At 39.1% G+C, this 69,455-nt stretch overlaps 7 protein-coding genes across 12 annotated transcripts; 5 read left to right on the forward strand and 2 right to left on the reverse strand.

The window, feature by feature from the left end:
• Positions 1 to 1,354: 1,354 nt before the first annotated feature.
• LOC104453754 (receptor protein kinase-like protein ZAR1) lies at positions 1,355 to 4,381 on the reverse strand. Its single transcript, XM_010068382.3, has 2 exons — positions 2,569 to 4,381; positions 1,355 to 2,433 (listed from the first exon to the last, which is right to left on the reverse strand). The coding sequence occupies exons 1-2, from the start codon at positions 4,040 to 4,042 to the stop codon at positions 1,763 to 1,765; spliced, it is 2,145 nt and encodes a 714-aa protein (XP_010066684.2). The 5' UTR covers positions 4,043 to 4,381; the 3' UTR covers positions 1,355 to 1,762.
• An 8,781-nt stretch (positions 4,382 to 13,162) lies between these two features.
• Positions 13,163 to 23,781, forward strand: LOC104453755. Of its 3 annotated transcripts, none has more exons than XM_018877663.2 (12): positions 13,163 to 13,310; positions 13,418 to 13,516; positions 13,691 to 13,775; positions 19,125 to 19,194; positions 19,789 to 19,849; positions 19,938 to 19,991; positions 20,250 to 20,406; positions 20,481 to 20,577; positions 21,864 to 21,973; positions 22,663 to 22,769; positions 23,052 to 23,162; positions 23,279 to 23,781. In XM_018877663.2, exons 1-12 carry the CDS (start codon positions 13,233 to 13,235, stop codon positions 23,396 to 23,398), a joined length of 1,149 nt encoding a protein of 382 aa, XP_018733208.2. In that variant the 5' UTR covers positions 13,163 to 13,232; the 3' UTR covers positions 23,399 to 23,781. The 3 variants fall into 3 exon arrangements, with proteins under 3 accessions (XP_018733208.2, XP_010066685.2, XP_039171754.1); XM_010068383.3 differs by lacking the exons at positions 13,163 to 13,310; positions 13,418 to 13,516; positions 13,691 to 13,775 and adding exons at positions 17,547 to 17,747; positions 17,855 to 17,953; positions 18,128 to 18,212 and having other exon boundaries at positions 23,279 to 23,632; XM_039315820.1 differs by lacking the exons at positions 13,163 to 13,310; positions 13,418 to 13,516; positions 13,691 to 13,775 and adding exons at positions 17,547 to 17,747; positions 17,855 to 17,953; positions 18,128 to 18,212 and having other exon boundaries at positions 21,867 to 21,973; positions 23,279 to 23,632.
• Positions 23,782 to 27,470: 3,689 nt separating this feature from the next.
• LOC104453756 (reticulon-like protein B14) lies at positions 27,471 to 28,671 on the reverse strand. Its single transcript, XM_010068385.3, has 5 exons — positions 28,540 to 28,671; positions 28,254 to 28,434; positions 28,037 to 28,166; positions 27,858 to 27,927; positions 27,471 to 27,719 (listed from the first exon to the last, which is right to left on the reverse strand). The coding sequence occupies exons 1-5, from the start codon at positions 28,637 to 28,639 to the stop codon at positions 27,562 to 27,564; spliced, it is 639 nt and encodes a 212-aa protein (XP_010066687.2). The 5' UTR covers positions 28,640 to 28,671; the 3' UTR covers positions 27,471 to 27,561.
• A 4,227-nt stretch (positions 28,672 to 32,898) lies between these two features.
• Positions 32,899 to 43,676, forward strand: LOC104455693 (LEAF RUST 10 DISEASE-RESISTANCE LOCUS RECEPTOR-LIKE PROTEIN KINASE-like 1.1). 4 transcript variants are annotated; one of them, XM_010070445.3, is made up of 4 exons: positions 32,899 to 33,737; positions 41,868 to 41,897; positions 42,088 to 42,341; positions 42,446 to 43,676. In XM_010070445.3, exons 3-4 carry the CDS (start codon positions 42,137 to 42,139, stop codon positions 43,420 to 43,422), a joined length of 1,182 nt encoding a protein of 393 aa, XP_010068747.2. In that variant the 5' UTR covers positions 32,899 to 33,737; positions 41,868 to 41,897; positions 42,088 to 42,136; the 3' UTR covers positions 43,423 to 43,676. The 4 variants fall into 4 exon arrangements, with proteins under 4 accessions (XP_010068747.2, XP_039171139.1, XP_018715327.2 ...); XM_039315205.1 differs by lacking the exon at positions 32,899 to 33,737 and adding an exon at positions 39,835 to 40,198; XM_018859782.2 differs by lacking the exon at positions 32,899 to 33,737 and adding an exon at positions 39,836 to 40,760.
• On the forward strand, positions 32,916 to 33,581 carry LOC120294506 (LEAF RUST 10 DISEASE-RESISTANCE LOCUS RECEPTOR-LIKE PROTEIN KINASE-like 1.2). The gene has a single exon (XM_039314625.1). The coding sequence runs from the start codon at positions 32,916 to 32,918 to the stop codon at positions 33,579 to 33,581; it is 666 nt and encodes a 221-aa protein (XP_039170559.1).
• A 4,847-nt stretch (positions 43,677 to 48,523) lies between the features above and the next one.
• On the forward strand, positions 48,524 to 52,120 carry LOC104455694 (LEAF RUST 10 DISEASE-RESISTANCE LOCUS RECEPTOR-LIKE PROTEIN KINASE-like 1.1). Its single transcript, XM_018859783.2, has 4 exons — positions 48,524 to 49,371; positions 50,275 to 50,304; positions 50,542 to 50,796; positions 50,902 to 52,120. The coding sequence occupies exons 1-4, from the start codon at positions 48,774 to 48,776 to the stop codon at positions 51,870 to 51,872; spliced, it is 1,854 nt and encodes a 617-aa protein (XP_018715328.2). The 5' UTR covers positions 48,524 to 48,773; the 3' UTR covers positions 51,873 to 52,120.
• Positions 52,121 to 58,178: 6,058 nt separating this feature from the next.
• On the forward strand, positions 58,179 to 61,690 carry LOC104455696 (LEAF RUST 10 DISEASE-RESISTANCE LOCUS RECEPTOR-LIKE PROTEIN KINASE-like 1.1). Its single transcript, XM_010070447.3, has 4 exons — positions 58,179 to 58,944; positions 60,023 to 60,055; positions 60,297 to 60,557; positions 60,635 to 61,690. Exons 1-4 carry the CDS (start codon positions 58,179 to 58,181, stop codon positions 61,603 to 61,605), a joined length of 2,031 nt encoding a protein of 676 aa, XP_010068749.2. The 3' UTR covers positions 61,606 to 61,690.
• The last annotated feature ends 7,765 nt before the right edge of the window (positions 61,691 to 69,455 follow it).

Here is a 69,455-nt window from a genome sequence, read left to right on the forward strand (position 1 = left end):
CCTTCTTTTTCTTTTATTTTCTTATTTTCCTTTTCTTCTTTTTCTTCCTCGATTAGTCATTGGCCTCAGCGATGGCCAACATTGGCTTCGCCCGAGGCTGGCAAGACTCCCTTGAGGCAAGCAAGGTGGCAAACCTTTGTCTGGGCGGTCATGACCAAGGTTGGCGACTGGCTAAATGAAGAAGAAAAAGAAGAAGAAAAGTGAAAAATTGTAATAAAATTAATAAAAAGTAAAAGAAATTCAAAGTCTCAAAAAAAAAAAAAATTGAAAGTTGTATCAAATGTATTTCTATTTCAGGAATAAAATTTTTATATAGTTACTAGACATCTTTGAATGTTCTAAGAAACATAATACAAAAAAAAATCACTTTTGAACATAAATTATTTTTTAAAATAGAATGATTACCAAATGTACCATAATTAGATGGTACACAACTATTTCATTTTCACACGTACAATTTCAAACCGATAGTTGATTCTTTTGATTGAATGTGCCATAAGTTAGTTAAATTTTTCTTGGATCACGACTGTTGGACTATGACATAGTGCAACACTGTTTGGAAATAGATCAAAGGATGACTCGCATTGCCAACCATGTGGAAAAAAAATTGGATGCAGCAATCCAAAGTGACCGATTGCTTTATGCAGTGTATGATCACAGGATCTTTAGATGCTTATCAGAATTCTTTTCCTTTATGTTCCTTTTCTTCTTGTGAAAAATTAATTTAAGACGTGACGAGGTCCTCTTTTAGATGTTATGACTTATGAGTATGTCTTCCTATTTATTTATTTATTGTGTGCGGAAAGGAGAAAGAAGGAAGAGGGAACACCCAATCACGCCTGTAATTGCTCGCCAAAGCTCCTTTCTTCCCAAAGAAAAGTGCACGAAAAGGACTCGAGAGAAAATAAGCTAAGAAATCTTGACCAGGAATAGCCACAAATCAGCTCTCGGGTCAAATGAGAATAATTCTGCCGACTTAGTCCAAAAGAGACAGCTAAGGAAGAAATCCTTCCCACAGAGCGACCGTGACCGACTTGGACTGTGGAATCCACATCCCTACATTCTCGGCCCATGATTGGTCAATCAGGATCCTCGTACAATTCAACCTAACTACCAAGTTGGGTTCAGCTCACACGATGATGTCTCAGTTCATGATCTGATATGCCACCAACTTGCGAAAGTCTTTGGAACAATCAGCACTTCACATGTGAATTGATCATCAAGATGCTATCATCCATGGAATCCAATATAAGCTTTCACCCCCTAGCATCTCTAGATGCCATAGGAGCTAATGTGAGTCCGAGGACCATGTTAGGAGGATACAGAAAAAAAAAATGACCAGCGACCAGACAGATACTGACTAATGGATGAACATAGAGATTCATGACAACAAGGAGAAACAAACAAGAGAAAACAAGGAGGCTCTCACAAATCACGTGTTGCAGAAACAACCAAGCCATACAGAAACAATTGCAATCTCTCGCAGCATGATGCCCTGACCTAGCTGAGCTACCCTACACTAGAACCCCCATTCCCTCATGCAAAGACAGTAAATAAAACGAATAATTTTACAGTGGTCCAGGTCTTGATTTGAAGCCCCCTCGCGTAGAACACCAGCTAAAATTTTTTTAAGCACACATTTCAAAGCAAGGGGTGTTCTCGGTTCTGTTGTCAATCAGGAGCTCGTCGTGACATCATCCGGTTGAGACAACAGGCTTCACTGATCATTCAGGTTTAAGGTTTTCATCCGGGCGAGACTATATCAATCGGTTGGTATGGCCAATCTTTCAAGAGCATCAGAGATGTGCCTCATTGCAGGTCTTCTTTCGGGGCTGCTATGGACACATGCCATCGCAATCTTCAAAACCGCTATTATCTCCTCCTCCTTATCGGCGTCTTCTGCTAAGTACGGGTCTAGGACATCCGAAAGTGGTTTCTTCTCTTCAATGCATAACTGGATCCAATGGACCACATTCATTTCTGCGTTTCCCACCTGAACGATAGGATACCTCCCTGTGATCATCTCCAGTAAGATGACCCCGAAAGAATAGACGTCCCACTTCTGTGACGGTTTTATGACTTTCAATGCTTCAGGAGCCTGGTAGTACGATCCCAAGTTTGTTGATGAGATAATGGTAGAAAACTCTGAGGACGTACTCTTTTGGATTCTTTCTTGTGGCTTCTCGCTTGCCATCCTGTTAGATTGTAGGGTAGGAGAGCCCCCTGCGATATTGGCAAGACGCCCAAGCCCAAAATCGGATATGTGGGGTTCCATAGTTTGGTCGAGAAGTATATTGTTTGGCTTCAAGTCTCCATGAACATACTTTTTGGGGCTAAATTCATGAAGATAGACCAAGCCTTTCGCTATTCCTTTCATGATTCTCAACCGCAGAGACCATGGCAGGGGCGTGAAAGACACCAATCCAGCTTTTCCTGATGATCATTACATCACGAAGAGAAAAAGCATTAAGGAAAAATAGGAAGGAGTCAGTATCAGGAAGTTTTCAAGAAATAAAAGGTCAACTTGATGGAATTTGCATCTTGATACAATAAAAGACAGAATTTTACCGTGAAGTGCATTGGCAAGACTTCCATTAGAAATGTAGTCATAAATAAGCAGCTTTTCATCCACAGACCAATAGTATGCCCTAAGAGTTACAATATTGGGATGTCTTAACTTCCCTATTGCTTCTACCTCCGTCTGAAATTCCTTGAACCTTTGAGACCCTCCCTCACCCAACCTTCTCACAGCAAGGGTCAGCCCTTCTTCGAGCACAACTTTGTATACAATCCCAATTCCACTCTTCCCCAAAACAAAAGCTGATGCTTTAAGCAGCTCATCCAGATCAAAAGCTACCTGAGAATCCAACGGCACAAGATCATATTGCTCAACATTTTCAGACAAAGTTTCGGATTCATCTTTCCTAAAGCACAAGCACTCTTTCCTTCGCTTCCGGCCCTTCTCAAAACCATGGACATTATCATCTTTGGTGCGACTGCGTACACACATCTTTGAATAACAATACGAAAATAGCAGCCCAAGAACACAAATTCCAACCACGTCACCAACTACTATTGCAATTATAGCGCTCTTGCTCAACCCTCGAGCTTTTCCACTGCCCCTTGCACTGTCATCTGACTGAGGTGGGTAATTACTCGGAAAATAGGGAAATGTAGGAGCAGTTGCACCTGTAGTATCCGGAGAACAGGGATTCTTCAATGGAGGGCCACAAAGCCCAGGATTTCCAATAAATGCAGTCGGTCCTCGATTCATAAGAGCGCCATTCTGGGGTATCGGACCACTTAAATTGTTGTAGGTCAGATCAATATAAACCTTCTCCGGAAGATTTCCGAGGCTAGCCGGGATAGGACCACCAAACAGATTGTGAGACAAATCAACAGTTCCTTGCAAGTTGGACAAATTTCCCATATCACTAGGAATTGATCCATTGAACTTATTGAACGAAAGATCAAGATTTTCAAGAGCAACTAAATTGACCCCAAACCCGTCCGGAAGTGAGCCGGTGAAATTGTTTTGACTGAGATGGAGGGTCTTGAGTCTCTTGCATTGAATAATGGAAGTGGGTATAGAGCCATTCAACATATTCTGAGACAAATCAAGAGTCTGTAGGTACCCGAGCTTGCCAATCTCATTCGGCAGAGACCCAGATAAGGAATTCCCATAAAGCACCAAACTTTGTAGGCCCCCAGCTCGAAAGAGCTCCAAGGGCAAGCTCCCAAAGAACTTATTGTTCCTCAAGTTAACGTGGCGGAGGTCAGGGAGCGACCCGAGCGCGGAAGGAAGGAGCCCGTAGAGCCTCTTCTTGGGAATGCTCACGGACACGACTTTCCCTTCTTTGCAAGTGACCCCATTCCAGGAACAAGGGCTCTCGTCGGAGGCGTTCCAGTTACCGAGAGACCCTTCCGGGTCCCGGTAAACGGACTGCTTGAACAAAAGCAGAGCAGAGCCCTCGGGGTTCAGAGAGCACACGACCACGCAGGAGCTACACACCAGGAGGACCAGCAAGACCAAAGAACCCATCTCGAACCAGAGATTGATACAATTCAAGGGAGAAAAAAAGCAGGGAGAAAGAAAAGGAGACTTGACCGTTGGAGCGAGCCAAGGGAAAATGCAAGAAACCTGAGGGGGGGGTTCTTCACAGAGCTTTACCACCACCTCCTTTTCTCTCCACACCAGAAAGTGGACAGCCCCAGCAGATGTTAATGTAAGAGAAAAGCAGAGGAAACGGAGGCAGGAGAGCGCGGAGGAGCGAGACAAGGGGGAGGAGCAGTGTGGAAGGGAAAGGCGAAAAAGGAGGGAGAGAGAGGTGTAGCTAAACGAGGTGTTGGAGAGTGAAGTGTGGTTTGATAACTGGACAAAATAGAAAAAGGAAAAGGAAGAGAGAGAGAGAGACAGGGAGGAGAGAGGAGAGAGAGAGTACATATGCATGTTTGGTAGGAGAAATGCCCCATTAGTTCCTAGCTAGCTAGCTAGCTAGGCAAATTTATCGCGAGATATTGAATGGACAAGTGACATCTCATGCCAAGGAGAAGACCATCATACATCTGGCTGCAGTCACTGGGACCGGGCAATGGGGCCGGTTTATTGAACCGAACCGAACCGAACCGAACCGAACCGGGGATGGGTAATCTCCAGAGAAGCGAAGCGAACCGAACCGAACCGGGGTTATTGAACCGGTTCCGAGCCGCTTCAACACTAGGACCAGCCTACCAGGTAAGTTCCAGAGTAAAAATCTCAGTTTTATGCTTTTCTAGATTGTTCTTCATCTTGTTTATAAAAATATAGATATAACTGAGATGGGTAATCTATGCTTGTTTTGACCGTAATATTAACCAATGCGTCACGAAATTAGTTACGTACTACATTTTTTGAAAATAATAATTGTATTATTTGAAGTTGAGCCTAGTTTCCGAGTTAACCTCATGATTTGGTGTTGGACCAATTTCTAAGGAAATTTGACTTTGAAATGGTAGGTTACGAGTTTTTGATTTAAAAGTTAGTTATGCACACTGAAATCAATCATCTTTTATAGTTGTGACCATTTCATATAAAATTAAGTAAAATATTTCTATTGTGGTGTCTCTTGTTTAAAAGAAACTTTCCCTAATCCAACCTTTTATTAGTGGATCACAAGTTACAAATATCACCCTCATGTAAACTTTAAAAATATAAATGCGGGTAACATTTGTGTTTATAGTTAACTGATAAAAAAATATAGCCAAATCAACGCTTTCTATTCAACATTCATGTCCAAGCTTGCATAAATTTTGTATTCTACAAAACCACATTATTCTCACCAACTTGATGAGAATTTCTTTCATTGTTGGGTCTATCGTCTTAGAGTTATATTGAAGCAATGAGCTAATCGGAGAGGGAATCTTAAAATTTGAAGGGAATATTTTAGGATCTTTATAACGTGAACACTGTAACTTGATTGATTATATCATATCACGATACAACAATGACATAAAACACTTTCACGTTGGATGCAAGAAAGTGTGCAATATTGTTGGTGACAATTTGAAGGCGACCTTACTATTGAGGGGCTTTGAACTTTAAATTTAACCAATAAAGGAACTTGATTTTATTTTACGATTGTGGTCCCCAAGTTAACAAAAATGGGTACAGAAAAACGAAAAAGAAGAAGAAGAAAAAGAAAAGAAGATGATCCACATAAGCAAAAGGGCCAATTGGGTCTAAAGAAGGAGATTTGTTGGAAGATGATTGAAGCAATTTTGAAGCATGAACATGTATAGCAATCATCATCAAATGCACATAGCAAATGAGAAACTAGCATCTTCTATAAATAATTTCGCTCGACATGTCTCGATAGCATGTTGTGGTCAATCGGCGTCCAGAGACGCTTGTTAAGTGATTGACTAGGAAGGCGTTAAAAAGTCTACTAGCAAATGAACTATTCTAGTGAAATGTGGTCATACGGGGAAGTCTCCTTTTGCCTTTAATGCAGCAAACAAAAGAGAGCCAGCCTTTGGTCCATGGCGAAGCCTTCCTTTATGATCACAGGGTGAGTTGTACAAGTCAATGGGGACTGGACAGTCATGATGAACCCCTCTTGGTCCTTGAACCGTTGGAGGAGACACCATCATTAGTCCGATCGCTTTCAGCGCAACCAATCATCACCACAAAAAATTGGTGTTCCTCGAAAAATAAAAAATAAAAAATCGCTAAAAACTTCCTAATAAAAATGCTGATACCACATTTACTCCATAATAATTTTCATGTTATAAAATATCTTGAATTAGTATACACATAATTACTGAAAATGGTTCAACCGTGTCACATTTAAATGAAAAAAAAATCTAAATCAGTACCCTTGTGCTATATTCATCCTCAAATTAATTTTTGTGTCACAAATCTTCCAAATAGATATGGGCCTGTCACATTTACTATAATGCATTAGGATAAATATGGCACTAATGTGGCACGAGCATATTTATTTGAGAATTTTTGTAATATAAAAATTAATTTATGGTAGATATGGCATTGGATAAATGTAGCATAGGTATATTAGTTTAGGACTTTTGTTGATGTTAAAAAAAAGAGGTTATTTCCAATAAAATAAAACAAAAATCAACACTAAAGTTTAATAACCCAAATTTTTTTTTTTTGGCTAAAATTTAATAACCCAATTGTACCCTATGATGGGGATAGAATCTATCAAGCTGTTAACAAAAGTTAAAAATACTTAATACTAGCTCCGGTGGTCCAAGGTGGGTCCCGCATTCGGGTACGTCCTCCTTTCATCAATGCTCACCACGTGGAACGACTAAAGGCCCCCTAACCGCTCGCCCCCGCCGCGACACCGACCGCGAGATATCGCGCCCCGAGATTTTGGCCCCTAAAACGACACGCGAAGCCCCACCTCGGAATTAGCCGTTTGTCGGGCGAGCGGGCCGGGGGCCGCGCCAAGTGCCGGATCGGTCGGTCCGCGTGTGGGGGGACAAATTAGAAATAAGATGGATCTTCGGGGGTGGGAAATCGCAATATCGGAGAAGTACGGGGGCGGCGTCGATCACAATGCTTGGAGCCTGGCCTGGGCGATGGTCTCGATGCTTGGAAAGCTCTCTCCCTGCTCCGTCTGACGACGGGGGCGACCGGATTTCTAGAAAGCCCGCCAATTTTTTTTTTGTCCTTTGTTTTGGTATTATTGGATTCTAGCGGGGGCGCTCGGCAAATTTGTATTGACCTTCTTGGAGGGGGTAAAGGCAACTTGTCGGACTGGCTCTTCTTTTTATTTTATTTTATTTTAAGCAACGTATGCTGTTTTCTATTAGCAGGAAAGGAAACGAGGGGATGGGGGGTCGTTTCTACCGATGGAGCCGTGCGCATTTTTTAGAGGGGGGGGATGCACATGGTGCGAAGATAAAGTTTGGTTTCTGAGCGAAAGTGGGGGTGGATTTGATTCCAAAAAAAAAGGTTGGTTGGATGGTGATGGTGTTTTGATTTGGACCGGCGTGATGGGTCGGGTCATTTGTCGTGCCGGTGTAGCTTCAGGGATTGTGCCCGCCGTCTTGTGCACGAAGCCTCGTTCGATGCATGTAGATGGAGGCGGCTCGCGTGTCTTCGTGGAGATTACCGCGATTGGAAAGTTTTGAATATCTCGTATTATAAAACAAAAGGTGGAATAGATTATAGAGCATGGCAGTGCAATTTTGATGGCTCGCGTGAACTTGTAGCGTCGCATTAAACTGATAAATAACGAGCACTCAACTAAAGTTGGTATATGCATAACTAGATCGAATGTAGCCACTTTGTTGTCACGGATTTTAGACTTTCCAGACTAAAAACAAGCTTATACATCCCCTAGTAAATGGGATAATCATATTAACACTAGTAGCCTTTCCTCATTATAACGTTCTATTTAGTAGTGTAGCGGATTGCACCATCACGATGAATCATATCATGATCCATTTTAGCTTGGATATGTGTGGTTCGTCAGGTCATACATGCATATCATAGTATCACGACAAATTGATTTCGGTCCATTATGGCAATACCTAGATTCCAAACACGACACACTCCCAACATCACTGCATGGATATGTGTGGTTCATCGGAGTCGAGTATCACGACAAATTGATTTCGGTCCATTATGGCAATACCTAGATTCCAAACACGACACTCCCAACATCACTTGCATGGATCGATGGCATCTCTCCTTGCGCATTCCCGATACTTCATTGCTCATGTCCGAAAGCTCCACATTTAGCTCCTCGTTTGGGAGTGGAGAGAAAGAGAAGGGGGGAGGAATAGATCTCATTGCGTTTTTTTTTCCTAATTATATAGCATATATTCTTTCGAATTGCATATATTCGTGAAAATCCCATCCCCTTCTTCCTTTTTCTTGTTGACAATTCCAAAAAGGAAAAAATAATTGTACTTCTATACAGCATTTATAAAAAGAAAACAGACGATTTTGTCCCTAAACTGAAATTGGGTTTTCGGAATTCTAGTATCTCTTATGAATGAACTAGTTCTTTTTATCAGACCTCCGATCCGAACATTATCAGCGTCAACCCTTGAGTCTAGGCATAACAAAAATTTCGCGTCCAAGGCCACTGAAGCATAGTAAAGGCCCAAGAATGTTCACTGATTCCAGCAGTTTTCATAAGATTCGTGTGACCAAATAGGGCCTTGTCCCGTCCTAAGTACGATGTAAAATTGCTTCTTCTGAGATCTAGTACATATTTTGGCATCTCTCAAACATAAAGCAACTAGAGGGCTTGAAAACGATTTTGTCATAATTAAAGAGGGTAGGACGTGCCGACACTGACACGTTAAATAAGAAACGCAGTCTGATAGCTCGCCACATTAACGGACAGGCGCAAACTCGCGTAACCAGACATCGAAGATCCAAGGCAGGCCTTGTGAATTATTAGATGAATTGACAATTCTATGGTCCATGGAGAGGGACGGGTCTTCTAGTTGTAATTCTTTGCAATTTCCTTTTTTAATTTAAAGAAAAATAATATAAAGCACAAAAACTCGAAAGGCTGCATAATTGCAGAGCTTGTGAAGACCTAGCTTGTGTTTTTGGGCCGATGAACATCAATGGATCCTTGCAGACACACCTTGAGACGAATGCCTGTAAAATTGCAGTGCCCGTGAAGTCCTAGCTCGGCTACATCCGCCTAGACAAAGGAGTCGAGTTAGACCGTAGGGTGACGATGACGGGTGCTCTCGTTTTTTTGTGGGGAGAAATTACACAAAAACCCCTCATGAAATTTTAGGGCGGTGTACAAAATTCTCATTTTTTATGTGATTTTTCAAGGGCGCAACTGCATTTCTTCCTGATTTTTTTTTAGTCAAATCACTCTTCTTTCCCTCAAATGCATTAACAGTTACAGGGAAAAAAGATTAAAAAAAAGAAGAGAATAAAGGTTATGATCTCAAAAATATGTTATCGTTGTTTTTTTTTCACTTAGATTTTTAATCAAATTTTTTTAATTTTTAAAACTATTTATATATATTTTTTAATTTTTAATAAGAGACTACCGCTGCCCTCGACGAATTTGACATTTCTCACCATAGTCACCATAGTGGTCCCATCCATCTATGTCATGTAAATTATTTATCTCTAATTGAAAAATAGATTAAATTGATTCTCTCTATGCATTTCTTTAGTCAGTCTTGTTTCATAGTATCTTCATTTTCCATATACCATGTTGTATTGTGCCAAAAATTACAAGAGTGCATAACTTTGCCATTCCGATTGCTGTAGTCCTTTCAACTGGCTAACGAACAAAGGGTATATGAAAGGTAAAGTATTAAATATACGCATTTCAATGGTAATATGAACCTCTAGGATAAATGTGAAAAACTTTTTGTTATGAAGCTAACTATGATATTATTATCTGTCCTAATTTTTTTTATCATTACAGTTTTCTCTTATTTTTCTTCAGTTTTATCTTATTTGAAGGTAAAAGAGTTATTTGACTTAAAGAAATAAGAAAAACTACAAATCTGCCTTTGACAAATCACATGTTACCCCTCATCGAGGGAAGAGCACCATCGATCCAGCCAAATCTGACTCACTGTTTTTACAGCTGTAAAGTCTCTTCTCATTCATCATTTGGTAATGACAGCAACATTCTCGCCTTTAATTTATGCTGCTATCTTTTACTATTCGACGACACTGCTAGTTTAAACACTAGTTGACATATAAAATCGAACAATGACTTTTTCACAATTCTCAAGATTCAAAATATTTTTTACTTAATTTATGAGAAAGAGACGGGAACAAAAATAACAAATAACTTGTATTCCGTACGGGCTTAAGGTGCACAAAGCCCCTTGGGCTAAATGAAAGGTGTTTGGCAAAAAAATTTAAAACCCCATTCGCAAGGGCTGGCTTTTAGAAAGGCTTCAACCTAAGGTAGGTCTTAAGTTACTTTGTGCTTTCGGCATTTTCAACGTGCTCATCTAAAGTTTAATTTAAATTTTATTCTAAAACTATCTTCATTGATTTTTTTTTTTTTTTTGTCTTTGCCCTCGTAATATCACTATTCATCTTTTTCTCCGTTGAATTGGTCGATGTGATTGCGTGTGGCAACAAGCTAGAGAGAGGCCAGCTTGATTGTGGCTACCCCGCGATTGCAAGTTGCGGTGACTCCTAGTGAGTCGTGATGACCGCAGATCTAGGTCACGTGACCTCGTGAAGGGCTGCTTGAGGAAACCAGGCAAGATCCACTTGGTCATGCGACACCGACAAGGGCCTCCTAAGGCTGCCCTTCATGGAGGTCACACGACTTAGATCTGGATCGTGCGACTAGGCGGCCCTTGCTAAGGTCAGGTGGGTCATGCGACCCTCGCCGAGGGTCACTTGACCCCAGGCAACCCTTGGCAATAGTCTCCGGGTCGCCCGACCCTAGGCGGCTTTTGCCTGTTATCTATGGGGGTTACCTGAGGTCTTACAACCTCATATGTCAGCCAACGGTGGCATATTTCAATCATCGGTGGTTGCTTGCCCTCTCGCCGGCCAACTTTTTTTTTTTTTTTTAATCATAAAAGTTATTTGTAAATATAATTTATCCAAATATTATTATGTTTAAAAGTACTTCACAATTGATTTTCAGATTACAATTTAATAAACACAATTTATATTTTTGAAAACCCCTTTAACTTAAGGTCCTTTGTATTTTTCAAAAGGCTTTTTTCAAAAGTCCAATTGAATGCACCCTTAGTTAGGAAGGAACCAACAATTTGTTTGTTTTTTTTTTTAAGTGTACAATTATTTGAAAATCAACTAAATTGGTTTTTTACGGAGAAGAACTGGCTAGACAAAAGGAATTCATTTGATTTCAATGGGATAACTACAAGAATGATTCATGAACTTCGTCTTTAAATTTTTAATTTATTTAATATAATCCCCAAAATTTGGATACATATTTAAACTAAGGAGTTCATAAATATGGTCACTATTATTTTTGAACTTGTATTAAAGGAAGAACAATATTGCGCATTTTCATGTAGTTCCGGGATTAGATTAATAAAATGCACAAAAAATTAATTAGTCACATTGATTGAAAAAAAAAAAATCAAAGACAACATTTCACATTAGGTTAAAGTTCAATAATTATATTGAAAGGATTAAAGTTCAAAAATGACATCGCATGTTGGGTCAAAATTCAATGATAATTTGTGTTATTATTATTATTTTTTTCAACAGGAATCTTCCCGTTCGCAAAACATACGAAAATTAATGACTTGAGTAGAGCATTGCTAGTAAGTAGACTTGTCAAACGGATGAGTCGAGTCAAGTTTGGGTCAAGTCATAATAATTCGATCCAAATTGACCCATTAACCAATTTATGACCAATTTATTATTTATGTAAATTTATTGACCCATATTGACTTAACCCATATCCAATTCATACTCAATCCAACCCATATTGTTAAAACACTTTCATATTCAACTAAATCTAAAAAAAAAAAAAAAATTGTTTCTTGTGATTTAAAAAAATTATATTGTTAAAATGCTTCCATACAATTACAAAATTAATGGATAAACTTTATATATCTTTTTATTTTAAATTGAGGCTTCATTTATTTCTAGAAAATTGTAATATTTATGAAAATGATGATATTTTTCAGTATTTGGTTAAAACTTGAAAAACGAATTAATTTTTTTTTCACTTGGCATACATAATCCGATTTGATTTTTTATGCACTCCATTTAAGTAATTTTAATTTCTTTTAAAATAAAAAAAATTTAATTATTTCATGTTTTTTTTCCTCTTTATTTACTTGGTCGCCAGGCATGGCGACGTGTTGGTTGGAAACAGGTGGGCTTTGGCTTGCAATGGTTGGCTTGCTCAATTTTGGCGAGCTAAGCCTCGTTAGCCTTAAAGTAAGGCTCCGCCTCACCAGATCCAGCGAGGTCAAGTTCGCCTCAGCGTTGGTGAGCTTGAGTCCCTTGCTAGATCGAGGAGCCTTGAGTCTTACCAACCGGTAAGGCATCGACATCCCTCGATCAACTAGCTCGAGACTCATTGATACGATTGGGTGAAGGTTGCGAACTTCGCCCTCTCGATGAGGGTTTAAAAATAAATCCATTTGCAATCCATGTATCGTTGAATATGGATTCAAAATTAAAATTTATTTAATCTCCATCTCGTTGAATATTAAAATTTATTTAATTTTGACACTTCTATGTTTACTCATAAATAATGTATTTTGAACCTATTAATATAACTTGTGATGTGGGGGCTCAAATGGGACCCGCGTAATTAATGATGTGCTTTGTATATCATACAAAAAACAAATTTCAAGGACAAAAATCGTACGTAATTTTCGTAAATAAAGTAGGGAATTTAGAAAGAAAAAAACAAAAAAAAGGGGAGAGGAGAGAAAAGGCCGCTCGCTCCCGAGAGAGAGAGAGTTCGTCGGAGAAAGAGAGAGGGAGGGTCGAGTAAGAGAGGCCCGAAGAAAGAGACTCACAGAAGAAGCTTGGTCAGTCCGAAAATTTTTCAAAATGGCGCCTGATTTGTGGGTCCACTGGGACACGTGTCGTCTTCCTACCGGCTTCTTGTTTGCCACGCTGGAGCGCGAGACGTACCCAATATTTTCTCGCGGTGAGGATTAAGGCTATGACAGAGCACAAATGAAACGACGCCGTAATGGACTTAGCTGACACCAGCGGACGCAGGCCGGAGGAGCCAGCGGAAGATGAAGAGACGACGACGACGACGATGATTCGAGCCGCCGTCGAAGCCGTCCATTCCTCCCCTTCTCAGGCCGTCCTCTACCTCACCGGCGGCGCCTCTCAGGTCCCACACCTCTTCCCTTCCCTTCTGCGTGCACCGCATGCTCATCGCATCGTCGCTGCTCTTCCCGTCCGTGTGGATTCGTGACGCGTGTCAGCTGTTGAAACCAGGCCCTCGGGTGGTTGATGTCGGTTCCCGGAGCGTCCAGCACCGTCCTCGAGGCCGTCGTCCCTTACTCCAGAATGTCCACGATACAGTTGCTCGGCAAGGTCCTCGTTCCTCCCCCTTGTCGCCGAACTCAATCCGCGCTCGACGCGTGGTTTCTCGGCCCTTTCTATGTCGCGGCGATTTCTCGTTTTCGATTTCGAGGTGGTTTTGTCTGATGTTGCGATCTCCGATCGGGATTGAAATGCCCGGTGTGTCCTCTTTGAATTGTTTTGCAGAATCCTGCTCAATTCTGTAGCAAGCAAGTCGCGGAGGAATTGGCGCTGCTGGCTTACAACCGTGCTCTCAAGCTTTCTAGAACAGGTGACGGAATTTTATCAGCAATTTCCAACTTTGTCTACTAGAATGGTTTAAACTCCAGGAAATTTGGGCTGCAGTAGCTGGTATTTAACTATTCATGCTATGGTTCTATTGATTTCTCTTGCATTTTATATCTAGAAAGCGTTCGACTGTAGTCTCCTACTGCTACTGTGTATATAGAATGTCTTTTATCTGTTTCTTTCACTGTGGAAGCACATTAATCGTACATTAAGCAGAGGGGAAGTGGTATTCTTGACTAGTGTGTACGGCGATATTCTTAGAGTTCCATTATTTCCTATAAGCGGCTCTCTTCTGTGCATTTCTGTGCCATTTTGATGCATGATCTAGCAGGATGTTTCAATTAGCTTGCCTGTCCTATTATCAGCAAGATCAAAGTCAGTAAATGTTGCTGATTTTGCAAGCTGTTTCACACGGTGGAATCTCTTAGTACTCACTCTTGATACACATGGATTGAGCCCCGGTACAAATATTAAGCTACTGACATGATGTAGGAATAACTCTGACAAGGGCTCCTATACCTGTTGACTTAGTTGGAGAAGCGACAGATCGCAAAAGGAGCAAAAACAGGGCTAAAATAGAGTTGAGTTGAAGCTGGAACAGAGAAAATATATTTATGGTTTATGAAGAACCAATCATGTTTATTGAATGCAGAAAGCTAAATGAGTTAGAGACTTAGACTCGTTTATACTGGGTTACAGATAATAGACGATCTTGATCTCAAATAACATCTCTAAACTCAACAATGCAATCTAATTGAACATTTGCATGACTATCGTGAGAAGAGACTAAATGAAAAAATAACACTTCGAACTACTAAAATAGGATAATACTCCTGCATCACAACACTTGTTATGCTATGCTATTCATTTTGCACCCAACTCACCGGAAAATTGCCATATCAGCAATTTGGCCGGAGTGAAGTGGTCCATTTTACTTCGAAACGGGTACTTAAGTGTACCTTTTCGAAGTTTTGACACTTAAGTGTTATTCCGTATCAAGTTTTGGCATTCTAGGTGTCCCAAACTCAAAATCAACTAAATTGGTTTTTGATGAGACAATATGGCTTTATGGAGAAGAACCATCTAGACAAAAGGAATTCATTTCATTTCAATGGGATAACTACAAGGATGACTCGTGAACTTTTAATCCAATATATAAAATCGTCTTTAAATTTTTAATTTATTTGATATAGTCCCCAAAATTTGGATACATATTTAATTTGAGGAGTTCATAAATATGGTCAATATTATTCTTGAACTTGTATTAAATGAAGATCAATATTGCGCATTTTCATGTAGTTCCGGGATTAGATTAATAACATGCACGAAAAATTAATTAGTCACATTGAATGAAAAAAAATTCAGAGATGACATTTCACATTAGGTTAAAGTTCAATAATTATATTGAAAGGATTAAAGTTCAAAAATGACATTGCATGTTGGGTCAAAATTCAATGATCGTTTGTGTTAATATTATTTTTTTTCCAATTGGGCTCTTCCCGTTCACAAAACATACGAAAATTAATGGCTTGAATAGAGCGTGGCTTGTAAGTAGACTTGTCAAATGGATAAGTTGAGTCAAGTCATTAATAATCCGACTCAAATTAATTCATTAACCAATTTATGACCAATTTATCATTTATGTAAATTTATTGACCCATATTGGACTCAACTCATATCCAATTTATACTCAATCCAACCCATATTGTTAAAACACTTTTATATTCAACTAAATCCAAAAAAATTGTTTCTTATGATTTTTTAAAAAATTATATTGTTAAAACACTTCCATATAATTACAAAATTAATGGATAAACTTTATATTCTTTTTTAAACAGAGGCTTCATTTATTTCTAGAAAATTGTGATATTTCTAAAAATGATAATATTTTTTAGTGTTTGGTTAAAGCTTGAAAAATGAATTAATTTTTTTTCACTTGGCATACAAAATCCGATTTGATTTTTTATGCACTCCTTTCAAGTAATTTTAATTTTAATTTCTTTTAAAATAGAAATTTTAATTATTTCATATTTCTTTTTTTTTTTCTTTTTCCTCTTTATTCACTTGGTTGCCAGCCATGGTGATCATGATCGGCAACAAGTGGGCTTTGGCTCGCAAGAGTTTTTTTTTTTTTTTTTTTGTTAATCCTACTCTATTCCTACTCTACATTCACTCTCAGATTTTTGCCTGCCTCTTACATGGCGTGGGAGTCGAAACCCACTCCTGAAAACTTACGCGTCTCCATCCCATCTCCCCTGAGAAGGTGGGGATTTGAACCTCTCACCTTCTCTTTCCATGTTGGAAGGGTGGTTACTGAGGCGAATCCCAGTGGTTGGCTCGCAAGAGTTGGATTGCTCAATTTCAGCAAGCTAAGCCTCATTAACCTTAAGCAAGGCTCCACCTCATTAGCTTTGGCGAGGTCAAGTTCTCCTTGATGTTGGTGAGCTTGAGTCATGCCCTTGCTAGGTCGGGGAGCCTCGAGTCTTACCAACCGGTAAGGCATTGACCTCGCTCGATTGGCTAGCTCGAGGCTCATCGATGTGATTGGGTGAAGTTTGCGAACCTCGCCCTATCGATGAGGGTTTAAAAATAAATCCATTTGCAATCCATGTATCATTATATTTACATACAATTTAATCTATTTATTAAAATTTATTCAACCCACTTATGATCCATCTCATTGAATATGGATTCAAATTGAATCGATCCATTTTGACACCTCTATGTTTACTCACGGATAATATATTTCGAATCTATTAATATAATTTGTGATATGGGGCTCAAATCGGTCCCATAATTAATGATGTGCTCTGTATATCATAAAATAAACAAATTTCAAGGACAAAAATGATACGTAATTTTCGTAAATAAAGTAGGGAATTTAGAAAGTAAAAAACAAAAAAAAAGGGGAAGAGGAGAGAAAAGAATTTGACACGGCCAAGCGAGGCTCGAGCTCGCCCGGCGGAGTTCTTGATGACTGGCAAGGCTCGAGCCTTATTGGATCTAGCGAGACTCAAGCTCGCTGATGTCGGGCGGGGCCTCGGCCTTGCTAGATTGGCGAGATCGAGCCCCGCTTGACGCTGGCAAGCTCGATCTCGCTTGTGGCTAGTCGTCGGCTGTCGTCGTGGCGGCGGCCAGCCGAAGAAGAAGAAAAAGAAAAAAGAAAAATAATTATTAAAAATTAAAAATTATATTTAAAAAATAAAAAAATTGATTTTAAAAAAAAATATTTTACAAAGAATTATAAAATTTTTCCATTAAATTTGTATTGTATAAAATTTGTTAAAAAATTTGTATTGCATAAAAATATTTTAACAATATTTTTTTAATAAAAAATCATAAAATGAGTTTTTTTAGATTTAGTTAAAATTTTTTCATGTTACAGTTTTTAGTTATTCAATGGCGTATTCACTTCAAATAAGAAAAGCCCATGCATAGTCTAATTTCTTATAAGTATTTCAATTTATAGGTTTTTTTTTTTTTTTTTTAAATTTTTAAAATTTTATTTACTACTTTTAATTTAATTTGAAGTTTTAATCTTTTTTTTTTTTTTGGTCGGTTTTAATAAGTTTTAATTCAATTTTAATAGGTTTTAGTAATACGGGTTATGTCGGGTATGGATCGGATCAAGTATGGATTATTAAATTTATACTACAAGAATATGAGTCAAAACGAATTAAATGGGTTAAATATGGATCGACCCATTTTCGATCCTACCCATGCCCGACCTAACTCACCCATTTGCCATCCCTAGTGTCGATTAAGGCGCTGCGAGAGCACTAACGAAACGACGGCGTAAATGGACTTATCTGACACCAGCGGACGCGAGCCGGAGGAGCCAACGGAAGATGAAGAGACGACGACGACGACGACGACGATGATTCGAGCCGCCGTCGAAGCCGTCCACTCCTCCCCTTCTCAGGCCGTCCTCTACCTCACCGGCGGCGCCTCTCAGGTCCCACATCTCTTCCCTTCCCTTCTGCGTGCGATGCACGCTCATCGCATCGTCGCTGCTCATCCCGTCCGCGTGGATTTGTGACACGTGTCCGCTGTTGAAACCAGGCCCTCGGGTGGTTGATGTCGGTGCCCGGAGCGTCCAACACCGTCCTCGAGGCCGTCGTCCCTTACTCCAGAATGTCCATCATACAGTTGCTCGGCAAGGTCCTCGTTCCTCCCCCTCGTTGCCGAACTCAATCCGCGCTCGACGCGTGGTTTCTCGGCCGTTTCTATGTCGCGGCGATTTCTCGTTTTCGATTTCGAGGTGGTTTTGTCTGATGTTGCGATCTCCGATCGGGATTGAAATGCCCGGTGTGTCCTATTTGAATTGTTTTGCAGATTCCTGCTAAATTCTGTAGCGAGCAAGTCGCGGAGGAATTGGCGCTGCTGGCTTACAATCGTGCTCTCAAGCTTTCTAGAACAGGTGACGGAATTTTATCAGTAATTTCCAACTTTGTCTACTAAAATGGTTTTAACTCCATGAAATTTGGGCTGCAGTAGCTGGTATTTAACTATTCATGCTATGGTTCTATTGATTTCTTTTGCATTTTATATCTAGAAAGCGTTCGACTATATTCTCCTACTGCTACTGTGTATGTAAAATGTCTTTTATTTGTTTCTTTCATTATGGAAGTACATTAGTGTACATTAAGCAGCAGGGAAGTGGTATTCTCGACTAGTGTGCTCGGCGATATTCTTAAAGTTCCATTATTTCCTAGAAGCGGCTCTCTTCTGTAGATTTCTGTGCTATTTTGATGCATGATCTGGCAGGACGTTTCAATTAGCTTGCGTGTCCTAGTATCAACGAGATCAAAGTCAGTAAATGTTGCTGATTTTGCAAGCTATTTCACACGGTGGAATCTCTTAGTACTCACTCTTGATACACATGGATTGAGCCCCAGTACAAATATTAAGCTCCTAAGATGATGTAGGAATAACTCTAACAAGGGCTCCTATACCAGTTGACTTAGTTGGAGAAGTGCAAAAAGAACAAAAGCAGGGCTAAAATAGAGTTGAGTTGAAGCTGGAACAGAGAAAAGATAATTATGGTTTATGAAGAACCAATCATGTTTATTGAATGAAGAAAGCTAATGAGTTAGAGACGTAGACTTATTTATACTGGGTTACAGATAATAGATGATGTTGATCTCAAGTAAGATCTCCAAACTCAACAATGCAATCTAATTGAACATTTGCATGACTATTGTGAAAAGAGACTAAACACTTCGAACTACTAAAATAGGATAATACTCCTACATCACAACACTTGTCATGATATGCTATTCCTTGCTTATGATGTCTTATAGAGCTGTGTCTGTCTCTTCCCACTTTGCAGATTCCCCAGTTATTGGAGTGGGTTTCACTGGCTCTTTGGGCGGAAAACATCCAAAGCGTGGAGATCATAGGTATCACAGAATTGGAATAAGTATACTCTTGCCTCTTTTATATGTCAAAACACTTAAGCGCGTTGATCTGTGTTATTAGATGGCATTATGGTATATTTCATGGTAGGGCTATTGAATTGTCGAATCCTCATTTACAATGTTATCTTTTGTTGAAGTCACTTATCAGATTCAAGAGTTTTGTTTCCACTGCATTCTAACTCATTGTATCACATTCTGTTGTTCGATAATTGAGAATCACCATCAAAATCTTGGCGTAGGTCCAGGATAACCCTTTGTTCCGTAGTCCATATGGATTTGAGAAGTATAAATGAGTTTGCCAAATGATGATTGACAGAGTGAATAAGACTTTTCTGCTGTCGAATTTTTCTCTCTTCTATTGTTCTATTTTCAAGGACTTAATCAAATTACTGAAATTTGGTGGTCTTAGAATATACCTATTAATGTGTATAATGGCGCCATCAACGTAGGGTCAGCTTGAGGACTTAATCAACCACGATGTGCCTTTGAACCTTTAGGTTTTTTTTGTATTATTATGTAAATTTGTTAAGTTGTTACTCCATCTACCTGATGGCTGTAACTTTATTTCATAAACAGGTTTCATGTGTCGGCTAGAACATCTGACAGAAGCTGGGTGTCTACAGTTACCTTGTCAAAGGTAAGTGTATCCAATTTCAATGTTTTCTCTCCAGTCTGGTATGTATATCAAAAGATTGTTGGTTTCATTAGGAGCCAAATGGATGTAGGGATTGCGAACAAGGGAGCAAGAAGATAAGGTCTCAAGCCAGTTTCTGCTGAAGGTATGGCAATTTAATGAAGACAAAATGTCAATTGAGAAACTCTTCTGCCTTTCCTCTTTCTTTTTACCGTATAAAATGTTGGAAGTTGGGGAGTTCTTTTGTAACTACAAAAGGAACTGTATTTTGGGACCTGTGCAAAGATGCATTTGGTCTCATAGTAGGTCTGGCCCGATCTTATACTTAAAACTCTCGTGGGACTGATTTTTTGCCTTCTTCTTATAGTTAGTCCAAAAAATTTTAACTTCCTATTTGCCACAGGCAATTGCAAATGCATGCAGAGTACCATCAACATCAATTTCAGAGTTGACAGAATCCGATTTGTCAAGCGAATCTGAAAAAACTTTTGATGAAGATGAAGAATTGGAGCAGCTTATAAATGGCGAAGTATGCTTCAAGATGTATCCTTTCTCCAATGGTATAGATTCTGGTTGTGTTCTCCGGAATTGATATATACAATGCAAAAAATTGTTACTTATCCATTTTCTGCAGATTCACATGCGTCGGATGCAGAAAGAAAGATCATTTTGTCTGGTTCATTTAATCCATTACATGATGGTCATCTGAAGTTGTTGGAAGTTGCTTCTAGGTACATTTGAGAGTTGATGTTTCCAAGTGACTTGTGGTGTTGTGGAAATTTAACTTTATTTACTTTACTTGAGTGCAGATCGTTAATAATAGAGCAACTGATTGTTCATCTTTTGAGCTTACCCACCTTGTTGTCATACTACATATCCTCTAGTTCTGCTAGGTGTTTTGAATCTGGAGCAAGAGGCAACATGCCTTAAATTGAAGGCAAATATTGGTCTAGCTTAATTGTTTCACGGTACTTTGGCATTTGCTAACCATATGGACCGAAGCAAATAATATCAAGTTTCATATATTCACATAGTTTTACGACCAAAAAAAAAAAAAATCCACATAGTTTTATGCATTGTGTAGAATAAGCCGTCATCTAGTGATACAATCTGTAGAACTTTAGATTACTATTGTGCGGTAGTCAAGAAAGCCACAAACTGTTTTTTATGAACTAATTTAAACTTCAAGCAAGTGTTCAAAAAGCTTGAAAAATTGGATATCTGGGAGAAGGGTAACGATTTAGACTTGTAACTTTGGTGGGGAAGGAAATGATTTAGTATAAAGCGAAAGGAAAAAAATCAAACTGCAGTGTAGATTCTAATTTTTCATTGTATTAAATTATATCTCTTTTTTCTTCTTTGGTTAAGTTCATGCTAACCTTTGGAATAACTAATGTGGACTTATCGTATTACACTATGAGTGCAAACATTTTAAGGACACAAAATGCATTGAATAGTTTTAATTAATTTTAAGGACACTATGAGTGGACTTATCATATGACTTCCAGTGTACAAAATTCAACCATTATTAGAAGGCAATTGAAATTAGAGGGGAAGGATAATAGAATCGTTTTAATTAATTTCAAATGAAAATGCATTTTGAATTGATAATTTCACATGAATTGAACAGTTTTTAAAGACATATAGGAAAAGAAATTTTAAATGTAAATTCCATCCGCGTCATTAATTCACAGCTCCTTTGCTTTTGCAGCAAAATACATATCTAGTATTAGATGTAGGTGAATTCCTAGCAACTCATCGTTTTATCCTAATGGCAGAATTTTGATGTTTTACTCTTCTCAATAAGTTATTGGGTAGTGTCTCCACTGTTGTGTCACGGTGAGTTGAACAACCATTTGTGGAGTACAAGCTTCGAATTCCTTCTTTGAAATATCTAAACAGATGCATGAAGTCCTCTTGTTATGGGTTTCTGTTATTACATCATGTGCCATACCTGATATTCATGTTGGACTTTTGTCCTTTGATCAGATGTTACAATTTTTTCGTTCTACTGCAGTAGCCCTGGCAAAGGGTATCCATGTTTCGAAATTTCAGCAGTAAATGCGGATAAACCTCCACTATCAGTGCAAGAAATAAAAGATCGAGTGAAGCAATTCGAAAGAGTTGGTGAGATTTGCTTGTTCTTCATTACCAGTCCTGCTGTGTGCACTTTATTTTCCTTCCTGGATATTCCACACTGAAAATTGAACGAACTTCCATTACGAAACCACTTATGTACGTTTTTGTAGATAGATATATATGGCAATGAATATGGATAAATTTGGCAATGGATATCCATACTGTATTGCATTTTACATAGATTCAATATCTATAGTGAAGATCCTGTGCTGATTTTTGAGCTTTCTTTAGAGATTTACCTTGCAATTGCTGTACAGGCAGTGGCTTTGGTTTCAGTGGACTTGTTGTTTGCTGCCATTTCAAACTACTTTTGTGCCCTCTTGCATTTTCTTATAATTGGCTGCAATTGTGTGTCCTATCGTGCAAGCAAGGCTAGAGGTTCCACTGTTGTTTCTGAGGCACAGCATGTTTTTGAAAAGAGAGGTTAATATATAGAAATATCAACATACTAAAAGCTGAAATTGTTTAATCACGGTGTTGGCCATTGACTGATGACTTGTGAACCACATGTGCTCTGCTTCTGCATAATCTGTACAGGAATGGGATGAGGCTTTGAAGTCAATATCTGTGTCTTTGTTTTTCTTTGAGGGCCTTTTCTTTTAGAACTGCTTTTAACTGCTGATGTTCCTTTTATACTTCCTATTGGTATCAACCATCACGCTTCATGCAAATTTCAGGAAAAACTGTGATAATATCTAATCAACCATTTTTCTATAAGAAAGCGGAGCTTTTTCCAGGCAGTGCTTTTGTAATTGGTGCAGACACAGCAGTGAGACTCATTAATGTATGTTCTCAACCATCTACTGTAGATTCATTTTCTTTATTTTAGACAATAGCCCTGCATTAATTGTTCATAGCTTTCATAGGGTTGATGTTTCTTGACGTAGCATATGGCTCACTTTCAATTTATACTGCAGCTTCGTGTTACTAGGGGTAAATGGATTGCGAAAATTAAGGAATATGTTTTGACTATCTTTCCACTTTTTAGTATCGTGGAGCAAGGCTATTTTGTTTTCTTGATGCTTTTGCAGCGTTTATGGATTTTGTGGATAATTATGTCGTGCAGCCAAAATATTATGACGGGGATTATAAGAAGATGCTGCAAATACTTATTGGATGCAAAAGCACTGGATGCACTTTTCTGGTGGGCGGTCGTAATGTAGATGGAGTTTTCAAGGTCTGTCCTATGAGATTCTTGTAAACGTGCCCTTTTTCCCTTTCCTTTTCCACCTTCATTACATCTTTTCCTTACTAACCCCAGAAACTTGATCCATCAAATGCAACACACTGCAGGTTCTCGAGGATTTTAACATTCCGGATGTTTTGAAGGACATGTTCGAATCAATCCCTCCTGAAAGGTTTCGCATGGATGTTTCATCCACTGAAATAAGGCGAAGTCGTGGACTGTTATGATATACAGATGGCAGAGACAAAGGAATGGCGACTTTGTCAGTAAATTCATTGTTATATTATTATATGTATGTCCACGTGTCACTCAACTCTTATATATGCCCGTACAGAGAGGCATTATACCATACCTCTGGTGAAATAAAAAATCTCAAATAAAGAATATATATCTTGGATAGTTGGGTGCAACATGCAGATCACGAAGCGCATTGCTTATATTATTATATCTGTCGCTTATCATTTACTACTTAGTTAACCGAAAAAAGAAGAAGACCCAAATATGGGCTTGCTCATTTCCAACTTGTCATTGCAATTTTGCTTGCTGAAATACGATAAGTTCTCTTATGCTGTATATTCTATTTTAATAAATTAGAGTCTTCTTTGAGAGAGAAGTAAGGAGTGTTCTATCTTTTGGGATTCACATTCTGTTTTACTAGTTGTTGAGGTTATCTACATCGGCATGAAGACGTGAACTCCCGGAGCATGAGAGGATGGACATAGTAGCAGTGACCGCAGGTACTGTGCTATCAATGTTTACTATGTTATGTCCTTCAACAACCATGAACTGAATCGAAACCCAGAAGAAGAAAGAAGCTGCACTGATTTGTGGTGCATCAATTTGGATTCACATCACTTGAATTAGAAAAGCCATTCTCTTTATCAGGGTATAGCTGCTGTAAACATAGCTGAGCCCTACTGATAGTCCTATCGGTTGAAGCTCTAGTCTGGTCAGACACTACAAGAACTTGATAGTACAGAAAAGATGGAGAAACTACATTTGACCTGCAAAATCTGGTTCTCATCAACTACCTTTTGAATTGAGAGGCAGCCTCTTGGGGAAAATGTCAGATCAGGAGTAACCTCCGGGAACGAACCCTTTGGGGATGAGATTGTGCGATGGGAAATTGCTGAGCGCTCATCCACCGCAAGCTGCGCCGCAACCGGCGGCGCAGTTGCTTCCATAAGTGCCGGTGTGGTCCGAGGCGGAGGCCTTGTCTTTGGACATGCCGTCGGCACACATGAACATAACCACAACGAAGAGAGCTAGGGAAAGCAGGAATGCCGTGAGGACGAGGACCGCACCACTGCTTGATGGTTCGCCTACGGACGCTCCGGTGGCGGCTTCTTTCCATTCCCTCACCATCTCTCTCTCTGACTATCAATCCTTGAGGAGGTAATGAGAAAAGGTATTATGAGGTAATGAGTGGTTATCAAGGAGCTCTTCAGTATCTTTTCCAGTGTCTGCTCCCCTCCTCTTGGCTCTCCCTTGTTCAATGTATCTATGAGGTGACTTCGCGTGGATATTTTAGGACGAGATTCCTTCACCCATCGAATTTTTAGGGTTGCCCCCACGCCAATGACCGGTATGAATGTGACGCTTTTCATCCTCCATCCTGATCTGAAGCCGACCACGTTATCATTATTTTTGCCTTTCCTTAGGTCAATCCCCGAATCTTCTATTGGACACTCCGGCTCCATTTGTCTAAACATTTCCATTTTTTTTTTCTTTTATTTCGTTTTTATAAGTGATACAAGTGATTGGTCTTAAGAATTATATTTTCCAAATCATTCAACTTTTACAAATTAAATGGAGTCTGAGATAGAGTCTAGTCCCTTATTTGACTTCTTTGATTCTCTCTGCCGTCGGCCTAAATTGCAACTCAAATTAGTGTGGGTACTCTATGAGCGTGTTTGGTAATCGACCAAATAATGTATAATTCTATTCTTTTGTTTTAAAAGAAAGAACATAAATTCATTTAGTAACTTTTTTATTTACACCAATAGATTTGGAATAGAATTAAGAAGCCAAAAAAAAAAAATTTACTTTTTTGTTCTTAAGAACAACTCTAGAATCAAGTCTTTCCTTTTTTCCCCCCTATTTTTTCCCATTATTTTCCTTTACTTCTTCTCCTTCTCTCTTGTTAGTGGCCTCATCGGTGTTTGCGAGGCAGAGCCTTGCATAGTCATGATGAGGCTTGACCTCGTCGGGCTACCGCGAGGTTGGGTTGGTGGTTGGGCAAGGCCGGCCGAGCATCAATAGATCTGGGTTGGTGATGTTTTGGCGAGGTCACTGACCTTCGTTTGGGCCGTTTGGCTAGCTCAAGAAGAAGAAGAAAAAGAAAAAAAATGTATTAAAATTGTTAAAAAAATTAAAAGTTTTAAGTCACAAAAAGAATTTGAAGATCGTACAACTAGCTTAAGAGGAACATAAATTTTTAAACAGTTACCAAATACTTAAAATGTTCAGAAACTCGTTTAAGGAATAAAATTAGAAAAAACCATTTAAGATCATAAATTATTTTTGAGAACAAAATTATTACCAAATATGCCCTAAGCGACTTGGACACCCCACGTCGTAAAGTAATAGTAGTTCGAAAGTAATAGTAGTTTGAAGACGATATTTTCTCTTTTGCTAATAATAAAGTATCCAAAATGCTTTAAACACATGAGTAATTTTTTAATTATCCGAAATCGCTAGGGGGAGGGGGGGGCTTTTCTGGTCTTGGATAATGTGGAACCTCAGCCTCGAATTAGAAACTTCTTCAAAAAGGAGCTGCGATGGAAAGCGGGTTTGATCGGCATGGAATTGTTAATTATCGTACAGAATGGACTTGACCCGTTCCGTTAGCAAAATTATATAATTTAGAATCTTTTTCTTTTGAGTTTGGGAATGTGATGTCGTGATTAGCGGGAGTAATCAATTGCAGGTGGGATTTCAAGAGAATCTTTGGGCATAGATTAGTTTGACTTCACTGCATTCATTGCGTTTTTCTTTTTGGAGTTTTTAATTGTCAATCACAAACACGACCAATGGTAGGTAACTCCCACTAGGTATAAACATAACTGAACTGTTATCGTGTTGCACTATAAGTCGTAATCATGTTATGAAATTAATTATCCCTATTATGTTTGATAATACATGCTTTTAAACTACAGCATCATAGAATTGGACGGCGTCGCCCCTTTGAGGCGTTTGCTGAACAACGTTTTTCAAGCTACGACACCCTCTTTTGCCCACAGCCAAAAGCTGTGTGCCGGAGGGTTGTGTGAAAAAATAGCCACGTCGCGAATTGCGGGCGAGCGTTCAAATGAGCGGGCTATAGTCCGCACCCGATAACAGTCCGTCGCAATCACTTTGATGCAAAGCGAGCACACCTTTGACTAGGAATCTAGGAAAGTAAGTGCCTTTTCCTTTTCATGCCCCGGCATGGATTTAGGGACTTAGATAGATGACGTGGTCCAACCTTACCCAACTTCCATCCCAAAAAAGCTTTGAACTTTATTCAATGCTTTTGAAAAAAGTGGAGAAAGATAAGGGGGCTTTTTCTGCAAGTGGACATTAAGACGGAGCATGGTGAAGGGCGGATGTTTGCTCAACGAGTTTGGTCGTTCAAATTGTATGAATTGGACGCATGTGTAACGAACTTTGTATAAACTATTTTGCTCGAGCACCTTTTGCGTTAACATTCTTTACTTATCCAATATGTTATTTAAGATCTTATCGCATCGAGTTGGCGAACGGGCTTATCTTATGGTTCAAAGTAGCCTCTCGATGTTTCCAATAATAAACCCGAGTTGACAAAACCTAAAATATGGTGACTTGATTTACGGACGATTTTACCTTTCTGTTTTTGAAAAATAGTTCTTTTTTTGTGTTGGTAGATTTTTTACAGAGCTGCTAAATGGTGACCTGAATTTTTTTTATTAGTAATTAACCAGTATTTTTGCAAAATTACGAACTTTGTTTTTAAAATATAGTTAGAAAAATGTCAAGTTTTCTTGACGCGAGTAAGTTGCGTTTGGTAGATTGGTCTAATTTAATGGGAAATTTATTAAATATCTTAATTGTTCATAACTCCATATGCCTTTTTCTTGGATGAATTTGGAATTCCAAGCGCAACACCCCTTTATTTTTCTTCATCCTTTTACTTTCCCAGCATGGCATGCGGGTGCAAAAGCATATCTTTAAAAAAGCCATCAATTTTGTATATTCTGGCTCGCAATCACAAGAGAAACCAAAAAAATTAAGTCAGAACGACGTCAACATCGAATCGAAGTTCCAATCCAATTTATTCGTCATCATGATAGAAAGTCATATGTACATATATCTTTATAGACGGAATTTCGAAAGATAATTTTCCCGCAAATTGATCTTTCGGTGCCGTTTTTCATTCCAATCTAGGTCCCCTAGGAATTTTGTCGAGGACTTCGGAATCAAATTTCTTGTACAGTTTCTTCGCGCCTCTCCTGCTTTTGCCAGCAAGATGATCCACTTGGTTCTCGTATCTCTCGTATAAAGCAGGTAGAGTCTCGATGCAAACAAAAGCTTACCCAAAAAAAGAAAAAAAGAGAAAAAGAATAATTAAACACAAAATATAAAAAAGAAACAGCAGTTTGCATAGAAAAATAATTACTAAAAGTAGAGGAAAAATAAAATGTTGCAGTGAATTTTAAGGAAGCTTACCAAAATATAGCAAATTCCATGAGCTTACGTAGTTGCCAAGGACGGACAGCATCCATAGGAATGCGATTGCCTGGAATTCATGCGGCAAAATATTCAAACAAATGGATAAAAAAATAATATTAAGGTTGGTCACACAATTAAAATATAGAAAATGAGATTTTGGGCGACGAAATTCATACCCCGAAAAGTAGCCTCCAATCATTACCACTTGAAACGTAGTAAATCATCGAGAGTAATTTGTCAATTTTTCGATGAAGATATCGACACCCGGCCTCAGACAGCTGAAAGCTGTATACATTGGGAGGGTCCCTGATATGCGAAGAATAGATAAGACTATTAGAAGGATTAAATAGATAGTCTTATGTAATCGATTGTTGTAAAGCACTAGTCATCCACCTCTGAATTAAATCGGCCAAGTTAGACCAAATGAAAATGATGATCATCGCTGCCAAGATAAGGTGACAGAGGAGGGTGACGAAATGGTACTCCGCGACTTCGAAGAGAAACCATATAGCCGTGACCCCGATCAAGATCCCTAGCGACAGCTTCTTATTCTTCCACAATAGCACGTCAGCGACTTGCGATGGCAAATCATTCATGCAAAATTAGGAAAATTGGACAGGAAAAGTTGGAAAGAAAACAAAAAAAAACGGAGAGATATAAAATGGATGGAGCAGTTTACGTTTCCCCCCGCCGAGGATGTCATGTAGAGGCCTTTGATGGCCTAATGGCTTCTGCGAAGGCCGGGGGTGGTCGTCGGAATCGGATGAGTATATCGGCATGATCCTATTGTGTGTAGGTGGGTTAAGCTAATGCTTGTAGAATAATTCGCACAGTACCGTGATTGGTGCGTGGTTTATATAATGCAAAGGTGGTTCTAAGCTTAGGTTTCAAGAAAGTGGTCTCGATACAGAAGAAAGGAATGGCTTTGGGTACGATAATGATTTAGGGGCTCATGGTAAGGTTCCTTCACATGCTCGCCTTCACATGCTCATCTTTCATTAATATAATCACTGCTTGGGGATCCAGATATCTCCATCTCTCTGTCAATGCCAAGTATCCAAAGTGGAGTAAGATTCTTTGTCTTGGCTTTTAAAATTAGACCCTTTTTGCGTTTTAGCATTCTTATATGATACGCCGGCTACGTAAGATTACTATTTTTTTTTTTTTATAATACATGTCAATTACTAATGGTGTAGATACATTGAATGATAGAACTATGAAGTGGTATGTTTACTCTTCAAGCCATAACACCTCATCTCAAAAGAGATTGGTTTGAAACTGCTAACATGTACACGTGAATTCTGTCATAAAAGTGTTTCATATTGAAGAGCTAGTGTGATGTGAAGATGTTAATAAATCATAATATTTCATAATTTAGTGATTTAAACTTTTGAGTAAATGTGAACTTAATTGAAGTTGATGGGCTCAGACTTGAGCTCATTCTTTACAAGCTCTCCAAGTAAAGGTATCAACCTTTTATTGCCTGCACCTAATAATCGATATCACAATTGATGGTTGATTGATGGTTCACTCCTAATGTGTATCGGCATTTGGGGTATATATCAAGAAAGGAATCTTGCAACAAATGTGATTATTAGTCCGGTGAAAGAGACCAGAGATGAAGGTCCTAATGGATGGCAATCTTCACATTTCAGTATGGAGAAAGAAACTAGGAATGAAGATGGGTGTTGGAGATTTAGGCTAAGACATGTAGATGAGAATGAAATTTGAATTGAAGCAATTAGACCTAACATTGAGGTCACACATGAGGGAAGAACATAGAGTTGTACGTTGTAAACTATGCTAGAAAAAAGTCCCATGATAGAGAATTAGTGTATATATGTGAATTGCGTTAGAAAAGAGTCCTATAACAGAGAACTTGTATGGTATTGATTAGTTAATATATTTTAGTTATTTTATAATTTAGTGGTTTAAACTTTGAGGGACAATTAGTATGATTGGATATGTTGATGGGTTCGGATTTGGATTCCTTTCTAGAGAGCTTCAAAGGTAATGGTATTGGGCTTCTATCATGCTAATGATAAATGGTATTAGAATTGATTGTTGATTAGTGACCTACTCCCAATATGTATTGGTGTTTGGGGCCTATCTCTCATGATCAACGCGATTTCTGAGCAACCTTGACAGATTATAAGTGAGTGTTTACATTAATGGGTTGCATTCTGCATCTAATAATACTTTGCCCTATCATGTCAACATGTGCTTGGATTACGCCTATCATTCCTTTCATCATCCTCTCCATCACAAATTCTGGCTCGGCAGCTAAAAATTAACGTAAGCAGGAGCTTCTTAGTTCACTCTTCATCGGACACGCCAGGCCTGGGCTTCCTTTTCTATTAACGGGCTAATTGGTAATTAACATCGCGAAAGGCCACCTTCTCATGTAGATTATGGTTCCACAAGACCATCTCAAAGTGTAGTGGCTCGTCTAATTGGGCCACGTTCTCAGACGTTGGTTCATGGGATTTGCACATAAAGTGGGCATAAAGCCGAGTTATGTCCTTTGGCTCACGCTGCTCGAGGTCATCTCGCAATCGGTCGTCGCACCAGTTCAACTATTAAAACTAGCGAGTTGTCGCCATAAAATGCCATGAATTCAGATAGTCAATGCTTATAGATAAGGAAACACGTGCGCCGGCCGATTGACGAACCATATCTTACCGGCGGGAATGAATTAATATGCCAGAGGGAGTCTCGGCAATGTTGCTTTGTGACTGAATTGACATCTCCGTATATAAGAAATATAACTTCTTTTAATTCCTTTCCACATACATGAAAATCATGTAATTTTCGGTTTGCTAATGAATTACGGTCCCTTTAGGCTTTACCTTTGTGAATAATGCATTAAATCCGGTCAAATGGAGTGGGATTTAATAATTTCTCATGATAGGATTCTTTATGTGTACAGGAGGTAATCATCTGGCTGTCATTCCAATTGGCCGGTTTGACCTTGTTTCATAAGATTCGCTTTGAATTGAACTCCAAATAGAAAAGGGAATGACTTGGTGGTCCATATGCCGGAATATCAAATTCAGTAATGAGTGAATAGACTATATTAAGGGGGATCCTTCGATAATGCAAAGATCTTACCTACCATTTTTAAAGAATACTCGGCCCAAGAAACCTGGTACTTTGCATCTTTCAGTTCGAGAAGACATGACACGTCTATGAGTTTGTCTAGTTGCGTGGAGTTATGTCCACATAAAATTACAATTTATTGCTGTCTTATGCCCCACATTCGCTCCACTTGGCTCTAACTAATCTAATTTGGTTAGAATGTCTAAACTAAAAACTTAAATTGATAATTAAAAGGAGCATGCATGTATATAAAGAGCATATGAACCTTTAGTCAAGGGCTTGAGATAAAACTAAAGCAGAACTTGACTTTAATACTGTATTAGAATGTCTAACCAAAAGCTTAAATTTATAGTTGAAGGAAGACTATATGTGTATAAAGAATATATAAAATCCTAATCAAGCGACTTGTAGCCAGATTTATATGTAAGTTTTTGACCAGAAATTATATAACACAAGGCTAACTTATGCTTACGATAAACGTGTTTGAGCATTCATATACTGGAGCCATATATCCCTACATTGACTTGTACATTCTTAAAGCTCGTTCAGAGCCAATTTGGTGCATTTTTCAGTAGCACCCATAGTTGGGAAAAGGGATGTTGCAGCCTCTACAAATCTTTGCTAAACTTGTAGTAGCTGCATCAATTTTAAGAAAGCTGCCTCAACCAGCTCTGAGGTGCCGCGGGTTTAAAGGATATTTTACTTGAGACACAACTTATAACACTTCATAGCATAAACACATAGTAACACAGTAACACCGCAACCAAAGCTATACCACGTCGCTATGTTGTGGAGTGCTCTAATATACATGCTCGTAGTACATGCTATAAAGTTGTAGAATCTTAAGGTTAGGTGAGGCTTTCGTAGAAGTTACTGTAAATTACCGCTGTTTTGGAGGTACTTTAGGTATGAGGGTGTCTATCAAACTGCTTATAAAAGTTACAGCAGATAAAACTATTGCAAAAGCACTGTACGAGAACCTCTTTAGCATATCAATAGCTGTTGGTCTTAGTCTACTAGTATAAAATTAATGGGATTATAGCACCAATGGCTCATGAACTTCGATCCGATAGGTAATGTTATCTTCGAAGTTTTGATTTGCGTAATATGATTCCTAAACTTTGGTCCGTATAATGTTATTTGTAAACTTTTAATTTGTTCAATATGACTCATGAATTATTTGTAAATGCTTAATGTAATGTCTAAACTATTTAAAAATATTTAAAAGTTCAGAGATCACATTAAATATTAAATTGGAGTTTAATAAATTAAAAAATTAAAAATTCAAAAATGATAGTGTAAATTGAATCATTTATGTCATTTTTCCAAAATCGCATCCCACAAATCAAGTGATAAGTAATTTAGATCTCATTGAAAGTTGATGGCTTATGGGTAGAACCTATTACCTTCTCAATTTTGTATCTAATTACTTTTAGTCCCCTGAAAATTGTGATTTGCATCAACTCGCCCTGACTAACTTCCTCTTCCACACGAAGCTGTGTAGAGATTGAGGCAGAGCATTCCAGAATTCAAACTGGGCGCAAAGTCGGACAGACGACTTGTTTGAGGACTTCCCCACTTTCGGTTCTCTCGTCATACTTCACCAGAGCATTCCACTTTCTCATCCTCCAACTTGTGACGATAGCGACTTTGAGATCGGTCAACTTGACGGCGTTGAATTTTCATGCGCATTCCCTGAAGTTTCAACGGTCCAAGATTGAGGCAGAGATACCCATACAGGCAGAGATATCCACAACACCACGCTTGCAGTTTTGTCAGAAGAATCAAAGCTCCTCCAGCTCATCTCCAAGTCAAACTAATCGGGCAGACAGACCCACCATCCAAGAACCTCAACACTTCACACGCACACACACACACTCTCTCTCTCTCTCCCCCTTCCCCCACACATATGATATCTCCATTTTCGACCAAACTCCACCACCCCATCCATCCACAATGACCAGAACCAGAACCAGAACAGTCCTCACACCTCCTCTCTTCCCTCTCCCAATCAACACAAGCCTCTCACTGCTGTTGCTCTTCTCTCTCTCCTTATCCCCCCGGGAGTCTCTCTCCCACGTCGACCCCTACTTCGGAAACTGCAGCCTCCCCGTCGCCTGCGGCGGCCTGAACATCACTTTCCCGTTCTTTGTCCCCGACCTGCAACCCTCCTACTGCGGCTTCCCGGGCTTCGCCCTGTCATGCGCCAACGACACCCCGGTCATCAATCTCACCGGTGACGACTATGTCGTCCGCGACATTTTCTACAAGAACCAGTCTCTCCGCATCTCCAACGCTGCCCTCTCCGACGGCAACTCGACCGCCTTCACTTACTGTGCGCCCGGTTCTCTCAAGAACCTGACCATCCCGTCGAGTCTGTTCCAGCTGAGCCAGAACGTTACCGCCACCCTCTCTCTGTTATACAACTGCAACATCTCTACCCGCGCCGACAAGCTTCTGAACTACAAGACCAGCTGCACTGGCGAAGAAGAAGGCGAAAGTGGGGTCGTTTTGGGGATATATGGGGACAGCGAGGATCAAGAGGTGATCGATGCCACAAAAACTGCGGGACTTTGGTGGAGGCGCCGGTGGCGGCGGAGTGGAGAGGGAGAGCGGAGATAGAGGAGGCGTTGAGGAGCGGGTTCCTGTTGAACTGGACGGCGAGCGATTGCAGCGCGTGTGAGGAGAGCGGCGGCAAGTGTGGGTTCGAGTACGGGATCTTCCATTTCCGTTGCTACTGCCCGGACCGGCCTCATGCTTGGCATTGTACACCAACTGGTACGTTCACTTCTTCTCCGTCTTCTCAAGTTTATATAGCAAGTGACACGATAAGTTTCTCATAGACAAGTTCACGGATTAGTCTTATTATACGGAACAAGGAGGTTTATCACGGATACAGTAGAATTCTCTATAAATAAAAAAGGAAGCACTGGAAAAATAAGGCGAATTGACCGCAAAAGTTATCATCGAACAATCGATGCTCGTGAAGCGGCTGGGCTAACCACGATGAGCGCGAATCGTCTTCAAATGAGAAGAAAATGTTAGGATGCATGTGGATCTTATGTCTTGGCTCGAGCGAACTTTGTGTGCCATGGAAAGGTGCCAAATCCGTCGCTAGAAGTAGCTCTCTAGCAACCAAAACGAAACCATTTCGTTACTTGAAGTGGGTACAAATCATAGAAATGGCGACCAAGTCTATTATCGTCGTGATGATACAAAATTAGCGATGACACATTGTTTCATCGCTGATTGCTGATTTTTTCTGCAATCAGAGGAAGACTTTATTTAATTCATTCCGGCCTCAAAACTTTAAGGCAGCTTAGGCTGTGTTTTGCTTGTCTGAATTTCGGATTAGGATAGTAGGATAAAGCACGATTATAAATCCTCCCAGTATCATCCGAATTTGTATAAAGTCCCATAATATATTTGGTGTCACTTAAGATAGGATTGAGAATATTTGAAAATCATGAAAAATCTTCCGAATATTCTCACTCTTAAATCATACCTCCACTCTTAGACGATTCACTGTTTAGCTGTGAGCTATAGCCACCGGAAGAGCTCTCTCTGTCGTGGCCCCTTCAGCGAACCAATCTACCTTATGTCTAGGCCACTCCTCGCTGCCGTCCACTCTGCCCTGCCGGCTTCTGCCCATACCATCCCTCGCTGACGACTTTGGATTTAGTCACGTCCCCCCTGCACTAATTGCTCCCTTTGTCTCGCGTCGATCATCGGTCTTATCCCTCTCCCTCCTCCTGGCCATGTCTCTTGACGTCTCGGCGGCGGCGGCAATCGCACAGTGGACATTGTTGTTGCTGGTAGGGAAAACAATAATGGAGGAGCAGATGACGGGATTGGATAAGGAAAAACTAATAGCAATTAATTATCAAAGTAGATTTTTCAAGTAATCAAACTGCGAGGAGGTTCGAAATCACAATCGTTCGATGCCAACGTGAGTGAGTTGGGAACGATTAACGATTCCTTGATGGATCAAGTTGATGTAGTCAGATGCGTCACTCTATCAATCCATCACTGAATAATAATAGAGATTGTTATTGTATTTTTAATTTTTTTTATTCAATTCGGGTTAATCCCAACCCTATGACAGATTTCTTATCTGCCAATTTATCTGGGCATATCCGGTCTGGAAGATGTGGCCAGATAACAAATAGAATAATTTGTTATCCTATCAAGACTCAAATCCAAACTACTTAAAGTAATGCCATGCATAATATGACGTATCAAATTAATACACTAACTGATGTAGGAGAATATAGATAAGCTAGTTTCGGACAAGCAAGCCATATTCAATAACTAATAATAGTTTATCGCATCACTTAATATATCTATTTTATGAATAAATTTCAATCCTCTTAGGGTTAGTATTAATATTTTGCTGTCTCGACGCCAAGAGTCAGCCTTTGCCATAATATTTTGTCACGAAGTGAGTGGCCGATGCATGACAAACCTTGATTGAGCTGGCTAGTCATTTTGGAGCTGTTACATTCTTAATTAAATTAATCATTGGCTTTATTAGCAGGGCGATTGAGAGTTCTCATACTATATTATTGTAGTCCAATGATTACCATAAATTGCATTGAAAACTACCAAGTTATTGTAGAATGAAGCCAGCAGGAGAAATGATATTGAAGAGCATTGTTGAGTATAAATCGGGGCTTTCCTGAATAGTTCAAGTTTTTAGAGTAAACGATTGGGTACTAAACTTTGCCGGACGTATTGAGACAGTGGTCCCAAATTCAATTTAAAGCAAAACTTTTTCACCAATTTATGGAATTCGATTTCTTAAATTTTTAGTCTCGGCCATTCTTTTCTCTATGGGTATTAGGGCAAGCACGGCCTCCATATACTGTTTATGGTAATGAGAAAATTTTTAGTCTTGGCCATTCTTTTTCTCTATGGGTAATGTAATATTGTCTTAGCAAAATAATTTACTTAATTTATACTCTTAATCATCAATATCTATGTTTTTTGCTATTTCATCACATTTACTTTTTGCTTTTCTATTTTAATAAATAATTTCAATTATATCGATGGAAATTTTTTTATAACAGCTTTTCTATTATCCATATACTATAGAGGATTTAGATGAGACTCATAATTGATCATAGTTAAGCCATCTAGGTTCACTAATGGTGAAACATTTCGTTACTTGTAATTTATGTACAGTTTATTTGGATAATTTAATGCATTTCATTTTTCAATTTTATCTTTATGATAATTATATAGTGTTTTCTTGATGGCAAGTTAATTTCAAGTTCTTTTTTAATTAATTTTTATATTTCCAAAATAAAACATTTAATGGATTTTTTTATTTGAATTGTGATTTATAACTTAGGTGCTAATTATTAACTGGTAATTACATTTTCAGTAGGTTTAAGTAATTCTTTATATTTACTTTACTTCTTGTAAGAAGATGATGCTTTCTATTTTTGATCTTTGGTCAATTACCTGATTGTACTTTAGTTTTCTAATATCAACTATGCCATCATTTCTTAATATTTGTGTTTTCCATTAGTATTATTACTTTTGTATTTTGGCAAATTTGCTTTAAGAATTTTTCAGTTCCTACACTTTAGATTTACAACTAGAACTTAATATTAGACTTTGTTTGTTTAGCGGGAAATAAATGATTTGAAATTTTTTTCCCTAAAAATAATTGGTTATATAATTTGAAATATTTATTAATTCATGAAGAATATAATAATAATAATAATAATAATAATAATAATAATAATAATAATAATAATAATAATAATAATATATTTCTAAAATTTTTATAGACGATGAAAGTAATTTTAGTTTATTTATTTTTATAAGTGATACAAGCAATTATTTTTAGAAAATTATTTTTTAAATTATTTATTTTCTATGAAACAAATGAATTCTTACCATAGATTTAGATGACTGTAGAAACGTCTACGTCATGGCCGATAGATCAAGAATCAACCAAAGTGCTGAGTTTGACATTTTGAGATGGGTCAAGTTGCTGGTTTTCTAAGCTATGACCAATTGCTGATGTTTGAATGCCGGAAAAAATGATTACCCTAAATAAGCCAGTCTTCCTTAGACGTTCGGAGGGAAGACTTTGACCCAAAAACGCCGTGGACAACTCTGAAAGCTAAGGAGAAAGCTGGTTCCCTGATCTGTCTTTCTTTCCCTTCTTTCTTCGAATTTCCAACCAAAAGCAGCTCCCGGACTGCACCGATGTACTATGGAGTCATTGACGATGATGTTTTATGTCCTTTTTTCCTTGTCCAGAGCGATATGTCCCTGTATCGTTCGCTTGCCAGCATTTGGACTGTTTCGCGTTTGAGGCTGAATGTTACGTACACGTCACTGATATAAGTAAATGGAAAGGTCGGACTTTCGTGCATGATTCGGATCTTATGTTTCTGTTTGACTATACAACAGCTAGTATATAGGAAGGTCATATTTTAATATCCAAGTGGGTATTTACAGTAACCACTTCAACCATTTCGAGGGTATGTACGGTTATGTCCTCTCAAGTGTAATTCATCTTTCTCTACGTCCTTCACATTCTTTAGCAATGTCTCCAGGATTGAATCCACGAAACGTGCTGAGCTTTAGAGTCTCCTGTTTAGATGGATCAATATTATCTTTAGTCTTAGCATATTCTTATTCGACTTCTTCCTGTCTTTGGAGGTGAACCTGAAATTTGATGATTGTCAGCCAAAGAACTGTGTTACGGGTCCAAACATAAGCTACCATTTTTGGATCCTGAAAGTTCAACAACCTTATTGTGGCTTTCCTAGCTTCAAAATAGTGCCACAACCCTAGGCCGATTTATCGGACAATTTGATCTAGTAATGTGATTGAAGACATTTCGTATAGCGAGAACTCGTTCAGAGTGGTGAATGAAGCGTTACTTAATGCTAGGTGCCCCCACCCGAGTCGCAACTACTCTTTCGACTGGTTACCTAATACTTTCGGTCCGAACTAGTTTGATCTCTGCATTTTCCATAATTGCAATGAGTCATTTTCGGTTAATTCCACAATATCTCGGGCCAAGTGTGGTCCTAGTGAAGGGAACAATTCTTCGGTGGCGATAGCCAGTAAGTGTGATAACTTGAACTGGAATAGAGCGCTGTGCCCGTAGTTGGTGGCCACCCCGGTTCAGATACGAAACTGGAAGGGGAATTAAAGTGTTGAGTACCTGAAATTATTGGAGGACGGTATCACACTGAACTGGATGGGGTACAACTGCATGAGATGTCGAAGAAGTGGGGGGTGGTGTGGCTGTGAAAATGGCATGAGTGTGTGCTATTGCCCAGATTGAGCACATCTCGAACACTCTGGTGACGGTAAGGTGCCACAAACTATTCTAACTTAGGCTTTCACATTCTGCTCTTCTAGAAAGTTTTTCTTCACCATTTGATTCCAGTCCTCTGGAACAAATGGGATCAATCTGTGATATATAAAAGAGAACATAAGAGCTCAATCTTGCTGAAATTGCCGAGCACATATTAGCTTGAATATCTCTATTGGTATTTGTGAAGTGTGTGTTTGATGCGTGTGCAAGTGAGTGTTTTGTGTGTGAACTATCAAGAGAACAAAAGAATTAAGAATAATATGGGAAAAACTGATTAGGCAAAGTAACAATAGAGAGTGGTGGCAAGGGAGCACAAAGGAACAAAACGAAAACTTTTATTTTATTTTATTGAGTTGTAGTACAAAGGAAAGGGGAAGGAGCTTACCTTGTTGGTCTGCCCCTCAAAATAGACGACCACAAGCCTATTTATAGGCCTACATCAACGGCTTCTTCATGCAAAAATCTCTGCTCAAGTCAGAGATTTTCTTGTCCTTAGTCAGCTCTATTAATGAGCTTGTAAACCGACTTTCAAGGGGAAATATCTCTACAAATTGCAGAGATAATCTTGTGGTCTACTCTACATAAATCTAGTGTACTCTAGAGATTTCCTTTGCCACCAAAGTCAGGATTTTTCTTATAGTATCCTCTAGTTGATTTTAGAAATTGGATCAGTAATTTAACAGTCTCAAGTTGAGTTAAATTCTGAATAAATATTTATAGGTCCTCGAAAATACTCAAGGAAGAACAAATACCTTCTCAATTATTTATTTCCATTTCGAGCATACTATCTAAAAATTTTGTTCTTTTTCCACCATCTCTTCTGTCTCTCAATGTTTGGTTGTTAGATATGATGGTTTCAAGATATACAATCTTGAACTTGTAGGGGAGGATTATGCTAGAAGCCGATTGGAGAAATTATCAGAACAACAATGATACCCTCAATTATTATGTTTGTTCTTCAAATGGATGCATACTTCATTGGAAGTTCATCACTTTTCTCTTCTTCCTCCTCATTTTTCTACCACCCTGTCACGTTCATCTTCACGTGAAAGAACTAGAGGAGAAAACCCAGTTCCTGTTCGCTTACTGAGGCCAACATGGGTAGTGCAACTTGTAAACTCATAAAATCAGTCAGGAATTAGTGTTTATGGGACTTTTCTGTTTCGACCTCCTTAACGTCGACCTTCTTCGCTACCAGTTGTCTCCTGCCGTGTCTCTCTGCCTTTGACTGTCACGAATTCAAGTTGTCATAGTACTCGACCTTGAAAGAGATCAAGGGTGGAGGACGAGTCTCGATAAAAATCGTGGTGGTCCGGGGGTTTGAAATCGACCCAGGAAATCCTATGGGAGAGCTTCGAAACCCCGTCAAACGAAGTTAGAAAACTTTGCAGGGAAACAAAGTTGGCCACAGAAACAGAGGTCGCCATGGGCCCGTGGCCGATGGAGTGAAATCGACCTTGAGTCCTGAAAATGGACGTTTTTTAGCCTAAGTATGTAGTAGTAATCGATTTTTCCTTTCACTGAGCAAATATGTGGTCCACTACGTTTGCTCTTTCGGGTCCTCTGCGCTCAGCTGACCCAGTCAATTGGCGCGTTTACGTGAAAAAGAATTCAACGAGACGTTCATATAATGCGATCTTCAGCGTGAGCAACTGTATCTCACTTGAGCCCCTTCTGTCTGTGCTATGCACACACCAAAGCTTTCCTGTTTCTGATTGTTCCTGTGCTTCTATTGTTCCCCTCTAAAATTTCTGAAATGGGCGTCGAGAGCTCCCTAAGTTCCAAGGTTTTGCTTCGCCATGTCGTTGGCATTTTGACGATTATTTCTTTGGAAGACTGGGTTCCATCATTGAGCCTACCATATGGAAACCGCGAGCATGGCGAGTGTAAGGTCATAATAGGTTCTCTCTTTGACAACTACACTGAACGATGTAGTAGTGATAAGCCATTGCTCGAACTACAACCTTTTGGGGAGTACCTTGTCGATAATGAAAGTCAATCTTTTGCGTCGATCTCAGAGTTAGAGAGAAGGGGCGATGCTTGTTTTTGTCCACCTCCTGATACTGATGTTCCCACTATTAAATTTTTCTCCTTCCTTAAATCCCGTGAAAGGCCTTCATTCCTAGCATTTCTCCGTGATTGCACCAGCTTCCCAATTGTTGGTGATGATCTACCTCCTGACTTCACTTGCCCCTCCAATGGCACCAATCGCTCATACGTCGCTCTTATGGGTAGGCATGAAGACCCACATATAAATAAGTCAGCCTGCAAGAGTCCTGTTATTGTGCCTGTCGAATTAGCCAGAGATGATAGAGAGAATAAAGATGAGTGCGATGAGAAGTTGGAGCTCGGGTTTAGATTGAAATGGGATTTAACCTCCTGGGAGAGCTGTGTTAAATGCAAAATAAGTGGAGGCAAATGCAGGGGAAGTGAAAAACGTTTCCTGTGCAGAGGTAATACTTTTCGATTAATAATAGCAACGACAGTTGAAATTCTCCCACGTGTTTTTCGGTTAATTTCCTCGCCATTCTCTCCAAACTTGATAAGAGGTCGTCAAAGGAAGAGGAAGAACTTTTTTCACTTCCTTTGGTTTTCTACTCTCAGTTCCTTTTTCCTACCTCGGCTTCGTTCACCAAGCCATTACTTTTTTATTTACATTTCTTTCGAACATTCTTTTGTAGATGTAGGACATGTTTATTTTGGGGAAAATTTTATGATAAAGGAAAATAAATTCTGTAGAAATTATTTTCAAAAAAAAAAAAAAAAAAAATGTATTTTACTCTTTTCAAATTTTGGAATTCATCTTCCCAACTTTAAAAATATGCATATTTTTTTCAACCGAAAATGGTTTGACTGATCATTTTTAGCAAACCAAACATATTGAAGTTTCGAAAACTAATTCATGGAAAATTCTTTCACTCAAACAAATGTATCTTTAGTAGTTAGATGAATTCATAGCAATGTCATTTTCTTCCTCGCATCAAAGATGAAGAACTACAGGACATCTCCAGATCACGGATACATAGTCTTTCCGCAGTTGCTTTTGTGGACCTCAACGTTGCATCAATCATATGCGCAGCTCAGTAAATAGTGAAATTTTTTAGACTGTCAATGTTTGCGTTGGCCAGTTCCAACGTGAGTGCAGAGATGTGTCGAGGATTTTAGATGATTACTGAATTTATGATGCAGAGACCGGGTTATGATTCAATAAGAGAAGACAGATGCCATGAAAAGGAAAACGTAAAGGGGAAAGTTTTCTGTGCGTGTTTGCTTATGCTTGTTTCGCATCAGCTTAAAGTTTCAGTTAACACTGTCGCCTACAATGCTCCATTAAGCTTAGTCCTGCAATTTACTTGTGATATGTAACATGAGGGAATGTCTATTTTTCGTAAAAATGTATTATGTTAAGTGATATTCAAATGATCGATAGGATTTTATGTTAGATCAAGGAAGCTAGTGTCTGTATTCCTGTTCTGTAATTTTTATTATGTGGATAGGATCTGTTTATGTGGAATTCATATCTGACTCAAACGCCATCTTTTGGCACATCTTTGCTGCAGGAAACGATGCACCTTTGAAGATTGGATTAGGTCAGTCAAATCTTTTTCATGGGGGACATTATACAAATAATGTTGTCAACACATCTTTGAGCACAATTACGATGCAAGAGCACAATGACATGCTTCGTAAATTTGGGGACATCTCACAGTCAAAGTTTTCTGAAATTTTCCATTTTCTACCTGGCTCTGACGCAAATCTACTGACACTTTTGTTCTTCAGGTTGCGGATTCGGTGCCTTGGCAGTATTTTTCTCTGTTCATGCCTCTATATGATCCGCCAAAAACAACAGCATTGCTTCTTAATATTCCACTCAAGGCATGCTTCATCTGATTCTTCCACGAAAGCAGATCTTGAAGTGGGCGATGTATGCTTTGGGGTCCCCATTTTCCCCAACGCCGAGCTTGAAGAAGCTACTAACCATTTTGATACTGCCCGGGAGCTCGGAGATGGAGGTTTTGGAATTGTGTACTATGGTAAGACCTTAACGGAAGAGGCTAACTAGGCAGCCTGCATATAAATGGCGAGAAATTCTAGAAACTAGGAATCTAAGAGGGTCATTCTCTATTTTCTTAAACAGGCAAACTTCGAGATGGCCGGGAAGTAGCTGTTAAGCGTCTATTCGAGCACAACTATCAGCGGATGAAGCAGTTCATTACTGAAGTCGAAATCCTAACTCGCTTGCGCCACAAAAACCTCGTCTCTTTATATGGTTGCACTTCGCGGCACAGCCGTGAACTCCTGCTGGTCTATGAGTACATCCCGAACGGCACAGTGGCCGATCATCTGCAAGGGGAGCGAGCAAAGCAGGACCCTCTCCCGTGGCGTACTCGTATGAGCATCGCCGTAGAAACAGCCACCGCATTGGCTTACCTTCATGCGTCTGACATAATCCATCGTGACGTGAAGACTAACAACATCCTCCTCGACAATAACTTTAGCGTCAAAGTGGCAGATTTCGGCCTTTCTCGGCTGTTCCCCAACAATGTGAGCCATGTGTCGACCGCTCCTCAGGGGACTCCGGGTTATGTGGACCCTGAGTATCACCAGTATTACCAGCTTACGGAGAAGAGTGATGTCTACAGTTTTGGGGTAGTATTAGTGGAACTCATATCGTCCATGCCGGCAGTGGATATAAGCCGAGACAGGCACGAGATTAATTTGGCGAACTTAGCAACCAGCAAGATACGGAACCACGAGTTCCGCCAATTGATCGATCCAAATTTGGGGTTTGAGTCGGATCCCGAAATCAATAGGATGATCACGGCTGTGGCCGAGCTGGCTTTCAGGTGCTTGCAACAGGAAAAGGACATGAGGCCTTCCATGGAGACTGTCCTGGAGGAGTTGAAGGCAATTTCGAGTGGGAAACATGAGCCGGACAAGTCGAAGGATGTGAGCTATGATAACAGCGCCAGTCAAAGCGAGAACCCACCTCCTTCGCCGGAATGTGACAATATGGGGCTGTTGAAGATTACGAAGGCACCGACTTCACCTGTTTCCGTGACTCAAAAATGGGAAGCAGCGGTAGTTCCTCTGCACATAGTGGTTAACTTGTAGTCTTATCAGTTCTCTCCTGCAAATTTCCCTTCTCCTCCATCTTGGCTTAAAGTTTGCTTGCATTTGGGTAATGGTTTCTAGCTAATATTATCTGCGACGTAGATGATATAGCAGGTGATCAAGTTTTCCATTTTGGTCTTCATTTTTCAGCTTGAACATGTAAGCACTTCTGTTGAGGCTGGAGGAGGATTTGATGTGAATACTACATAGTAAAGAGCACTTTCCTAGAGCATGAATAAAGGATTGTACACATATATGCCATTGTCCCTCTCTTTATCACAATATTTCAGGCGTTTGAAGAGTTTTCCCAGATCAGGGTTGAAACAATTAGACTTGCGATGATTTTCTCACAACAGCTTACGACATTATCTGATTTGCTCCTTAAAAGAACACAAAGTCACGCCGGAAGTCATGTCGAGTCTCATTCTGGAAACAGGCCTCGGATAATACGTGATAACTCAATCTTTGTCTGAGTCTAGTGATGAAGTGCCTTCCCCTTCAAATTTGCGAAGTGAGAGTTTCACGCAGCAATAGACACGTCAAGGTAGGAACTTGTCATATTCCATGTGTTGAAGTGGTTTCACAGACCTTATCATATATGGAAATGAAAATATAAACTTGGTACGAAGGAATACTTAAATGCCAAAAATTAGGAAAGTGATACTAAAGTGCCAAAAATCGAAGCAAAATGAATTATTTAAGTGCCAATGGTGAGAAAATCTGGCTAAAATGCTTATGTGGCGATTTTCCCGCGAGGTAAGTGCAAAATAGTGTCATTTTGCACGCTGAAGTGGCTAGACAAGTGCAAAACGACGTCGTTTTTCTATTGATGTGGGTAAATAATTAATATAAAAATTAATTAAATTAAATTTAAAACAAAATTTATTTAAAAAACAGAGAGAGAGAGAGAGAGAGAGAGAGAGAGAGAGAGAGAGAATGGTCCATCTATTGATCCAACTCATATCAAAACACATGTCGATGATTCATTTATCAACCAATCTTTTGGTCAATACCTAACCATGGTCACGACACAACACCTTGTAACAAGGTGACCGAGATTCTCCTCTTGGCAAGGTCTTCACCTACAAAGCCGGTGACTCAACCTAGGAGGATATCCTAAACTGAGTATGCATACCCACAAGCCCCTCTATGAGCTCACAGTGATCACATAATCTTTCTAAACTCCATTCATCAAAATGAATACATTTCACAAGACATTTCTGAAACTATTTCAAAATACTTTCATAAACCACATTCACAACAAAATGCGTTTCATAATGCCTTTCTTAAAATTATTTTAGAATTCATTCCATAAATCGGCTCACAAAGTGATACACACATGTATCATTTCACAATACTTTTCCTAAAACCATTCTCAAATATCAAAAAGTAGTAATTGCCTGATCCAAACTTTTATGCAATAAACATGTTTTAATTACGTATATGATACTCAAATCTTTATTTTTTTCAAGACATGAGTTTACAAATCTATAGAAGAGATAACACCATTCACCTCGTTGCCTACGACCAAGCAATAAACGATATTCATATCGTTGAACTCGTGGCAATATCAAATAACCGAGGAAAAACGTTAAAATCAAATAAAACTCTAATTAACTACGAAACGACTAAACTACACCTTAACGCTAACAAAATGATTTCTACACACTAACAACGAAACGACTAAACTACACCTTAACGCTAACAAAATGATTTCTACACACTAACAAATTGCATACCCAAAGCGATTATTCAAGTTATCTGTAACACAGAATTTCGATGACTTGATTACGCCATAACTTTCTCCTCCGAACCCCATTTCAAATGTATTTATAGTCAGTGGAAAGCCCTTCAAACATGATACAAGAATCCCAACTTGACTGTCCCAAAGTCAAGCCGAAAAACGACAAAATACGGGCTCAAATCTGCTGGATGCGCATTGATCATCACGGGTGGGAAGCTTAAAAATTTTGTTTCAAGCAAACTGTAAGCTTAATTTACGATCCGTTATATCCCATGACTTCACAACATACTAAACTATCATTTCTATAAAAATATGTGGCTAATGACTCAAAAATTAGATTTCGCCACTCGATTTTTCTCTCTCTTTGTCGGGTCCACTGATGGCCAATATTACAATAAGGACAAGCACGGCCTCCATAAACTGTTTAGGTGATGAGAAAATTTCGTAAAAAAATGGATTTCCATATAAGATTTTATCTTGCCTCAATCATCAATTTATTCATGGGTAATGTAATATTGTCTGGGCAAAATAATTTACTTAATTTATACTCTTAATCTAATTTATACTCTTAATCATCAATATCTATGTTATTTGGTGTTTCATCACATTTACTTTTGCTTTTCCATTTTAATATATAATTTCAATTTTATTGATGGATTTTTTTTTATAGCAGCTTTTCTATTATCCATATACTATAGAAGATTTAGATGAGACTCATAATTGATCATAGTTAAGCCATGTAGGTTCACGAATGGTGAAACATTTCGTTACTTGTAATTTATGTACAGTTTATTTGGATAATTTATTGTATTTCATATTTCAATTTTATATGTAGGATAATTATATGATGTTTTTGTGTTAGCAAGTTAATTTCAAGTTCTTTTTTTTAATTAATTTTTGTATTTCCAAAATAGAACTTTTTATGGATATGTTTTTTTTTTTTATTTGAATTGCGATTTCTAACTTAGGTGCTAAGTACTAACTGATTAATTACAAATTCAGTAGGTTTAAGTAATTCTTTACATTTACGTACTTCTTGTAAGAAGATTATGTTTTCTATTTTTGATCTTAATTGGTCAATTGCCTTATTGTACTTTAGTTTTCAAATATCAACTATGCGATCATTTCTTAATATTTGTGTTTTCCATTACCATCATTACTTTTGCATTTTGGCAACTTTGGTTTAAGAAATTTCAGTGGATACATTGTAGATTTATAGACAAAACTTAATATTAAATTCCGTTTATTTTGCGAGAAATAAATGATTTGAATTTTTTTCTGAAAATAATCACTTATATTGAAATGAATAGTCCACTAAAAACATTTTCATTATCAAAACAATTTAATATTTTTATGTGTTAGAGAAATTAAATATTAAATCACGCTTTTATCTAAAAACTTAAATTTTTAAAACAATTAGCGTAGTCCACAAAATGTTACATTATGTATAGTTAAAGTAATTTTAATTTTTTTTTTAAGTAATATAAATGATCTTTTTTATAAAATATTTTTTGAATTTCAAATCTTATGATAATTCAGATTATTGTCAAAAGGCCGAGGTGATGGCTGATAAATCAAGAATGAATGAAAGTACAGAGTTTGACATTTTCAAAACGGAGATGGGGTAGAGTTGCTAGTTTTCTAAGCTATGACCGAGTGCTGACGTTTGGATGCCGGAAAAAATGAATAGATTTGACACGGACATGAATGTCATAATATCATAATGACTCCGAGTAAGCTAGTCTTCCTTAGACTTTCGGATGGAAGACTTTGACCCAAAAGCCCCGTGGACAACCTTCCAAGCTGTGGAGAAAAACAAGGAAACATCAAAATTAAAGCTGGTTCCCTGATCTGTCTTTCTTTCCTTCTCCCTTCGCTTCTGAAATTCCAACCAGAAGCAGTTCCCAGACCGCACCGATATGTTATGGACAATGATATTTGTGTCCTTTTTTTCCTTGTCGAGAGTGGTGTGTCCCTATAATGTTTGCCTCTTTGCATTCGGACTGTATCGCGTTAGATGCTGAATTTTATGAAAACATAGATGTAGAAAGATTTTCTTCACCATCTGGTTCCCGTCCTCTAGAAGAAACAGCACCAATCTGTGAGAAAATCAGATTACCGAGGGTTTTATATCAATTTGCCTGCGTTTGAGATATATAAAATTTCAAATGATCTCTTTGTCTGCTTTATCTCTATAGAATTGGTTCTTCTGATCCTTTAGTCCAAAAACTTCAGCTTGATTTCTTTGGCTTTCTTAGGTGTTCTTTTCTAGTGCTTGATTTACTCCATCTGCTTACTTCCACTCATCATTTCTAGTATAAGTTTAATACGTCGCACGGATAAATAAGCTACAGAGAGAACATAAGAGATCAATCTGGCTAAAGTTGCCAAGCACATATAAACTTGAATGTCTCAAGCTGAGTTAATTTCTGAATAAATATTTATAGGTCCTCCGAAAATTACTCAAGGAGGAACATATTCCTTCTCAATTATTTATCATCATCTCGAGAAAACTCTCTAAAAACTATGTTCTTTTTCCACCATCTCTTCTGTCTCTCGATGTTGGGTCGTTGGATATGATGGTTTTTCAAGATACGCAATTTTGAACTTGTAGAAGAGGATTATTCTAGAAGCCAATAAAAGAAATTGTCAGAACAATGATACACTCAATCATTATGTCTATTCTTCAAATGGATGCATATTTCACTGGAAGTTCATCACTTTTCTCTTCTTCCTTTTCACTTTGCTACCACCCTGTCACGTTCATCTTCACGTGAAAGAACTAGAGAAGAAAACCCAGGTCCTGTTCGCTTACTGAGGCCAAATGGGTAGTGCAACCTGAGTCAGGAATTAGTGTTTATGGGACTTTTCTGTTTCGACCTCCTCCACATCGACCTCCTTCACTTCCAGTCGTCACCTGCCGTGTCCATCCGCCTTTGACCATCACGAACTCAACTTGTCATAGTACTCGACCTTCAAAGAGATCAAGGGTGGGGACGAGTCGCGGTAAAAGTGGTCGTGGTTCCGGGGGTTTGAAATCGACCCAAGAAAGCCTGTGGGAAAGCTTCGAAACCCCGTCAAACAAAGTTGGAAACTTTGCAAGGAATAAAGGTCGCCGATGGAGTGAAATCGATCTTGAGTCCTGAAAATGGACGTTTTTCAGCCGAAGTATCAACAGCCGTAATCGGTTTTTTCTCTCACTGAGCAAATGTGTGGTCCCCTACGTTTGCACTTTCGGGTCCTCTAGACTCAGTTGACCCAGTCAATTGACGCGTTTACGCGAAAAAGGATTCAACGCGACTTCATATAATGTGACTTCAGTGGAAGCAACTGAATCTCACTCGAGCCCCTTTTGTCTCTGCTATACGCACTCCAGAGCTTTCCTCTTTCCGACTGTTCCTGTGCTTCTATTGTTCCCCTCTAAAATTCCTGAAATGGGTGTCGAGAGCTCCTTAAGTTCCCAGGTGCTTCGCCTTGTCATTGGCATTTTGACTATTCTTTCTTTGGAAGACTGGGTTGCATCGGCGAGCTTGAAATGTGGAAATTGCAAGCCTGGCAAGTGCAGTGACGTCATGATAGGTTCGCTTTTCGGGAACGACTCTGAACCATGTTTTTTCATGAGACACCGTTGAAACTAGAACCTTTCTGGGGTGACTCTGTCGATTATCATAATCAATCTTTTGGGTTGATCTCAGAGTCAGAGAGAACGGGCAATGCTTGTTTTGCTCCACCTGAGGAGTCTCCTAGACCGCCCAGTGCAGCACCTGATACTGATGTTCCCGGCATTGTTTTGCTTTCCTTCCTTAAATCCAATCAGGGGCCTTTATACCTAGCATTTCTCCGTAATTGCCGCAGCTTCCCCATTTCTGATTTTCCAAATCCTCAATCGACTTGCCCCTCTGTTGGCGCCAACCACTCTTTTGTCGCTCTTATAAGTGGAAAAGAAGACCATCTTAACCAGTCAGCGTGCGACAGTCCTGTTATTATTGTACCTGTAAAATTAGCCATAGAGCATTCCGACCCAAAAAAAATAGAAGAACTAGCCAGAGAGGATAGTGAGAAAATAGAAAATAATGACTCCGATGAGAAGGGGGAGCACGGGATTAGACTGAAATGGGATTTAACCTCCTGGGAGCATTGTGTCAAATGCCAAAAAAGTGGACGCAAATGCGGGGGACATGATGGACGTTTTCGATGCAGAAAAGGTAACACTTTCCGATTTATTCCCTGTAATAGCAACAGTTAAAATTCTCCATTTTTTTTGGTGAGTTTATTTGAAGAAAACTTTATGATAAATGAAAAAAAAAATTCCGTGAAGATCATTTTCAAAAAAAATATACTTTACCTTTTCTAGATTAGGGAATTCATTTTCCTAACTATAAGCATGCATATTTTCTTCAACCGCAAATAATTTGACTAATCACTTTCAGCAAATCATACGCATTAAAGTTCGAAAAACTAATTTGCCGAGAACTTTTTCCAACCAAATGAACACACTTTTAGTAGTTGCTCGAATTCATAGCAATGCCATTTTCTTCCTCGCATCAGAGCTGAAGAACTACAGGACAACATCTCCTGATCATGGATGCATAGTTTTATTGCAGTCGCTTCTGTGGATCTCAAACCTGCATTGATCATGTGCCGCAACTCAGTAAAAAGTGAAATTTTTAAGATGTGTTGCTGTATGCATTAGCTAGTTCCAATATGAGTGCAGAGATTTGTTTAGGATTATAGATGATTACTGAATTTACAATACAGAGGCCAGGGTATGATTCACTAAGAGGAGAAAATGCATGAGAAGGAAAGGGGAAAGGTTTCTGGGTGTGCGTTCGCTTAGGCTTGTTTCGCATCAGCTTAAAGTTTTAGTCAATTCTGTCGCCTACAAAACTGCATTTTGCTTAGTTCTGTAATTTCTCTGTGATATCTAACATGAGGGAATATCTATTTGTTCCTGAGATGTATTATGTCAAGCGATTCAATTATTCGATAGAAATATATGTTAGATCAAGGAAGCTGGTGTCTGTATTCCCGTTCTATGATTTTCATGATGTGGATAGGATCTGTTTTCTGATGCAAACGCCTTTTTTGGTGCTACATCTTTGCTGCAGGAAACGATGCCCCTTTGAAGATTGGATTAGGTCAGTCAAAACTTTATCATGGGGGACATCATACAATCCTCTGAGTATATATGGGTGCATTTGGCATGGTTTGTAGCAAAAAAATGTTGTCAACACATACTTTGAGCACAATTACGATGCAAGAGCACAATGACATGCTTCGTGCATTCGGGAACATCACAGAGTCAAAGTTTTCCTGAAATTTTCCATTCCTCTACCCGCCACTGATGCAAATCTAATGACACCTTTGTTCTTCAGGTTGCGGATTTGGTGCCTTGGCCAGTATTTTTCTCTGTTCATGCATCTATATGATCCGCCACAAACAACAGCATTGCTTCTTAATATTCCGCTCAAGACACGCTTCTTCCGATTCTTCCTTAAAAGCAGATCTTGAAGTGGGCAATGTATACTTCGGGGTCCCCATTTTCACCAACGCCGAGCTTGAAGAAGCTACTAACCATTTCGATTCTGCCCGGGAGCTCGGAGATGGAGGTTTTGGAATTGTGTACTATGGTAAGACCTTAACGAAAGAGGCTAATTAGGCAGCCTGCATATAAATGGCGAGAATTTCTAGAAACTAGGAATCTGAGAGGGTCATTCTCCATTTTTCTTAAACAGGCAAACTTCGAGATGGCCGGGAAGTAGCTGTTAAGCGTCTATTCGAGCACAACTATCGGCGGGTGAAGCAGTTCATGACTGAAATTGAAATCCTAACTCGCTTGCACCACAAAAACCTCGTCTCTTTATATGGTTGCACTTCGCGGCACAGCCGTGAACTCCTGCTGGTCTATGAGTACATCCCGAACGGCACAGTGGCCGATCATCTACATGGGGAGAGAGCGAAGCAGGACCCTCTCCAGTGGCGTACTCGTATTAGCATCGCAATAGAAACGGCCACCGCATTGGCTTACCTTCATGCATGTGACATAATCCACCGTGACGTGAAGACTAACAACATCCTCCTCGAAAATAACTTTTGCGTCAAAGTAGCAGATTTCGGCCTTTCTCGGCTGTTCCCCAACAATGTGAGCCATGTGTCAACCGCTCCTCAGGGGACTCCGGGTTATGTGGACCCTGACTATCACCAGTGTTACCAGCTTACGGAGAAGAGTGATGTCTATAGTTTCGGGGTAGTATTAGTGGAACTCATATCGTCCATGCCGGCAGTCGATATAAGCCGAGACAGGCATGAGATTAATTTGGCCAACTTAGCAACTAGCAAGATACGGAACCACGAGTTCTGCAAATTGATTGATCCAAATTTGGGGTTTGAGTCGGATCCCGAAATCAATAGGATGATCATGGCTGTGGCCGAGCTGGCTTTCAGGTGCTTGCAACAGGACAAGGACATGAGGCCCTCCATGGAGACTGTCCTGGAGGAGTTGAAGGCAATTTCGAGTGGGACACATGAGCCGGACAAGTCGAAGGATGTGAGCTATGATAACAGCGCCGGTCGAAGCAAGAACCCGCCTCCTTCGCCAGAATGTGACAATGTGGGGCTGTTGAAGAATATGAAGTCGCCGACTTCACCTGTTTCCGTGATTCAAAAATGGGGAAGCAGCAGTAGTTCCTCTGCACATAGTGGTTAACTTGTAGTCTTATCAGTTCTCTCCTGCAAATTTCCCTTCTCCTCCATCTTGGCTTAAAGTTTGCTTGTATTTGGTTAATGGTTTCAAGTTAATATTATATAGAATGCAGATGATATAGCAGGCGATCAAGTTTTCCATTTTGGTCTTCATTTTTCAGCTTGAACATGTAAGCACTTCTGTTGAGGCTGCAGGAGGATTTGATGTAAATACTACATAGTAAGGAGCACTTTCCTAGAGTATGAATAAAGGATTGTACACATACTTGCCATTGTCCCTCTCTTTGTCACAATATTTCAGGCGTTCGAAGAGTTTTCCCAGATCAGGTTGAAACATTTAGACTTGCGATGATTTTCTCACAACAGCTTACGACATTATATGATTTGCTCCTTAAAGAACACAAGTCACGCCGGAAGCCATGTCAAGTCTCATTCTGAAAACAGGCCTCAGATAATACATGATCGCTCGATCTTTGTTGGAGTCTAGTGATGAAGTTCGTTCACCTTCAAGTTTGCGAAGTGAGAGTTTCACGTGGCAATAGACACATCAGGGAAGGAACTTGTCATATTCCGCGTGTTGAAGTGGTTTCACAGATCTTATCATATATGGAAATGGAAATACAAATCATCATCGCTCCTATCGTATATGTCACAAGGAAGGCTTATTCTGACTCAAGGGCTAATCTGCATAAACAAAGTATGAGACAGATTTTTCTGCGGAGGTCCCGATTAAAGTAATGTTGTGCATAGTAAGACATGTATACAATTAATACACTAACCAATGGAGGAGACTATACATAAGCTAGTTTTAGACAAGCGAGCCATATTCAATACTAATAACGGTCTGTTGCATCACTTAATATATCTATTTTATGAATAAATCTCAATCCTCTTAAGGCGCATTTGGTAATACTTTTATTCCGGGGAACAATTTTTAATCAGAAATGGTTTTTTCTGATTCTGTTATCGAGAATAATTTCTGAGCAAAAAATGCGTTTGGTAACTTTAAAATTTTTTATTCTCGAGATAGAAATGTGTTTAATAGCATTCTTATTTTTTATTTCTTTTAATTTTTTAATACTTTTATTATATTTTCTTATTTTTCTCTTTCTTTCTCTTTGGCCGTTTGTCGGCCACAGTAGTGGCCGGCGACGACGAGCTCGCCGGAGGCTCGCTTGGCCATGGTGAGCCTCAACCTTACCCAGGCGGTGCAAGGTCGGCCTCGTCCTGGCTTGGCGAGGTCAAGCCTCATGTCGGTTAGGGAGGCCGAGCCTCGCCATGGCTCGGCGTCACTGGGGGTTGGCAACGCTCCGACTAGGTTGCCGACCCTCGTTTGGTTGGTCGTCAGTGCCGGTCATGGCTAAGGCTGGCAACCGGCCAAAAGGAAGAAGAAGAAATGGAAAAAGAAGAAGAAAAGAGAAGAAGAGAGAAGAGAAGAAAAAATAAATTCTTTGTTTTTGTCCTTTTGATTCTTAGGAATTGTTCTTGGGAATAAGAAACTACTTTTTGCTCCTTTTTGTTTCTGTTCCAAATTTATTATCGAGAACAAAAAAATAGATATTTTATTTCTAGGAATAAAAATTTTACCAAACAAGACTCTATTCTTTTTTGGTTCCTTGGAAAAAAAGAACATAAATAGTTGTTCTGGGGAACATATTTTTTTTTTTACCAAATAGGGCCTTAGTGTTAATACTACTATTTTGCTGCCTTAATGCCAAGAGTCAGCTTTTGCTAGAATATTTTTCCACGAAGTGAGTGGCCGATGCATGACAAACCTTGATTGAGTTGGCTAGTCATTTTGGAGCTGTTTCACTCTTAATTAAGTTAATCACTGGATTTATTATAGTAGGGCAATTGAGAGTTCTCATACTATATTACTGTAGTTCAAGGATTACATAAATTGCATCGGAAACTGCCAAGTTATTGTAGAATGAAGCCAGCAGGAGATATAATATTAAAGAGCATTGTTGAGTATAAATTGGGCCTTTCTTGAGTAGTTCAAGTTTTTCGAGTAAACGATTGGGTACTAAACTTTGACGTGACATATTGAGACAATGGTCTCATATTCAATTTAAAGCAAAACTTTTTCACCAATTTGATTTCTTAAATTTTTAGTCTCGGCGATTCTTTTCTCTATGGGTATTAGGGCAAGCACGGCCTCCATAAACTGTTTAGTTGATGAGAAAATTTCGTAAAAAAATGGATTTCCATATAAGATTTTATCTTGCCTCAATCATCAATTTATTCATGGGTAATGTAATGTTGTCGTGGCAAAATACTTTACTTAAGTTATACTCTTAATCATCAATATCTTGGTGTTTCATCACATTTACTTTTGCTTTTCCATTTTAATATATAATTTCAATTTTATTGATGGAATTTTTTTTATAGCAGCTTTTCTATTATCCATATACTATAGAGGATTCAGATGAGACTCATAATTGATCATAGTTAAGCCATGTAGGTTCACTAATGGTGAAACATTTCGTTACTTGTAATTTATGTATAGTTTATTTGGATAATTTATTGCATTTCATATTTCAATTTTATATGTAGGATAATTATATAGTGTTTTCGTGTTCGCAAGTTAATTTCAAGTTCTTTTTTTAATTAATTTTTGTATTTCCAAAATAAAACCTTTTATGGATATGTTTTTTTATTTGAAATGTGATTTCTAACTTAAGTGCTCATTATTAACTAGTTAATTACATTTTCAGTAGGTTTAAGTAATTCTTTATATTTACTGTACTTCTTCTAAGAAGATGATGTTTTCTATTGTTGATCTTAATTGGTCAATTGCCTGATTGTACTTTAGTCTTCGAACATCAACTATGCCATCATTTCTTAATATTTGTTTTTTTTTTTCATTAGTATTATTACTTTTGTATTTTGGCAACTTTGCTTTAAGAAATTTCGGTGCCTACACTTCAGATTTACAGCTAGAACTTAATATTAGACTTAGTTTGTTTCGCGGGAAATAAATGATTTGAATTTTTTCTAAAAATAATTATTTATATAATTTGAAATAATTAGTCAATAAAAAATATTTTCATTATCATAATAATTTATGTCTTTTTTTATGAATAGTAAAAGTAATTTTGATTTATTTATTTTGATAAGTGATATAAGAAATTATTTAAATTTTTTTTCAATTATTCATTTTTATGAAATAAATGAATTCTTACAATATAATCATATTACTGTGAAAAGGTCCACATCATGATTGATGGATCCAGTTTGACATTTTCATAATGGAGATGGGGTAGAGTTGCTAGTTTTCTAAGCTATGACCGATTGCTGACGTTTGAATGCCGGGAAAAATGAATAGATTTGACACGGACATGATTGTCATAATATCATGATGGCTCCGAGTAAGCCAGCCTTCCTTAGACTTTCGGAGGGAAGACTTTGACCCAAAAACCCCGTGGACAACCCTCCAAGCTATGGGGAAAAACAAGGAAACATCAAAATCAAAGCTGGTTCCCTGATCTGTCTTTCTTTCCTTCCTTTCTTCGCTTCTGAAATTCCAACCAAAAGCAGTTCCCAGACTGCACCGATGTGTTTTGGACGATGATATGTGTCCCTTTTCCTCTGTCGAGGGCGATGTGTCCTATATTGTTTGCTTCTTTGCGTTTGGACTGTAACGCGTTCGATGCTGAATTTTACTAAAATGTCACTGATGTAAGTACATGGAAAGGTTGGACTTTCGTGCATGATTCGGACCTTATGTATTTGTTAACTATACAGTAGCCAATTTATGGCAAGGCCATATTTTAATATCCAAGTAGGTTTTTACAAGTGCTAAATAGTAATGACTTCTACCATTTCGAGGGTATCAAGTGCAATTCATCTTTCTCTGCTACCTTCACATTCTTAAGCAATGTCTCTTGGATTGAATCCACAAAATGTGCTGAGCTTTAGAGCCACCCTATTTTGGCAGATCAGTATTATCATCAATCTCAGTATGTTCTTACTCGACTTCCTACTGTCTCTGGAGGTGAATTCAAAATCTGATGCTTGTCAACCAAAGAACTGCGGTAGTGGTCTAAACATGATCTACCCTTTTCAGATTCCAAGCCTTCAACAACCTTATTGTGGCTTTCCTGGCTTTGAGATAAAGTGCAACAATAGTAGGCTGATTTATTAGACATCTCGATCTAGTTATGTTATTGAAGATATTTTGTATGACAAGAACTCATTCCATAGCCAATGAATGGACCAACTACCCCGACTTCCATCCTATCCTAATAAGAGACCTGGAGAACAAGTAAGCTCCAATACATAGTTCTGTGGTTAGACCGTCAATGATAATAAGAAGAACCTTCTTTAGGTAACCTCCTTGAGGCACTTTTGGCATCACTACCTCACCTCATGGCAAGCTTACAAAGCACTACCAGTGGAGGAAGCGTTACTCAATGCTGGATGCCCTCTGCTTAGTCTCAATTACTCTTTTGACCGCTTACCTATTACTTTTGGTCCGCGTCGGGTTGATCTCTGCATCTTCCACAACTGCAACGAGTCATTTTTTGTCAATTCTACAATATCAAGGGTTGACTGTGGTCTTGGTGAAGGGAACAATTCTTTTGCTGCAATAGCGTGTAAGTGTGATTACTTGAACTGGAATAGAGCATTGTGCCAGTACTTGGTGGCCGCCCCGATTCAGATACAAAACTGGAAGGTGAATCAAAGCGTTGAGTACCTGAAGTTATTGAAGGACAGTTTCACATTGAATTGGACGGGAAGTGATTGCATGACGTGCTGAAGAAGTGTGGGGGCAGTGTGGCTGTGAATGGCTCAAGCGGGTGCTATTGCCCTGATCGAACACATCTCAAACGCTATGGTGACGGTAAGGTGCCGCAAACTGTTCTAACTTAGGCTTTCACGTTCTACTCTTCTAGAAAGTTTTTCTTCCCCATCTAATTTTGGTTCTCTAGAACAAATATCACCAATCTGTGAGAAATTCAAATTACTGAGGGTTTTATATCAATTTGCCAGCGTTTGAGATAAATAAAATTTCAAATGATCTCTCTATCCGCTTTATCTTTATAAAATTGGTTCTTTTGATCTTTTAGCCCAAAAACTTCAGCTTGATTTCTTTGGCTTTCTTACTTGTTCCTTTCTACCGCTTGATTAACTCCATCTGCTTACTTTCACTCCTTATTTCCAGTATAAGTTTAATATGTTGCTTGGAAAAATAAGCTACAAAGAGAATATAAGATCTCAATCTAGCTGAAGTTGCCGATCAGGTATTAACTTGAACGTCTCAAAGCTGAGTTAAATTCTGAATTATCCGGAAAATATTTATAGGTCCTCCAAAAATACTCAAGGAGGAACGGATATCTTCTCATTTATTTATCATCATCTCGAGAAAACTGTCTAAAAGCTTTGTTCTTTTTCCACCATCTCGTGTCTCTCGACGCTGGGTTGTCAGATATGATGGTTTAAAGATATGCAATTTTGAACATGTGGAAGAGGATTATGCTAAAAGCCAATAGATGAAATTATCAGAAAAATGATACCCTCAATCATTATGTCTAGTCTTCAAATGGATGCATACTTCACTGGAATTTCATCACTTTTCTCTTCTTCCTCCCCATTTTGCTACCATCCCGTCACACTCATCTTCCCGTGAAAGAACCAGAGAAGAAAACCCAGGTCCTGTTTATGGGACTCTTCTGTTTCAACCTCAACATCGACGAGTCTTTATCAGACATAAGACCCAATGGGCGGATCAGATGAACACTTCACCAGTTTCTTCCTTCTTAACCAGCTGTCACCTTCCGTGTCTCTCCGCCTTTGATTGTCACGGACTCAAGTTGTCATAGTACTCGACCTTCAAAGAGATCAAGGGTAGAGGACGAGTCTCGGTAAAAAGTCCGTGGGAAAGCTTCGAAACCCCGTCAAACAAAGTTGGAAACTTCGTAAGGAAATAAAGGTGCCCACGGAAACATAGCGGGCCATGGGCCTGTGGCCGATGGAGTGAAATCGATCGTGAGTGAAAATGGACCCTTTTTAGCCGAAGTATCAACCGTTGAAATCGATAATCTGACACTGAGGAAATATATGGTCCCCTACGTTTGCTCTTTCGGGTCCTCTACGCTCAGTTGACCCAGTCAATTGGCGCGTTTCCGTGAAAAAGGATTCAACGAGACATTCATACAATGCGGTCTTCAGTTTGAGCGACTGTATCTCACTCGTGCCCCTTCTGTCTCTGGAGGACAGAGTCTCCTCTCTCTGCCATAAGCACACCGAAGTTTTCCTCTTTCCGACTGTTCTTGCACTTCTATTGTTCCCCTCTAAAATTCCTGAAATGGGTGTCGAGAGCTCCATAAGTTCCAATGTTTTGCTTCGCCTTGTCATTTCCATTTTGACGATTATTTCTTTGGAAGACTGGGTTCCATTAGTGAGCTTCACATATGGGTCCTGCAAGTCTGACGAGTGCGGTAAGGTCATGATAGGTTATCCTTTCGGGAACCACTCTGAACCATGTTGTCCTCAAGACCGACTGTTGAAACTAAATTCTCTCAAGAAGGGCCCTCTTGTTTATGATAATCAATCTCTTAGGTTGATCTCAGAGTTTGGGAGAACGGGCAATGCTTGTTTTACGTCAGCTAAAGAGTCTTCTAAAAAGCCCGGCGCATCTGATACTGATGTTCCCGGCATTGAAGTGCTCTCATCTCTTAAATCCCGTCATAAGCCCCACCTAGCGTTTCTCCGTAACTGCACTAGCTCCCCAAATGGTGATTATTCACATCCTAACTTGACTTGCCCCTCCTTTGGCGCCAACCAATCTTATGTCGCTCTCATAGGTAGACCAGAAGACCTAAATCTTACTCGGTTAGTTTGCGAGAGTCAGGTTATTGTACCAGTTGAATTAGCCAAAGAGGATAGGGAGAAAAAAGAAAATGATAAATCAGCCAAGGAGAAGTTGAAGCACGGGTTTAGACTGCAATGGAATTTAACCTCCTGGGAGAGTTGTGTTAAATGCAACATTAGTGGAGGCAAATGCTGGGAAGCGGATGGAAGTTTTCTGTGCATCTGTTCTGGTAAAGCTTATCCGCGTACATGCAAAGGAGGTAAAACTTTTCGATTAATTCCCCGTAATAGCAACCGCTTAAAATCTCCCATGTGTTTTTCGGCGGATGTCCTCGCGATGCTCTCCGATCTTGATAAGGATTTCAAAGGAAGAGGAAGAACTTTTATGCTTCCCTTGGTTCTCTCTTCTCATTTCCTTTTTCCCACCTCCGCTTCGTTCACCACGCCATTACTTTATTTATTTATTTATTCTTTCGGGCATTCTTTTGTAGATCTAGGGCGTGTTATGGAAAAAATTTACAATAAAGGAAAATAAATTCCATGAAAATCATTTTCAAGAAAAATGTATTTTACCCTTTTCAGATTGGGAAGTTCATTTTCTCAACTTTAATCATGCATATTTTCTTTAACTGTAAATAGTTTGGCTAATAATTTTCAGCAAACCAGACGTATTGAAGTTCGGAAAACTAATTCACGAAGAATTATTTCACTCTAACAAATACAACTTTAGTAGTTAGATGAATTCACAGCAATGTAATTTTCTTCCTCACATCAAAGCTGAAGAACTACGGTACAGCATCTTCAGATCACAGATATATAGTCTCGCTGCAGTCGCTTCTGTGGATCTCAACCCTGCATTAATCATGTGCAGCAGCTCAATAAATAGTGAAAATTTCAAGAGTGTCACTGTTTGCGTTAGCCAGTTCCAATGTGAGAGCAGAGATGTCTCAAGAATTATAGATGATTACTGAATTTATGATACAGAGGCCAGGGTATGATTCACTAAGAGAAGACAGATGCATGGAAAGCAAAACATAAAGGGGAAATTTTGCTGTGCGTGTGTTTGCTCTTGCTTATTTCGCATCACCTAAGAGTTTCAGTTCGTGCTGTTGCCTACAGCACTGCATTATGCTTAGTTCTGCAATTTCTTTGTGATAGTAACATGAGGGAATATCTATTTGTTCCTAGGACGTATTATGTCAAGTGATTCAATTATTCAATAGAATTTATGTTAGATCAAGGAAGCTGGTCTCTGTATTCCTGTTCTATGATTTTCATGATGTGGATAGGATCTGTTTTTATGACGCAAATGCCTTTTTTGGTACATCTTTGCTGCAGGAAACAACCATGCACCTTTGAAGATTGGATTAGGTCAGTCAAACCTTTTTCATGGGGGACATTATACAATCCTTTGAGCACATATCCGTGCACTAAGCATGGTTTGTGACAGCAAAAAAATGTTGTCGACACATCCTTTGAGCACAATTACGATGCAAGAGCCCAACGACATGCTTCGTACATTTGAGAACATCTCACAGTCAAAGTTCTCCTGAAATTTTCCATTTCCTCTACCTGTCACTGATGCAAGTCTAATGAAACTTTTGTTCTTCAGGTAGCGGATTTGGTGCCTTGGCCTTGGCCAGTATTTTGCTCTGTTCATTCATCTATATGATCCGCCACAAACAACGGCATTGCTTCTCAATATTCTGCTCAAGACATGCTCCTTCCGATTCTTCCTTGAAAGCAAACCTTGAAGTGGGCAATGTATACTTCAGGGTCTCCATTTTCACCGAAGCTGAGCTTGAAGAAGCTACTAACCATTTCGATTCTGCCTGGGAGCTCGGAGATGGAGGTTTTGGAATTGTGTACTATGGTAAGACCTTAACGAAAGAGGCTAATTAGGCAGCCTACATGTAAACTAAGAGGGTCATTCTCCATTTTCTTGTGCAGGCAAACTTCGAGATGGCCGGGAAGTAGCTGTTAAGCGTCTATATGAGCACAACTATAGGCGGGTGAAGCAGTTCATGACAGAAGTTGAAATCTTAACTCGCCTGCGCCACAAAAACCTTGTCTCTTTGTATGGTTGCACTTCACGGCAGAGTCGTGAACTCCTGCTGGTCTATGAGTACATACCGAATGGCACAGTAGCCGATCATCTGCATGGGGAGCGAGCGAAGCAGGACCCTCTCCGGTGGCATATTCGTATTAGCATCGCCATAGAAACGGCCACCGCATTGGCTTACCTTCATGCGTCTGACATAATCCACCGTGACGTGAAGACTAACAACATCCTCCTTGACAACAATTTTTCCATCAAAGTAGCAGATTTCGGCCTTTCTCGGCTGTTCCCCAACAATTTGAGCCACGTCTCAACCGCTCCTCAGGGGACTCCGGGTTATGTGGACCCTGAGTATCACCAGTGTTACCAGCTTACAGAGAAGAGCGATGTCTATAGTTTCGGGGTAGTACTAGTGGAACTCATATCATCCATGCCGGCGGTCGATATAAGCCGAGACAGGCACGAGATTAATTTGGCCAACTTAGCAACTAGCAAGATAAGGAACCACGAGTTCCGCGAATTGATGGATCCAAATTTGGGGTTTGAGTCGGATCCCGAAATCAATAGGATGATCATGGCTGTAGCCGAGCTGGCTTTCAGGTGCTTGCAACAGGACAAGGACATGAGGCCCTCCATGGAGACTGTCCTGGAGGAGTTGAAGGCAATTTCGAGCGGGACACATGAGCTGGACAAGTCGAAGGATGTGAGCTATGATAACAGCGCCGGTCGAAGCGAGAACCCACCTCCTCTGCCAGAATGTGACAATGTGGGGCTGTTGAAGAATATGAAGTCGCCGACTTCACCTGTTTCTGTGACTCAAAAATGGGGAAGCAGCGGTTCTTCCTCTGCACATAGTGGTTAACTTGTAGTCTTATCAGTTCTCTCCTGTAAATTTCCCTTCTCCTCCATCTTGACTTAAAGTTTGCTTGCATTTGGTTAATGGTTTCTAGCTATTATCATATACAATGCAGATGATATAGCAGGCGATCAAGTTTTCCATTTTCGTCTTCATTTTTCAGCTTGAACATTTAAGCACTTCTGTTGAGGCTGCAGGAGGATTTGATGTAAATACTACATAGTAAGGAGCACTTTCCTAGAGCATGAATAAAGGATTGTACACATACTTGCATTGTCCCTCTCTTTATCACAATATTTCAGGCGTTCGAAGAGTTTTCCCAGATGAGGTTGAAACATTTAGACTTGCGATGATTTTCTCACAACAGCTTTCGACGTTATCTGATTTGCTCCTTAAAAGAACACAAGTCACGCCGGAAGTCATGTTGAGTCTCATTCTAGAGACAGGCCTTGGATAATATGTGATAGCTCGATCTTTGTCAGAGTCTACTGATGAAGTTCCTTCACCTTCTGACTTGCGAAGTGAGAGTTTTACGCGGCAATAGACACATCAGGGAAGGAACTTGTCATACTCCATGTGTTGAAGTGGTTTCACAGACCTTATCATATATGGAAATGGAAATACAAACCATCATCGCTCGTATGTATATGTCACGAGGAAGGCTAATTCTCACTCAAGGGCTAATCTGCATAAATAAAGTATGAGACAGAATTTTCTGCGGAGGTCCCGATTAAAGTAATGTCGTGCATAGCAAGACGTGTATAAGAATAATACACTAACCGATGGAGGAGGCTATACATTAGTTAGTTTCTTAGTTTCAAATAAGCAAGCCATATTCAGTACTAATAACGGTCTGTTGTATCATTTAATATATCTATTTTATGAATAAATCTCAATCCTCTTAGTGTTAGTATTAATATTTTGCTGTCTTGACGCCAAGAGTCAGCTTTTGCCAGAATAATTTGCCACGAAGTGAGTGGCCGATGCATGAGAAATATTGGTTGAGTTGGCTAGTCATTTTGGAGTTGTTACATTCTTAAGTAAGTTAAGCATTGGATTTATTATAGTAGGGCGATTGAGAGTTCTCATACTATATTATTGTAGTTCAATGATTACCATAAATTTCATCGGAAACTACCAAGTTATTGTAGAATGAAGCCAGCAGGAGATATGATATTCAAGAGCATTGTTGAGTACAAATCGGACCTTTCTTGAGTAGTTCAAGTCTTTAGAGTAAACGATTAGGTACTAAACTTTGACATGACGTATTGAGATGGCGGTCTCATATTCAATTTAAAGCAAAACTGTTTCACCAATTTTTGGAATTTGATTTCTTAATTCAATTTCTTTAATTTTTAGTCTCGGCCATTCTTTTCTCTATGGGTATTAGGGCAAGCACGGCCTCCATATACTGTTTATGGCAATGAGAAAATTTCGTAAAACAATGGATTTCCATACAAGATAATATCTTGCCTCAATCATCAATTTATTCATGGGTAGTGTAATATTGTCTTGGCAAAAATTTACTTAATTTATACTCTTAATCATCCATATCTATGTTATTTGCTGTTTCATTACATTCACTTTTGCTTTTCCATTTAATATATAATTTCAATTTTATCGATGGAAATTTTTTTATAACAGCTTTTGTCTTATCCATATACTATAGAGGACTTAATGATACTCATAATTGATCGTAGTTAAGCCATCTCGGTTCACTAGTGGTGAAACATTTCGTTACTTGTAATTTATGTACAGTTTATTTGGATAATTTATTGCATTTAATATTTCAATTTTATCTTTAGGATAATTATAGTGTTTTCTTGGTCACAAGCTAATTTCAAGTTCTTTTTCTAATTAATTATTGCATTTCCAAATTAAAATTTTTTATGGATATATTTTTTCGTTTGAATTGTGATTCCTAACTTAGGAGCTAATTATTAACTGGTTAATTATATTTTCAGTAGGTTTGAGTAATTCTTTATAGGGAAAATTTCAAAAGAGAACCCGAAGTGTTCTTATATTTTGAAATAAAGCCTCAAAGTGAATTTTGTTTCAAATAAGAGTCTGAAGTGGCTTTCCGGTCTTATACCAGCAAAGTTTTCCAACCTGAGTTAAGGGTATTTTCGTCATTGGTTCTTCCTTTTTTCTTTTTTCTTTCCTTTTTTTTTTGGGTTCTTTTTCTTCCTGTTTGCTGGTGGCTTGCCAACCATTGAGGCCATCGACAAGGCCCATAGAGGGCTAGCAAGGGCCACCCACATCGGCCACAAGCAAAGGATGTCCTTGTTTGGGCTAGGCGACCCTCACCCTGGGGCCATCCGTGAGATTAGCCCTCGTCGGCCCAAGCGAGGTCGACCTTCTTCAGATCTAGCGAGGGTGGCCTAGCCCACAGTTGGTGAGGGCTGGGTGACCTCATCGGTCACTAGTAAAGGTTGACGAGTGTTGTTGAGCCCTTGTCAGATCTAGCGAGGGTGGCCTCGCCCGCAATCAACTCCTTACTATCGGCCAGCAAGGGTTGACCTCCTGGATGGCCAAAGGGGAGGGTCACCTTGCCCAGGCGAGGGTATCCCTTCCTTGTGGCTAACATGGGCGACCCTTGCCCAACCCTGTGTGGCCACCACCAGTGACTAGCTAGCCACCAATGAAGAGGAGGAAGAAGAACAAAAAAAAAAAAAGAAAAAAGAAAAAAAAAAGGAAAATAGCAAACGACGAAAATATCATTGATTGCTAGAAAGTCAGGTCCTTATTTGAAATGGACATAACCACTTCGGGCTTTTATCTGAAATAGACATAATTATTTTAGGTTCTCATTTGAAACAATATCCACTTTAAGCCATTATTTGAGAAAATGATGACACTTCAGATCCTTATTTGAAATAGTGTCTACTTCGGGCCCTTATTTGAGAAATTGTGGGTACTTCAGGTCTTTTTTTGGAATTTTCCCTTCTTTATGTTTATTGTACTTCTTGTAAGAAGATGATGTTTTCTATTTTGATCTTAATTTATCAATTGCCTGATTGTACTTTAGTTTTCTAATATCAACTATGCCATCATTTCTTAATATTTGTGTTTTCCATTGCTATTAGTACTTTTGTATTTTGGCAACTTTGGTTTAAGAAATTTCAATGGACCCACTTAAGATTATAGCTAGAATTTACTATTAAAGTCTGTTTGTTTCGTGAGAAATAAATGATTTGAAATTTGTTTCTAAAAATAATAGCTTATATAATTTAAAATAATTAGTCCATGAAAAATATTTTCATTATCATAACAATATATGTCTATTTTTATGGATGGTGAAAATACTTTTATTTATTTTTTATAAGTGATATAAACGATTATTTTTAATTTTTTTTTTTTTAATTATTTATTTTTTACGAAACAAACGAATTTTTATACTAAATTCACATTATTGTGGAAAGGTTGACGTCGTGGCTGATAGATCAAGAATCAATGAAAGTACTGAGTTTGACATTTTCAAAACGGAGATGGGGTAGAGTTGCCAATTTTCTAAGGTATGACCGATTGCTGACGTTTGAATGCCGGAAAAAATGAAGAGATTTGACACGGACGTGAATGTCATAATATCATGCTGAGTCCGAGTAAGCAAGTCTTCCTTAGACTTTCAGAATGAAGACTTTGACCCAAAAAACTCGGGGACAACCCTCCAAGCTATGGAGAAAACGAGAAAACATCAAAATCAGAGCTGGTTCCAACCAAAAGCATTTCCCAGACTGCACCGATATGTTATCGACGATGATAATCGTGTCCTTTTTCCTTGTCGAGAGCGATGTGTGTCTATGTCGTTTGCTTCTTTGCATTTGGACTCTATTGCGTTTGATGCTGAATTTTACAGAAACGTCGCCGATGTAAGTACACGGAAAGGTTGGACTTAACAACCAGTATTTGGCAAGGCCATATTTTAATATCCACACATGTATTTACAGGTGCTAAATAGTAACGACTTCAATCATTTCGAGGTATATATGGTTACGTCCTCTCAGATGCAATTTGTCTTTCTCTACTACTGTAATATATGGGCCTTTTAAAAAGAAAAAAAGAAAGAAAAAGGAAAAGAAAGGGTTGAAAAGTCAAAAAAGGAAGTTGAAGGATATTTGTGGAACCTTCGGCAGTGCTTTAAAAAGAGAGAGAGAGAGAGAGAAGAAGAGCACGGGCAGCAGCGAAAGAAACGGGAGAGGAGAGAAAGGAGAGAAAGGAAAAAGGGAAAAAAGGGAAAAAACTTGCCGCACTCGTGATCTGAACGCCTCATCAAGCCGACTCAAGTGTGTTTAGCAACGCTGGTAAGAAATTGAAGCCTTTAATCACTTACTTGAAGTAATCGCCGCAATTAGGGCTCGAAATTCGGATTTCTTGGATATTTGTGTGGCGAAGCCCGATTTTTGAGTCGTCGAGCTGTATATCTGTATAGAAATGGTACTTTGGGATGTTGTGAAGCTATAGCATCTTTCGGATTGTGATTTGAGCTTGCGGTTTGTCCATAACGAAATTTTGAAGTTGGGGGCGCATTTTGGTACCGTAGCGAATAGTAGCTTCGAGCCTGTTTTTTTTTGTTGTTTTCGGTACTCTTTTGGGTGGCTGAGTTAGGGTTGTTGTTGTACATTAATTTAGGCCAAATTTAAAAACTAAAATATTATCTTAACCTAGATAATCCTAAAATGTAAAATATCTAAACTCATAATAAATTAAGAAAGATATTATCTAGAATTAAATAAGTGCAATTTAACCTAATATGCAATAGCGTACAAAATATGCACTAATTCTACATGACATATGCATGATGATTTTTTATTGTTTTTTTATTAAATTTCGAAATTAATAATTGCTGAATAATTAAACATGCAATTCAAATTAAAATCTAGCAACCTAGATGGATTGATTTGATTTTTGGTTTTTTTAATATTTCTTTTTGAAAATTTATGATGAATATAATGCTTAACCTAAATATATAGATAACCCTAAGACATGCAATATTTTAACCCAAACATATTTCAAGATAAATAAAGCAATCAAGACCAAAGAAAATCACACATCATTCAAATCAAGGGATAATATTTCATTAGTAAAATCGATAAATTGATCTTAAGCCTTAAAGATCAAAAATATCAATTTTAACTTTAATTAATTATTTCATCTAATGAAATAAAAAATTTAGGTGCGGTTGTGAATCGAATGGTATGGTCATATTTTCTAGTTATGCATAGGGAAGCATTTCAAATAAAGAAAACAAGGTACATTAAGTAAAATATAGATAAAATAAATCTGCATAATAAAATAAATTAAATCTACCTAATTTGATTTTTCTTTTTTTTTCTCTCAAACCGAACTTGGCAACTGGTTTGGAGTTCTGGCGCGGGAAGTCGCTATGAGGAATTCCGGTGAGAAGGCACAGCAGGCGCACCGGCGGCGAACGAGTCAGCAGTGAACAGGGGACTGCAGGCGTGAACGTCGCTTGGAAGGGAAGTTTGAGCAGCGCGCAAGGGCTGCGTCGCGGCTGGGGCGGAGGCGCGGCTACAGGTCAGTCGGAGCAGAGGCAGCGGCGAGCGGTCTCACAGGCGCCGGTGACAGTGCTGGGCTGTTGGTCGCGGTGGGCTTCAACCCCAAGCGGCGTCGGGGCGGCGCGAGCTTCGGGCGTCGGGTGGAGGCAGGCACAGCTGCGCGGCGGCGGCTGAGCGTTGGGCAGAGGCGAGCAGGGGCGGTGTGGTCTCCGGTGGCGTCGGGTAGCGGATCCGGAGTTGCAGGCGTTGGCGGGGGCGCGGTGCGAGCTTCGGCGAAGCGGCGGTGCTGCTCGTGGAGGCGGTGGAGCGTCGGGGCGGCTCGAGTTTCAGGCGCCGGGGCTCGCGGTGGAGGTCAGCGAGAGGCTGCAGGCGGCGCGGCGTGCGGCTGACGGGCGTCGGGGCTCGGATGCCGGCACGGGCGAGCGGGGATGGCACGGTCGGACGCCGGAGGGAGCGGACGGTGATGGCGTTTGGCGGAGATGCGGCGAAAGCAGCGCGAGCAGCTCAGAGTATGCAGGGATCGGTCACGCGACAAAGGGAAACCACCGAGAAGAAGAACAGTAGCGTCTCCTCTTTTCTTTTTTTCTTTTCTCCTCACGTCACTTCCTACGGCTCCTCTCTCCGTCTCTTCTCTCTGCTGTATTCTCTTTTTGACTTTTGACTTCTCCCTTCTTTTTTCTGCAGGTTGTCAGAAGGGAAAAGAAAAGGACTTCTTTTGACTGCGGAGAAAGCTTTTTCTCCTTCTCTCTTTTCACTTTCTCCCGCACTCTCTTCACGAAATCTCTCTCAATTTTTTTTCGCACCTCTGAAAATTTTTCTGAATTTGCTCCCCCGCATCCAGGTACGGATCGACTTATTTTATAGTGATTTCTTGACGGCCGGTCTTCATGGCAACTTTCAAGCTTCCTTTTTCCTTTGCCTTAGTTCATGTAAATTGAGCGAAATTTTGCAATCAATTTGATTTTTCCTTGGATATTTCGATTCCTTCCCTTTTATCAAACTCCTTACTTTTTTTTTATTTATCTAATTTCTTTGATTGAAAATTTGCTTCCATATTTACTATGAATTAAATATTCACCGGAGCAAGGATGGTTAATCAGAATTTCCACATTCCATTCATAACAAATCGAATCAATTTTTCCCTTTTTTATTTTTTTTTTCTTTTCAAAAAGCAATTTTATTTTTCCAAAATTAGGTGTCAACATTGCTGTACGTTAAGAGTGCTTTCTAAGACTATAAGACGACTTGAAACGGATTTTTGTGGAGGAAGTTATAGCGTGATGAAGTTGACGCATGGGCCGCGCCTAGTAGGAAATGATGGGTTTTCAATAAATGAGAGCTTTTGTGGCACATATGTGTCGTTTTATCAACAAATAGGCCTAGTATAGACGAGTCGTTATGGGAATATCATTTTTACTTGGCCTTTTGATAATGTTTTTTCGTTAATTGTTAAGAATCCGAATGTGTCGGTTCGAGTGAGTGTCATAATTGATTTTTGGCTTTTCCCAGGTGAGTGACACTATTTCTTCTTTGTATTTTAAACTCATGTTTTGAGAAATATGGTGGATTATATATTTCACGAGTTGATAAAAAACATATTTTGTTACATAAAACAGGATCGAGCTATTGTTGCAATTTTTGTTGTTTGAAGGGAGTTATATTCCGACTTCGATTTGAATGGTTGTTTGAAAAATGATTTGTGAAATTCTTTGTGAAAGAATCTTGAAATGTTTTGGAGAATGCTTTGATATATATATAATTTTGAGTAGTGATATGACTTCCTTTCTGAAGTTGGATTACTAGATATTGTGATTGGTGGTTGGTGCTCAATGTCGCTGTGGACCTTGAGGGGTGTGTGGATATGCGCTTACTATTCTAGGATATCCTTGTGGGCCAATCCACCGACTAATAATAGGTGGAGACCTTGCCAAGGGGGGAATCTTGGTCGTCTTGTCACGGGCGTTACGCGTGACCATGGTTAGACATTTTGAGCATGAATTGGTCAATGGGGTGGACCATTGACGTGTGATTTGAGTTTGGTCGATGGAATGGACCATTGATGTGATTTGATGAGATTAATCAATGGAATAGATTATTGATGCATGTTTTATGAGATTGACTAATGGACTAGGACCATTGGTATCTTTAGTATTTGAGTTATGATTATGTATTTGAGTTATGTTTTAAATGTGCAAAGTGATTTCTCGATCCGCTTAGAAGAAATGTGTTACTCACTAAGCTATGGTAGCTCACTCCTTTCTTATACTTGTTTTTTAGGTTCTTTAGCGAGTCGCGAGTAGGAGTGAGCGTTTGCTCGAGGAGGACTTTTGTGGTGGAAAT

The sequence above is a fragment of the Eucalyptus grandis genome, chromosome 6 (assembly GCF_016545825.1).
Source record: "Eucalyptus grandis isolate ANBG69807.140 chromosome 6, ASM1654582v1, whole genome shotgun sequence".
In the NCBI taxonomy this organism is placed as follows: domain Eukaryota; kingdom Viridiplantae; phylum Streptophyta; class Magnoliopsida; order Myrtales; family Myrtaceae; genus Eucalyptus; species Eucalyptus grandis.

Excerpts from the sequence above, each read along its gene's own strand:
- LOC104453754 (XM_010068382.3), bottom strand. The coding sequence starts at position 4,042 with ATGGGTTCTTTGGTCTTGCTGGTCCTCCTGGTGTGTAGCTCCTGCGTG. Across the intron at positions 2,434-2,568 it reads TCTTGCCAATGCACTTCACG|GAAAAGCTGGATTGGTGTCT; the intron begins GTAAAATTCTGT and ends AATGATCATCAG.
- LOC104453755 (XM_010068383.3), top strand. The coding sequence starts at position 17,592 with ATGGACTTATCTGACACCAGCGGACGCGAGCCGGAGGAGCCAACGGAA. Across the intron at positions 17,954-18,127 it reads TCATACAGTTGCTCGGCAAG|ATTCCTGCTAAATTCTGTAG; the intron begins GTCCTCGTTCCT and ends ATTGTTTTGCAG. Across the intron at positions 19,992-20,249 it reads CAAGCCAGTTTCTGCTGAAG|GCAATTGCAAATGCATGCAG; the intron begins GTATGGCAATTT and ends TATTTGCCACAG.
- LOC104453756 (XM_010068385.3), bottom strand. The coding sequence starts at position 28,639 with ATGCCGATATACTCATCCGATTCCGACGACCACCCCCGGCCTTCGCAG. Across the intron at positions 28,435-28,539 it reads CATCCTCGGCGGGGGGAAAC|TCGCTGACGTGCTATTGTGG; the intron begins GTAAACTGCTCC and ends TGCCATCGCAAG. Across the intron at positions 28,167-28,253 it reads TTGGCCGATTTAATTCAGAG|GGACCCTCCCAATGTATACA; the intron begins GTGGATGACTAG and ends TTCGCATATCAG.
- LOC120294506 (XM_039314625.1), top strand. The coding sequence starts at position 32,916 with ATGACCAGAACCAGAACCAGAACAGTCCTCACACCTCCTCTCTTCCCT.
- LOC104455693 (XM_039315205.1), top strand. The coding sequence starts at position 40,170 with ATGGAAACCGCGAGCATGGCGAGTGTAAG. Across the intron at positions 41,898-42,087 it reads ACCTTTGAAGATTGGATTAG|GTTGCGGATTCGGTGCCTTG; the intron begins GTCAGTCAAATC and ends TTTGTTCTTCAG. Across the intron at positions 42,342-42,445 it reads TTTTGGAATTGTGTACTATG|GCAAACTTCGAGATGGCCGG; the intron begins GTAAGACCTTAA and ends TTTCTTAAACAG.
- LOC104455694 (XM_018859783.2), top strand. The coding sequence starts at position 48,774 with ATGTTTTTTCATGAGACACCGTTGAAACTAGAACCTTTCTGGGGTGAC. Across the intron at positions 49,372-50,274 it reads ACGTTTTCGATGCAGAAAAG|GAAACGATGCCCCTTTGAAG; the intron begins GTAACACTTTCC and ends TCTTTGCTGCAG. Across the intron at positions 50,305-50,541 it reads CCCTTTGAAGATTGGATTAG|GTTGCGGATTTGGTGCCTTG; the intron begins GTCAGTCAAAAC and ends TTTGTTCTTCAG.
- LOC104455696 (XM_010070447.3), top strand. The coding sequence starts at position 58,179 with ATGGGTGTCGAGAGCTCCATAAGTTCCAATGTTTTGCTTCGCCTTGTC. Across the intron at positions 60,056-60,296 it reads ACCTTTGAAGATTGGATTAG|GTAGCGGATTTGGTGCCTTG; the intron begins GTCAGTCAAACC and ends TTTGTTCTTCAG. Across the intron at positions 60,558-60,634 it reads TTTTGGAATTGTGTACTATG|GCAAACTTCGAGATGGCCGG; the intron begins GTAAGACCTTAA and ends TTTCTTGTGCAG.